This window comes from Dreissena polymorpha, chromosome 11 (assembly GCF_020536995.1).
Source record: "Dreissena polymorpha isolate Duluth1 chromosome 11, UMN_Dpol_1.0, whole genome shotgun sequence".
NCBI classification, from domain to species: domain Eukaryota; kingdom Metazoa; phylum Mollusca; class Bivalvia; order Myida; family Dreissenidae; genus Dreissena; species Dreissena polymorpha.
This window is the reverse complement of record NC_068365.1, coordinates 74,296,143-74,368,231: the sequence shown is the minus strand read 5'-3', so window position 1 is coordinate 74,368,231 and position 72,089 is coordinate 74,296,143. Positions and strand designations below refer to the sequence as shown.

Here is a 72,089-nt window from a genome sequence, read left to right as displayed (position 1 = left end):
CAGCACCAGCAGAATCTGCAGCAGCTCATCCACACCCAGCTGACCTTACAACAGAACAAGCTGAGGATCAACCCACATATGCTACGTCAGCAGCTAGAGGAGATCATTAACAAGGTGCATATTATTAAACAGCAGATCCTCATGCTAACAAAGAACATCTCTGCAGCACAGAAGAGCCTACTTGACAAGCCAGATAGCTGTCCCTACCTGTCCCTCCAGCCAACCTCCCAACCACAGTCCCGCCTTAATCAGTGGAAGAAACCCACCCCGGACAAGGAATCTCCAGATGGCGCTTCAAACAGCATTAGCAACACCGCATCCACCGTTACCTCACCCACCAGCCAGCAAGACAACGCTGGCGATACGTCAGATTTGAACAAGACTGTAGGCTCTAAACCAATTCAGCAGGCAAACCCTACTCCAAATCTCCGCCGTTATGACGAACTTGGCCTGCCTGCCCTTGGTGGCGATTCCCCTTGGTCTTCAGGGGGAAATTTGCAAAACTGGCCCAACTCGACGTCATCTACAGACAATGAATCGTCAGACAATTCTGAATCTCTCTTGACCACAGCAGCTTCCACTGTCTCCAGAACCAGCAGCTCTTTTCTGGACCCGATTCCCACTATTCACGAATTTGTGCCAGGCAAACCATGGCAAGGCATATCGGCAAAGAATGTGGAGGACGACCCGCACATCAAGCCGGGCAGTTTCTCCAGATCCCTCAGCGTCAACACGGTCAAAGACGACTATCTGCTAACACTGACTAAATCCAGCCCAAACAGTGACAACAACTCTTCCTGGCCGTCAAAGTCCTCTGATGGCGACCACAAGCCGTGGAGCGCAGGTGGTGACAACAGTCTCACCCCCACCAGCTTCTCCTCTGAGGTGTGGGGCATGCATGGCAAGAATTCCACCTCCAGACCCCCTCCGGGCCTTCCACAGCAGCATCTGCAGCAGCAGCAGAAATGGGCGGGTATAAACAGGCCGCATTCATGGGCAGGCAGTGCAACCAGACATGACGGTATGTCTGCAAACAACCGTCTGGTGGTCCATCCACTGTTTCCTCTGTTCACATTGTTCACATAGCTCTCTGGTTGCACGCTAACCTCTTACTTTGCTGCTTTTTATATTATTTCATGCTTTTAACTCGTTATTCGCCTTAAATGCTGAACACTGTATATAGTATTGTTTCGTAAACTCTCACATTGTAGAAGTATGTACTGTTATATTTAAATAATTGTTAAAAAAACACCTTGGCCCAAATTATACAGCCTTCTGTTTCAGTTCTATCTAAATAACACAGACTATTTACAGTATGACTATATCCTTCTATTTGCTTTCATGACTAAAATAATTATGCTTTGATTAGATTTAAAAAAACAGTGTATTGCTTTTAAGCTGGCATGTTCTGAGGTTGTTTTTGTTGCATTTGCAATTGAAATAATAATTATGGCAGTTCTAGTTTAATTAACTGATCTTATGGCTGCTTTGATAACCTCCTAACCACCTTTTGCAGGTCGAGGCAACTGGGGTGAACCACAAGTTTCAACTGTCCTGTGTCTGCAGAATATTTTGCCCTCAGTAAGTTTTGTTTAGCAACTTTAATGTTTGATCGTTAAAATTTTGGGTCTTCTCAACTTTTTTTTGTTGACTAACTTGGCATGAAGGAGTTTTAATTTCATGTTTCTACATTGTCTGGATTTACCTTAATAGGTTGCTTCATTTTAAGTAAAAAAAAAAAGATTACTGTGCATGCATTTAATTTATCCCAATTATATATACTCATATATGTCTTGGATATGTCCCATTTCCAGACTGATGGTGCAACCCTGCGTACGCTGTGTATGCAACATGGGCCACTGCAGCATTTCTACCTGAATCTCTCGCGTGGAGAAGCAATCGTGAAATACCGCTCGATGGAAGAGGCGAGCAAGGCCCAGAAGGCCCTGAACAACTGCCTGCTGGGCAACACCACCATCCTGGCTAACTTCCTGTCTGACACGGAGGCTCAGCAGTACATAGAGATGCAGCAGAGTGGCCTGTCCGGGGGTCCTGGGGCCTCTCAGTGGTCCCAGGGTGGGGGGCAACAACATCCCCGCTCAAATCTGGGCTCCATTGGTGGCGGGCGTGGGGGAAACATGGGCATGGGTGGCTGGGGTGGCTCAATGAACCCAGCGTTCTCAATGTCTGGCGGCAGTGGCATGTGGGGAAACAGCGTTCCTCGCTCCATGAATTCTGGCGGTGGTTTGTGGGGAGCCATGGATGACAATGGCCCGCACAATCTGCTTGGCAATATGCAAGGGTGAATGTAAAGGAATATGAACATGTTTTCTTTGAACGAAATAATTGCAAAACTAGTATGAGTGATTATTGAACCTATTTCTGTTTTTGCTATGTTACGGATAATACCTTGGTGATTAATGTGTATATTTTAATTATAATATATGAATGTGTTGTAATTGTTTTCCTATTGCATATTATTGATCTCTTGTATGCGGGTTAGTTATAACTGAAGATTGTTGTGGGATCATATCTATTTAAACGTTTGTGTTCTATTTACGGCTGATACCAGGCCATGGCAGAAGGGCACATGTCAATAGATGCAAATACTTTGGTGTTACTTCATGGAAGTAGAGAACGCCAGTTTTTATTTTGATACTTCAAAGGAAGTATAAATGTGTCTTTCAGATTTTTCCATTGGTCTTGTCAGATATGGAGTAAAAACTTTTCAGATGTTTTGTCTCAAATGTTCAATCTTATATATATATCTGTGTTATCTTTTATTACAATGTCTTTTTTTCCAAAGTCCAAGTCATGAAAGGATTTTATTATTATGATAATTAATATCATGTTGTCAATTGACACTTTAAGATGCTACTTTCATGTTAATTGTGTATTGTTTAAATATCAAATGCTATTCGTCCATTCACTTTAATGTATGTTTTACGTTTGATAGATTGAACATGTGTTATATATCTATAATGCTGATGTATGTTTGGAGGCATGAGTGGTCTCTTTGATAACTATGTACCAAATTTGACTGTATTTTAATGGCAGATACCTGCATGAGACTAGTGGACAAAATGTCAAACTAATTGCATATATCAAAAGACTGTAGTTGACATTTGTTAACTGTGTTCATTATACCAGTGGTGATGGGAACCCCATAGTGTATATACTTAACTCATTATTTGCCTTTCCTTACCAGGTGAAACCTGTTGGACATGTGTATGGTTTTGAGATCAGGTATTTTATATGCCTCTTGACTGTTTTAACAAGGTTCTTGCATTTTACTGTACTGAATAGTATAACATTCGGAAAGTTATGTAATCATGGCAGAAGTATTAATTTATTATCAATAACTAATCAATATTGTTCTTTTTTATCAATAAAGAATCAATATTGTTCTTTTCTTTTGCTCTACTGGATTCTGTTTTCCCATGCTGATTGAAATAGAGATCTTTAAAGCTTCACAAAGTTAGGTGCTTTCAGGTTAAGTCAGTTGTTCCCTTTAAAATAATTTAGGAGAGGCACAAGCATTTGTTGGATTTGTTTTGATATGTTGAACAAATAATTGATAATGACATTTTTTGCATTGAATACTCTATTTAAGTAAATGCCAAGTTCTCTACAAAACTTAGTACCCAATCCACCATGTTGCCGCCATGATATTTTCTTTTATGTAGTAATAAAGTGTTGTAGAGCTTTCAATTTTTGCATTTTACTCGAAACATTCGTGTTAAGATATGATTTCAAGACTTTCATAATCTTGTATGCATCTACCAGTGACGTTGTTAGGGCATCAAATGACAAAAGTATTCCAAATTGAACTGTTGTTCTACCTGATGTAAACTCACCTATTGTATTTGTGTTCCACATTTGTGGACACAACTCGGCAAACCAATACTTAAATTGCAGGTTTGTGTTATGAAATTGATATAATTTATTTAAAAAAACTACAAACTCATTCTTACCTGTCAGTCAAATCAAAATTGTAGATTTGTATTTGCTCTGTTTGACAGCAGTCTCAATAATTTGCATGATTATTGAAGTATGCACATTTGGTTTTTGACGCAATTTTTAAAATCCTGTTGTGACAAGATGGAACTTTTGGTATGTTTGTAATTTGTTTGTGCTTATGAAACTGCAGTTCTTTATAACCAAAACTCATTGTTGTTGAAAGGGGGTAAAACAATGAGTTTTTAACTTGTTAATGTACACCATCCCCAAAATGCTGAAATGTGTATCTAGCTCAATACATAGAGAATACTAGGTTAGCGTTGAATACAGAGAAGTTTATGTTGCGAGGCTTATAACGCCGGAAGCGCGAGCCTTGGCGAGCGCTTTCGGTGTTCGAGCCGAGCAACATAAACTTCTCTGTATTCAACGCAAATCCTAGTATTCTATGTATCCCATTTGATTTTTTCAACGCGACATTTAACATAAATAGATCTAATAACCTTAACAATAATTTTAATTCAGTCATAAAAGCTCTTAAAATCTAACAAATGTAACCATGCGTAGTGATATACATGTATTTGTTCTGGTACGCAAAATAGTCTTTAAAAAATTCACACACAAACTGTAAAACATGTAAAAATATCACCATATGCCTACATTTAATTTTACGCAGTATGCGAATTTTAACACATAACGACCGCGAAAAGAAAATTTTACTTTACTATAATTTATTTTATTTTTTAAAGAAAATGATCAAAATCCAATATGGCGGCCATTACTCCTGAAAAAATGCTGTCGATGTCAACATACATGTACACCATCGACGACCTAGTTCTGGCTACCATAACTTTAAATGTCGCTTTTTATGATTATTGACTGGCGCGACTTTGTACAGGTCTGTCAATACTAAATAAACTGTACGCTGAAGTTTCTTTAGCTATCGAAGACCTTGACAATTTTGACGAGTAAACAGACAATTGCAGCGACTGACACTTTATTTGACAAAATATACAGGGCAATACGTTTTCCGACTTCGGACGACGAATTTAAGGACGCGCAGCGCATAACGTGTTTTTTATATAATGTTATGGGTAGGCCGTGTGTGATCCGATGCATCAATGGCGCCCATGTTAAAATCATTTCCCCGAGAACAGGGAACGACAAAAGTACAAACAAAAATAAAAACATGTAGGCCTAAGAACTAGTATCTTACCTTTAATTATCCTTTAAAATCCATCTAATAATCCATTTAACTCAATAATTGACGATTTTGCATCTAGGGTCTTTAATAATTATTTAAGCATAGTTAAATAAAGACCCTTATGCCATTCTATCACTCTATTCAAATGAGTTTATGAACGCGATAAACTTTCTTCTTCGTCACACGCTACGTCATGTACTCTACATTACTGCTGTTCAAATGAACCGGAGCAGTTTATCTAATAATAGCCGTTGGTAAACTCGGTTGCATTTGCAGATTTCTGCATACAAACATAATTATGTTTAAACTTGCACAATGTTTTATTTATCTATGGTTAATGCCCTTATTGTACGAGAAAATAATCTAATATATAAATACACAAAGAATGGAAAACATTCCAGTACACAACAGATAAATGAGTAGAAAATACCCGTGTACAAAATGGGACGTTTCCCAATTCCAGTGTGGTGCTATTTTTACCATCTTATACTTTACACAGCTTTATGCCTAACGTGAATTAAATAGGAAAGCAAACATAGCAGATTATTCGTGAACTGTGCGATATGTGTATGGCTTGTTGTACATTCTTTATATTTAAGTTAAATGTCAAAAGTATATGCTTTGGTTATAAACAATGCACATTACACGAAATAAGGAAAATGTGATCAATTGACAATTCAGATATGTCGACATACAGTACATGTAGAAAACATGTGAAATATGTCGCGTTTATAATAAATCGTCAAAAAAATGGGAAAATGACGCAATAAGTATGTCATTTTATGACGCCATCAATCAGCTGATTCATCATACGGATGGCGAAAAATTATGTCATATGACTAGATTTAAAGGTTGAAGGTCGTATACTTTTGAAGCTTAAGTTTTGTCGACTTTGTTTCTTATGAAAAATCATTCCGTGGCAAAGTAAATATAAATAAAAAAATAACAAAACAAAAAAAATCGTGTAATTTTATGTTTTATTTCAACATTTCTTTGGTGAATATGTCATATATATATTTTTTTGCAAAATATGCACATTTTCTTCTAATGGGTGACCTTAAAATTCGATCATTGAACCAAACAATATCGACCTAATTTCAGTGTTGAATACAAGCAAGTATATTCCACAACGTGTTATACCGTCAATGTCGCGGTGAAAATGGGATAAAGTTAATTCCTCTGTATAGTTTATTCTTTATAGTGCAAAGTTGTATTTTGAAATTTAAAGAGTATTATCAAACCACTTGTATCTCAGTTAGTGTTGTATTCAAATGATAGTTATATGTTGCTATCAATATGTTAAGTGCTAATACAAGACTTGTATTCAAACAGTTTTAAGAGATTTAAGTGACAGATAATAATGTGCTCAATTATTTTTTTCACTTTGTTCAGTTTATATTTTTTGTATGTAAAATGAAATGGACATTAAACTCTCTAACCACAGTGAGACCATACTTAAAGATCATCAAGCGTGAAATTTTGAATGTGCTATTGGAAGAAAATTATAGAACACTCCATAAAAAGATCCCTTAAAATGTAAGGCAGTTAGTGTATTTACTAGTCTTTCATGTTCTGCAATATTTCTGGTCACAAACTTGATCTTCAATGCAGCTTTGCTTATATCCTGGATAGTACGGTGGTAAAAAGCATGAACGTTTCAAGAGTGCATTTGACAAGCTGTTTGAAGTATTTCTGAATAAAAAAGCCTACCTGACTTTGGTTTATTAATATGGCTGCGTTACATCAGATCTGACCACAATACTTAAATTTACCTTTTATATTGTTGCATTTTACGAAATTTCCGTAAATGTTTAAATGTTACAGCACAGCTGTGAATAGTAAACCAAATTACTGTACAGTGTTAAAATCCTAGCAGATATTTTGCCATAAGATTCTATCAACCATTAACATGAGCCAAAGTGTCATGTCATCCTGTCTGTATTTATTATTCTTTGTAGATTTTAAATATTATGTATAAGAGTATTACAAATTGTGATATTTATTGTTGAATTATCGAATTTGTCGGTGCTCGTTAAAGACCTCGATGGTTTTTGGCTTAATAAAATGTTTAATGAGAAAAATTAATAAAAATACCCTATCCTGTTTTGTGATATTGGAGCCATTTGTTAATTTTGTAATATTAGAATCTCTTCGAGAGGTAAAATTGTTCCTATCAAAACTGGGAACAAGACAAATAATGGCATTTTTCCTGGTGGAGGCGTATACAACTGCAGCAGTATTGCCTGTGATCACGTATCAGTAAAGAATTGTATATCAAATCCAAGTTTATTTTATGTACACTCATTGTTTATGTCAACTGAGCAAAACAATCGTGTTGCAGGTAAATTATTTACACATTCATCGATATTGTTTTATTATTTTCTGTTCTGTGAAACTTGTGATGCCTAATAAGATTTCCATGTGTTCATATTTATATTTGTGCTCCTGGTGTTTAGATACTTAGTGAGATTTGGATGATTTTAATTCTCTGTACGTACTTTGTTAATATATAATCACCATGCTTACTGTGTTTGTCATGTTGAATACAGCATTTTGGTGTGAGATTCTCTCCCAGTTACTTGCCATAACACACGGGAATCACACCTTGTGATACTTATATATAGTATGACTTGTAATCCTCTTGCTTGAATAAGTCAAATCTGATCACATAAAAAAAAACATGGCAGAAGCCAAATGAAGATTTTGTGTTCATAGTCGGTTGATAAAGTGCCAATATTGTTGAGGAGACATGATGGGGGAGTCTGTGAGTTAAGGGCCAAGATCCACAAAGATGAGCAGTGAAAAACTTAACTACATGGCCAGTTTCGTTGAAATTGTGTATAAAATAATTATCAGAAAAGTTTTAGTTTATCATAGTTTTAATGGAAATGTTATTTTGTTCCAAACATATTTGTTAAAAAAAATCAACTGAACAATATCAGTTTATCATATTGTAATTTTTTTGTTTAATTTTTTTTAGATATTTTTCTACAAGCTTTTTGAATGTTGGCCCCTGGTGCACTTATCATAGTCAAATGATCTTGTCATGTTATAACGAGGAATGCATATGTGCCTGTGCCTTCCTTTACATTTGTATAGTTTTGTAAGATCGAAATGTACCCTCACAAAGTTCCCAGAAAATTAAGTGCAAGACGATAATTGATTCGTTTCGTCAGGTTTTTGAATCCAGTTTGTTTCATAACTGCTGTAGTTAGAAGGAATCTGTCTTTGAAGTTCACTAATGGTTTCTTTAAGTGTTCAAATTTTATTGTTTTTTAAAAACCATGTGTCAGATTTTGCTTATTTTGGAGCGGAAGGATTATGTTTGATTATTAACTATGTTTTATGTCTATTCTTGTCATAATGTATGTAGAATGAAGTTAGTTTATTGTCTTTATGAGGTAAATATAAGCTTTTGAGATTTTGTATGTTGAGGAGGTAAATAGCACCGTACAAGCGTGTTACTTGACTTAGTATCCTTTATTTCTTGATAAAATATTTATATATATCTTATTTGTGGTAAAAATGGGTAAAACTGAGGTGATGTAATGAATTCTTAGACACTCTTAATAATGCAATTTGTAATTCTTTGTGATCATTGATGTAAATTAAACCTAGCAGTTTTAAATTGTCTCACAGGGGTAAATCAGGGGAATGTAAATGTAGCTGGACAACACATGCTATCCAGTGTATTTTAGGTTGATTTTCTGACTAAAAATGTACCACACTTGTCGGGATGAAGACCAGTGTGTGCATGTAGCATTTCACATTTGATTGCCCTGAGTCCTTGTAATAATGGCATTTGGGGATATAATCCCATTAAATCTTTGTATTTATTTGTAGTTGTTGTGTGTAGCAGTTTAGGTTCTCTCTCTTTTTCATTTTAAACAGATATATTTTGACCCATGTGTTTGGTGTTTTCATGTTGATTTTTTATTTGTGTTTTGTCACTGTTTTAAATCCTTGCGTATTTTTTTTCGGTCTGATCTGCCTTATTTTGCATAATGCTGGACAAGCATGTGTTGCTCTTGACAAAAGCCTGCTGACACACCCATGCCTTCAAGGGTTTCTAACCTGTGATGACATCATTTTGCATACAAAATGACCCTGGGATGAAACAGGTGTAATATGTAAATAGGGCAGTTAATAGTAATAATGTCAATAAGTCTAAGACAGGTGTGGACAAATCATTGTTTACCAAAACAATTAGATTTCTTTTTTACCACTTTTGTAGGTTGTGAGAATACCATCTAAAGGACTGTTGGGAATTGAGAAAGTTTTGAACATGAAGGACTTTGCTCACTTCAAATGCCACCTTGACACGTTTTGCCAAAGTGTTTATTGTCATACATTCCTTCAATATATCTGCATTGAATAATCTAGTATGTAAGTGTTGTATTTGTTATGTAATATGAACCTGTGCAGCACATGCACGCAATGTGGTTTGCACTGTTTTTGTATTTATTTCTCATTGCATATCAATATAGGTCCGTTGTAACTTGCCTAACTAGCGGCATGTTGTTATTTTGATGCTGTTCTGTACTTGAGAGTAGTGGAATTTGACATGTATTTCCGTTTGGAAAATTGCAATCATTTTAGATGTATTGAAGTTATGATGCAATGTAGGTAACTGTTTCATAAAACATTGCATTACCCTAGCTGTTATGATTGTGTGCAACATTCTTTGTCTAGTCACTGTGCAAACAACAGTTATCTATGTTCAATCATGATCTGAAATATAACCTTATTTATTCGACGAGATGAATTCATGTAATTTCATTTGGTATTAGTCCCAGCCAACGATGTTTTATGTTTCTGTTTGCAATGAGAACACCCAATATTTATATTAACAACACCATTGTGATAAGATTTCTTCATGATGTTTTAAATGCTAATTGCAATATTGATATTTATTATGCACCCCTTCGAAGAAGAGGGGGTATATTGCTTTGCTCATGTCGGTCGGTCTGTCGGTCCGTCCACCAGGTGGTTGTCAGACGATAACTCAAGAACGCTTGGGCCTAGGATCATGAAACTTCATAGGTACATTGATTATGACTCGCAGATGACCCCTATTGATTTTTAGGTCAAAGGTCAAGGTCACGGTGACCAGAAATAGTAAAATGGTTTTTGAATGATAACTCAAGAACGCATACGCCTAGGATCATGAAACTTCATGGGTAGATTGATCATAACTTGCAGATAACCCCTATTGATTTTGAGGTCACTAGGTCAAAGGTCAAGGTCACGGTGATCCGAAATAGTAAAATGGTTTCAGGATGATAACTCAAGAACGCATACGCCTAGGATCATGAAACTTCATGGGTAGATTGATCTTGACTTGCAGATGACCCCTATTGATTTTGAGGTCATTAGGTCAAAGGTCAAGGTCACGGTGACCCGAAATAGTAAAATGGTTTTCGGATGATAACTCAAGAACGCATACGCCTAGGACCATCATTACTTGCAGATGACCCCTATTGATTTTGAGGTCACAAGGTCAAAGGTCAAGTCAAGGTGACTCGAAAAAGAAAAATGATTTTCGGATGATAGCTCAAGAACGCTTTTGCATAGGATCATGACACTTCATAGGTACATTGATAATGACCTGTAGATGACCCCTATTGATTTTCAGGTCACTAGGTCAAAGGTCAAGGTCCCAGTGACAAAAATCGTATTCACACAATGGCTGCCACTACAACGTACAGCCCATATGGGGGGCATGCATGTTTTACAAACAGCCCTTGTTTTTCAAGCATTTATCTCATAGACATCTTACTGGTACAAATGAACAAAACTACTTTTTTTATAAATGTCCAATTAAAGACTCAAGTTATATATTTGAAATTAAAGGGGCCTTTTCACAGATTTTGGCATGTATTGAAGTTTTTCATTAAATGCTTTATATTGATAAATTTAAACATTTGCCCAAAAAATCTTCAGTAAAAAAAAACAAGAACACAATAAACAAGGAAAAAGAGTAACCCTCAAAAGGGCTCGAACCACTGACCCCAAGGGGCCTGGAGTAAAAAGCCTCCCGCTTAGACCACTCGACCATCCGTGCTCATGCTATGTGCGGATGTATTTTTATGCCCCCCTTTGCTTTGCTCATGTCGGTCGGTCGGTCGGTCGGTCCACCAGGTGGTTGTCAGACGAAAACTCAAGAACGCTTGGGCCTAGGGTCATGAAACTTCATAGGTACATTGATTATGACTTGCAGATGATCCCTACTGATTTTGAGGTCACAAGGTGAAAGGCCAAGGTCACGGTGACCCGAAATAGTAAAATGGTTTCCGAAAGATAACTCAAGAACGCATACGCCTAGGATCATGAAACTTCATGGGTAGATTGATCATGACTCGCAGATGACCTCTATTGAATTTGAGGTCACTTGGTCAAAGGTCAAGGTCACGGTGACCCGTAATAGTAAAATGGTTTCCGGATGATTACTCAAGAACGCATACGCCTAGGATCATGAAACTTCATGGATGGATTGATCTTGACTCGCAGATGACCCCTATTGATTTTGAGGTCACTAGGTCAAAGGTCAAGGTCACGGTGACCCGAAATAATAAAATGATTTTCGGATGATAATTCAAGAACGCATATGCCTAGGATCATGAAACTTTATAGGTAGATTGATCATGACTCGCAGATGATCCCTATTGATGTTCAGGCCACTAGGTCAAAGGTCAAGGTCACAGTGACCCGAAATAGTAAAATGATTTTCGGATGATAACTCAAAAACGCATATGCCTAGGATCATGAATCTTCATAGGTAGATTGATCATGACTCGCAGATGACCCCTATTGATTTTGAGGTCACAAGGTCAAACGTCAAGGTCACGGTGATCCGAAATAGTAAAATGATTTTCGGATGATAACTCAAGATCACTTTTGCCTTGGATCATGACACTTCATAGGCACATTGATCGTGACTTGCAGATGACCCCTATTGATTTTCAGGTCACTAGGTCAAAGGTCAAGGTCACAGTGACAAAAGTCGTATTCACACAATGGCTGCCAGTACAACGGACAGCCCATATGGGGGGCATACATGTTTTACAAACAGCCCTTGTTTGTTGTTGTTGTCCTCCAGATAGACATTCACAGCTGCCAAGATGATATTCACCAAAAGTCTTAAAAAAAAAATAAAAACAACAACAAAGTATTCAATAAAGAAAAATTCTTAACTTTATCATTACCCTTAAAAAATCAAGTGTTAAAACACCAAAAAAAATATTTAAATAATTATGATATTAGTACTGTGTATTAAAGACTGTGAACATATGCAGATGTTTTGGTATTTAGGTAATAATATATTATTTTTAATAATCAGTTGAACATTTATTTGGAATTACTTGAGATACCTTTTGAATTCTATCCCATAGCTGTATTTGTGTATCATTGTCAACCATATAAGAACCTTTATGACATGACCTGGCACTCATGTGTTGTTTATATGGCAGCTCTTAAGTTAACGGCATATTTCGAGAGTTTAGTGCGAACTTTTTTGATCTTTTGTAGTAATATCAAACAGATTTGACAGTTTCACACTTAATAGTAAAATTTGTGTCCAATTGCATAACTTGAGCAACATGGATTGAACAATATAAGAACAAATATGTCAGTTGCTAAGTCTGCAAATTAGTCAGTGATCTAATTTTAATAATATCGGATGAATACAGACCACTGTGGTTCCACAACCTGTTACTCAGGCCTAATTAATAATGTTTGTCTAATTCACAGATAATCATATGCTTATGAAACTCTTTTTTGGAGCTAAATGCAATGGTTTTGTTTGCAAGTATATTGTAAAAAAGAAGAAGTTGTGATGTAAAACAGAATCAATTTGTGAGAGATACAAAAAAGTAACTTAATAGATTTAGTGCATGGAAACTAAAAAGGTGAACACAATTTTAGAGGCAAACAACTTTGACAATTAATTGACATATTCATTTAAAATTGATTAGAGGACATATTACATGACTTTGACCATTGGTGAATGAATGGTGTGATACATGCATTCCAATCTTCTCACTTCAATATCACAACCAGCTGCTCTGTCTTGCACTGCACATTGTCTTCTTAAGAACTAATGGCTAGTTTAGTTCCTAACCTTTACAAAAGCAAGTTATTGGGGGATAAGTCAGTCTTCTGATGTCATCAGCCTTGTGTACCATGTATATGGTCCGTGCTCTGTGAAAAAGGTGTTTAATGCATGTGCATTAGGTGTCGTTCCACTATAGTAGTGGGGGACATATTGTTTTTGCCCTATCTGTTGGTCTGTTGGTCTGTCTGTTGGTCTGTCTGTTGGTCTGTCTGTTGGTCTGTTTGCGCCAACTTTAACATTTTGCAATAACTTTTGCTATATTGAAGATAGCAACTTCATATTTGGCATGCATGTGTATCTCATGAAGCTGCACATTTTGAGTGGTGAAAGGTCAAGGTCAAGGTCATCCTTCAAGGTCAGAGGTCAAATATATGTGGCCAGAATCGCTCATTTTATGAATACTTTTGCAATATTGAAGATAGCAACTTGATATTTGGCATGTATGTGTATCTCATGGAGCTGCACAGTTTGAGTGGTGAAAGGTCAAGGTCAATGTCATCCTTCAAGGTCAGAGGTCAAATATATGTGGCCCATATCGCTTATTTTGTAAATACTTTTGCAATATTGAAGATAGCAACATGATTTTTGGCATGCATGTGCATCTCATGGAGTTGCACATTTGGAGTGGTGAAAGGTCGAGGTCAAGGTCATCCTTCAAGGTCAGAGGTCAAATATATGTGGCCCAAATAGCTTATTTTATGAATACTTTTGCAATATTGAAGATAGCAACTTGATATTTGGCATGCATGTGTATCTCATGGAGCTGCACATTTTGAGTGGTGAAAGGTCAAGGTCATCCTTCACAAGGTCAAGATCATCCTTCAAGGTCAAACATCATATAGGGGGACATTGTGTTTCACAAACACATCTTGTTATAAAATGATTTTCGGATATTTTTTCTCTAAAAGTGTCGGGAAGGAGGACGGAAAAAATAACAAAAAGATGGGTGACCAAATATGCACTCATTTTAAAAATGTTATGGTATGAAGTTCTTTTTACTAAGCAATCACAGTGATTTTTTTTAAACATGTTGATGTGCAAAATGATCATAATCATAAAGTTTTTTAATTAGTTTGAATTTTAAAAATATCTTAACTTGTTCAAAAGTTTGCAATTTTTTCACTCTGTAATAAACTTTTTGGTGATTTTTTGCTGAGCATTTTATTATGCTCCCCCCAAAAAAAATTTGGGGGGAGCATATAGTCGCCGCTTTGTCTGTTCGTCCGTGCGTCCGTGTGTCCCTCCGTGCACAATTTTTGTCTAGGCTATTTCTCAGCAACTAATGATCGGAATTCAATGAAACTTTATGGGAAGCTTCACTACCAAGAGGATGTGCATATTATCAGCGGGTTCTGGTCGGATGATTTTTGACAGAGTTATGGCCCTTTGAAATTTTCCATTAACTGTACATAAAGTGCAATTCTTGTCCGGGCTATTTCTCAGCAACTGATGACCGGAATTCAATGAAACTTTATGGGAAGCTTTACTACCAAGAGGAGATGTGCATATTATCAGCAGGTTTTGGTTGGATGATTTTTCACAGAGTTATGGCCCTTTGAAATTTTCCATTAACAGTACATAAAGTGCAATTCTTGTCCGGGCTATTTCTCAGCAACTAATGACCGGAATTCAATGAAACTTTATGGGAAGCTTCACTACCAAGAGGAGATGTGCATATTATCAGCGGGTTCTGGTCGGATGATTTTTTACAGAGTTATGGCCCTTTGAAATTTTCCATTAACTGTACATATAGTGCAATTCTTGTCCAGGCTATTTCTCAGCAACTAATGACCGGAATTCAATGAAACTTTATGGGAAGCTTCACTACCAAGAGAAGATGTTCATATTATCAGCCGGTTCTTGTCGGATGATTTTTCACAGAGTTATGGCCCTTTGAAATTTTCCATTGTACGTGTTGTGCAATTCTTGTCCGAGCTATTTCTCATCAACTTATTACGGGAATTCAATAAAACTTTATGGGAAGCTTCACTACCAAGAGGAGATGTGCATATTATCAGCCGGTTCTGGTCGGATGATTTTTCACAGGGAAATGGCCCTTTGAAATGTTCTATAAACTGTAAATATAGTGTAATTCTTGTCCGGGCTATTTCTCCCCAACTACTGACTGGAATACAATGAAGCTTTATGGGAAGCTTTACTACCTTGAGGAGATGCGCATGTTATTTGTGGGTTCTGGTTAGATGATTTATTTAGAGAGTAATGGCCGTTTGAAATTTTTAAGTTGCTAAACCATCCATCGTATTATTTTGTCCAAAGTTATGCCCCTCAAGACATTTCCTTTTATCTGAATATATAGTGCAATATTGTGACCAAAAAAAACTTTGGGGAGCATCACACGTCCCCGATGGTTTCTTTTTGTTTTTTGTTTTAATTGTCTCATTTGGTTGAAACTTGCCATCTGTATGGAGTTTTTTCACAAGGAATCCATATTTTGCATTAAAAATACTTTATCTCAACAAACAACAAATAAGCTATTGATGTTTAAAAGAAACATTTAATAGTTTATTTTCCAGTTAAAATCAATACCCAGACAAATACAAATAGCATAATTAAACGCTTTTCAGGGGTTTCACTGGCCAAAAAAATGTTGTTGACACTAAATCTGAGAACTGAAAACCGCCGTGTTTCAGAATTATTTATTAAAACATAGAATCACACAAATATACATCATCTGAAAGGAAAAATAAATCAAACATAAGAAAATAAAGCATCTCAATTCAAATTGTTAAACAGTTACATTTGGTCATTTGGATATGATATATCAACTTCTGTTTATTATCAAATTTCACAGATTTTAAAACAACACATACATGTATTGTTAAAAGGTTTTCTGTTAGCTGTGGTGGTTGATTTCCAGGTTCAATTAAATAAATATTCTTCACAAATATTTCTTGACAGAAAGGCCCAGGATAATTGCCACCATCCATTCTGGGTTGCAGAATAATGGAACTGTTAAACATAAATTCTCACAAATTGCCTTTTGAAACAAGTTAACATGTGTTTTTGTCATGGTATTGATTAAAGAAATAGCGTCCCTAATGATTGTTATAATTATTGATCTTCGTGACGGTTTATCCCAGAATAACATAATTGATAGTTCAATGTCGTACAGGAGCCGTTAATCCGATAATAACCCCCATAAACTTGACTATTTTATTTGGACATTCATGGTTGAAATCGTTTTAAAAACTGTTGATTTTGCGATTTTTGAACTTTTGGTACGAACCAGTTCGGAACCAAACTGAAGTTTCGAACCCATTTCGTACCCATTAAATAACGAAAAAACACATATTATATGCACAAATTTTTCACTACAACTGCATTAAACAACACATAAAATTTTATTCGTTAAAATATGACAGTATTTGTGCCTAAAATATGAAAGGTTTAAAGTTGATAGGCGTAAATGGGTTTCGCATTTCGAGCACCTGTTAAATTAAAATCGTTCTTTTCTTATTGCTTTCATAATAATATTTAGTCATTCTAATACTATCAATTTTACAAAATTTTAAAGAAATAATAAAATATTTACTTACAAATCGATTCCATTCAGAATTTCATTTGACTGTTGCATAATTATTGGGAAATTAGCAGACTTTGCTGTTGAAAGCCTTATAGCGTTCTTGAACAAACAATGATGGCGTAGCGTTTGGTAAATTCCAGCACATGTACATGATGAAGGATGTTCACGTATTCATGTGGGTAATTAACACTGGGTTTATTATGATGATTTATAACTCATTTTAACTTTTTGTAAAACCCGGCAAGCGTTTCGTGTTCAAAAGCCACCTTTTGGCATCCGAAAAAAATCGAGTTTTACAAAAAAATTTGGTTTCGTCAAAAATTGGAGTCGGCGGGTCCGAAAATCATTTTATTAAAAAATTCTGGCCTTAAAGAAAGTCTCTTCAAAGCGAAAATCTAGTTAAGGCTGAAAGTGTCGTCCCCGATAATTCTGTGGTAACTGCACAGGCTAATCTGGAACAACACTTTATGCACATGCATTAAACCCCTTTTTCACAGAGAATGGCCCTTATAAAGATATGAGCCACGATCTGTGAACGCATGCCGTCTAGGGACTTTACTGGCTAATCTGCTACTGAATACTTAATACACATGCATTAAGCCAAATTTTCACAGAGGGCCACGTACATGTATGTGTTGATTGTGGGTGCAGCTCACACATATGGTTTAATTTCATGGATATTGTATGTAAAAGTGGAAAAGGACACACAATAATCTACAAGTATTATTGTTCATCTGTTAAAATGTTTTGACAACTGTCTTAATTTAATGTTAAAGATTAATTATGCTGTGAAATTTGTAAAAGCTGAATATTTTGAAAAAATGGCCCATAACATTTAGCTTTTATGGTACTCTTTATAATAGACAATGCAAACTGCTTCAAAGCTGTTTTGTACTTCATTTAATACACAATCTGTGCCCATAACACCAGCACTACAACCTATTGACCATTCTGATGACATCATCAGTGTGTGTGTGGGTGGGGATTCATGCATATGTGTGGCTGCTGTGTATTTCTAGTTGCCCGCTCGCCCACCCGGGATAGCAGAGCCTGTCCCACGTCTCCTCACATCGACTAAAGATAAGCCTCTAGGGCACCCACACCCCTCCCTTAGCTCCGCGGTAAGTTCCCTCCAGGATTACAGCCGTAGATGACACTGAGAGTCGTCCTCACCCAGGTTGTGTACATGGCCTACATGGGCAGCTATTCACCAATCATACCTCATGACTATTGATTTCGTTGAAGTCTTAAACTAGAGCATTCAACCCATGGAAGTAAAATCAGAAATATTGCGGGCATTCTCGTTGGTAAATGCTTGAAGATGAAGCTTAATTTTCGGTGGAGAAATTGCAAAGTCATTAAGACCATTTATATCTCTTAGACTGAAGACAACCCCCTTGACCAAAGAGGTTTTCATGTCTTTAGTTAACTCCTTTGGTCATTGGGGTACCGCTTGTACAAGTGTTGTTTTTGGCATTAATTGTTCATTCTAATTCAGTGACAGATACTTGTGGAAAATAATGCTTTTTGTTATTATCTTAAGAATGGTTTGGTAAATACAAGTCCATGCAGCTATTCATAATTGTTTTCAGTAGAGCTGTTGTTAGCAATTTCTTGAACTTCTCAGTTGTGCAGTATCAAATATTAAAATATTTGTATCATTGTTTGGTGTTTGTATTTTAATGCTTTTTTTTGTTCTACATATTTGCAGTTTTTGCCTTGCAAACTGCGTGATACGGCACAAACTGAAAGGTGTTGGTTCCCCTAAATTATCACATTTGAGTGCATTCATACCTTACTCATTATCACCTACCTACTTCCTGACACTCTGATTTTGTATATATGTCTCCTGCTTCATTGCGACGGCAGTCATTTCTGAATAAAATTGTGTTTGATTATTTGGATTTAAATAAAAGAAAACACAATAATTATCCTGACATCTTTACCTCAAGAAAATTTGTCTGGCAGCAACTGTGTAATATATTTGTCTGGCAGCAACTGTGTAATATATTTGTCTTGCAGCAACTGTGTAATATATTTGTCTGGCAGCAACTGTGTAATATATTTGAGCTGTGCTCTGTGACAAGTGGGTTTAATGCATGTGCATAAAGTGTCGTCCTAGATTAGCCTGTGCAGTGTACACAGACAAATCAGGGACCACACTTTCCGCCTAAACTGGATGTTTTACTTTCTTTAAGCAAAAAATATCATAAAAGCTGAAAGTGTCGTCCCGGTTAAGCTTGTGCGGACAGAACATGCATTAAACCCCCTGTTCAGTGAGAACGGCCCAAATGTTTTTATTTCCTAAAAAAGATATTTGTCAATTAATAATTATACATAATTAAAGATATTTTCAGATACACAGGAATCATATCTCAAGAATAATTGTATTTATTTAAACAAACAGTTGTTTGCCTAGCAAAGGTAATACACAATAGTTGAATAGTGTTGGATAAACAGGAATTTTACAGTGGTTTTAGTATGATCAGCTAATGTTGTGGGATACATTATAGTGCTCATAATTGATTAACGGACCTAAGACACTGTCTGGACATAGAGTCACGGTGGGGACTGCTGTATTTTCAGATGGCAAGCCTGCCTGGCTACCCTCCACCCATGACTGACGCCCTCCAGTCAGGTATACCAGGGGCATTCCAGCCTAAGGTAATGTATGTTTTGCATCTTTTATTAATTTGCAGTTTCAGTTTTTAAGTTAATATTACGGTTTTTGTTTTATCTTTGCTATTACTACATAACAAATCCTAAAAGTTGACTTAAAATAATAAAAAGCGGTAAACAGTTGTAAACCATTGTTATTTTGAATAAAGTATTCATTCTCCAGTATTTCTTACTGACAAGAGATGTAAGCAGGATTGTGACATTGGCTGCATGGTTTCCAGGGTCTAGCTGGTGTCCACCCTGGTCTAGGCCCACTGTTCATACCCGGGCGTGAACTGGAGAAGGCAGGGGGCTCCCACATTCCAGCAGCCATTCCTACCCTGCCCACCACTGCCAAGGTAACCTTTCTACACCATACACACACTCATTGTGAGCTTTGGGAAAGTGTTGTCCCTGATTGTTAAAAACATTTTTGTCCCACATTGTTAGCTCACCTGAGCACAACGTGCTCATGGTGAGCTTTTGTGGTCACCTTTTGTCCGTCGTGCGTAGTGCGTCGTGCATGCGTCATCAACATTTGCCTTGTGAACACTGTAGAGGCCACATTTATTGTCCAATCTTCATGAAACTTGGTCAGAACATTTGTCCCGATGATACCTCGACCAGAGCTCCAGATAATTTTTTTCAGCCGAGGGGTATTTCGCTCATGAATTTTTTAACTGATGCGTAAAAATAAAAATCCGATAATTTTAAGGAGATTTTTTATGTTCAAAGGATCAGAATGTGTAATAAATTGTACATGTAGTGTTAACTCGCTATAATAAGCAGTATTTTACACAATAAAGCAATCACTTATTATTTAACATTTTTTCTGTATTTTTTGCCGTTGGCTTATAAACAGCCATTAATCTCTTTTCCGTCTTTAATGGCCAGCCACTGTTTAACACACACTGTACAGCCACGATTAAAATCTTCTAAGCTTGGCCCAAAAAACTAGTTTATTATATGTGTATTTCGGCTGCCATTTAAAAAGTGCTTGAAGATAAAAAGGTTTTTCCATAGTGCTACACAAGAGATGAACTGATAGCAAAAATTATATTTTTTAAGTTGGGCGATTCGGGTTTTATCGAATGTGATGTCAAATGTTTTCATCATAAGCGTATATCGATTCTCAACAATGCAGCGGGAAGCCCGTCGTGTCATCATCGGCGTTTATCGTGGGTCAAATAAAATGATACCGTTCTGACTGAAGAGTAAATAAGGTCGGAAACACATTCTATACATAGATGGTGATATCCCTAAGTTTTTACCGGTGCGGACACAATGACCGAAACCAGTCATGTTTACATGAATTTATAAGCATGCATAAACAGCGTATACGCATTGAAATTGCACACGATGCGTAATCCGAATTTTGCCAGGATTTTTTTTACTCAACAAAATTTTAGGTCATGCGTATTTTCTTTTTTTTCATGCGTATTATACGCAAATACGCATCTTATCTGGCCCTCTGACCTCGAAACTGGGTCATGCTAGGTCAAAAACTAGGTCACAAGGTTAAAAAAATAGAAAAACCTTGTGAACACTGTAGAAGTCACATTTGATGCCCAATCTTCATGTAAATTTTGCCAAAATGTTTGTCTTAATGATATGTTGGTTGAGTTCAAAAATTGTTCCGGTCCGTTGAAAAACATTGCAACCACGAGGCGGTTGAGTTTTCCTTAAATGGCTATATAGAAACCTTGTGAACACTCTAGAAGTCACAATTTTTGCCCAATCATCATGAAAGTTGGTCAAAACGTTGGTTTTATTGATATTTCCGATGAGTTTGAAAATGGTCCAGATGGGTGAAAAAACATGGCCGCCAGGTGACAGTTTTCTCTATATGTATATAGTGAAAACATTTGAACACTCTAGAAGTCACATTTTTGGTTCAATCTTCATGAAATTTGATCAGAACATTTGTTTCCTGGATACAACGGTTGAGTTTGAAAATGGTTCAGATCGGTAAAAAAACATGGCTGCCAGCGGGGGGGGGGGTCTCTTTCCTTATATTTATATAGTAAAAAAGCTTGTGAACACTCTAGAAGTCACATTTTTTGCCTAATCATCATGAAATTTGTCAAAACATTGGTTATGTAGATACCTCGGACGAGTTTGAAAATAGTCATGAACATTTGAAAAACATGGCCATAATAACAGAGGATTATTATGTTGATGATTGGTTGGGGATGAAGTGCAGCAAAAGTATTTTTGCCATCTGAAAACCCTTTATTAAATAATCTCAAAATTTTAATTAGTAATATTGATTTCACAGAAAATTACTTAGGGGAGAAACAACTGTATATAACAGTTTAGAGTCAGGCCCCAAATTCCTGTGCTGGCCACTTTTCACACATTTTGTTGCATGTAATTTAATGGCCACAGACCAATAAAATAACCATTAGGCACAGCAGGTACCTCATTATCTCTGACAGTTGCTTTATGCTTTACCCCTTGTTTACAGCCCTTTGCAGTGAACAGCATGGAACAGCAATTGTTATACAGTGGTATCAATATAGAGATAAACACATAAATACATCTGTCTGGCATTTATTTTCGTATAAAAATCAGCATGCTGACTGCATAAAAAGAACAGATTACAAACATTGAAGCAAGCTCTTGAAATTGCAAAATGATGTACTTGTATATTTCCAAGAAAGGTTTATACAATATATATAAATTTAATGGGCGTGATATTTCATATTTATTAGCTTTAAGTACAGTGATGCCTGATTGAACTTACTCAATATGGCTATTATTTAATTTATAACTATCACAAAGTCCCAGTGTATATTATGAATATCAAGAAAAAAAGTAAAGATATGTACGTAAAAATATCATTTACAGCTTAGGGAACAACTGTTGTCAAAATTCAATTATATTGATCAATAAAAAATAGATTGAAATATTCTCCAACTTTACTGTTGAACATTTATGGACAAAAAACTATCTTGTCTACATGTACACATATCATATCACAGATATACTTTGTTCAAGAATTAAAGAGATAGAGAACATGTACTTAAAACCAACTATTTGCGATACTTATGATATTAAATGCAGCTTGTATTTGAGAATAAATTTCACAATTAAAATGCATGAATAAATTTCACAATTAAAATGCATTTTAGTTTTGCATTGGTTGTAAATAAAGAGTAGAAGCGTAGAGGAATTGTTTACAAACAACACTTACACGTACAAATGTGAATAATTAACAAAAATTAACTCTTAAATGAAATATGAAATTTGATTTTAAATCATAAAAACAGATTGATATACACAAGTTATGTAGGCCTACATGAATGATACTAGTATGTGAAATACAGTATTATGTGAAAGTCAGAAATACCATTATTCTAATTAATTTTATATACAGAAGTCATGTATGATATGTGAAATGCAGTATAAATTGAAAATCAGAGTATCATTGTTTTAAATAACTTTGAATGGAAAAACAGTGAAAACGTATTTTAATAATAGAGTACACTAAGTCTGTACTACCGCCTGTCTGCTCAGCACTCGTCCTCTTTTGAAGATTTTACACTAAATAATTGAACCATAAAGCGCAAGTTAAGTATGTACGCCCGTCTGTATGAAGTACTTTTATTATTTTGAACTCCACTTTCCCAGAATAGTTTAATTCCTTTGGATCTCAGGTGAGCGCCTTATCGCCCATGGCGCTCTTGTTGAAAAATAAGCTTACTGATGTGTTCAAAATATTTTGTGCAGATTGGTTCAAAAATTTTTTTTCTTAAAAAGAAAAAACACACTCACCAAAAGAGCATCATCACGGAGTAAGAATTAATGGTATATCAAATTTCAACAGCCTTGTGAATAAAATCCTGATCAATTTCATATGTTTAATATAGCATTTTACATATTTAAATTAAAAACTAAACTGTTTTAAATTTATGTTCAGTTCTAAAGTAGGAGGAACCACAATTAAGAATTAACTGAGTATTTGAACTTGATACATTCAGAAGTCAGGCAAGTGGTGTGCAGTACACGTGCCAATAGAGAAGGAGATCTACTGGAACCAACAAAAGTCCTCTGACAAGCCCAACCTAGACTCCAAGGCACTGTTGCGTCCTCCTAGTCACCTCCATCCGGTCTCCACCCTGTCAAGGGCCCCTGACCTCCAGGGCGGGGCTGCCTCCTCCCTTCTGGGGGGCCCTCCTGGTAGACCCCTACTGGAGTCCAGTCCCAACAGCCATCTGTGTGATTACTCAAACATTTTGTAATTACTTTAATCCTGATTGTGCATTATCCTGTATTGATGATTGTCAAAATAAACAGAAATTGATGTGAAATGCCTTACAGGCAATTAGGAAACTAAAAGAAAGCACTTTCTTTGTGTTTCCATAATGTGCAGACAAATACAAATGGGATATTAAAAACTAGCTGATTGTGCATTTAAGAACTTATGTTATGTTGTAAAAAGTTGTAGTGTTAAATTTATTTTATAATGTCAGTGTGTTTTTGTATGCCCTCTTCGAAGAAGATGTGGTATTTTGTTTTGCACATGTCGGTCTGTCCGTCCGTCCGTCCACCAGATAGTTTTTGGAGAATAACTCATGAACGCTTAGGCCTAGGATCATGAAACTTAATAGGTACATTGCTCATGACTTGTAGATGACCCCTATTGATTTTGAGGTCACTAGGTCAAAGGTCAAGGTCACAGTGACTTCAAGTAGTAAAATGGTTTTCAGATGATAACTCAAGAACGCTTACGCCTAGGATTATGAAACTTCATAGGTACATTAATCATGACTTGCAGATGCCCCCTATTGATTTTCAGGCCACTAGGTCAAAGGTCAAGGTCACAGTGACTTGAAATAGAAAAATGGTTTCTGGATGATAACTCAAGAACGCTTACGCTTAGGATCATGAAACTTCATAGGTACATTGATCATGACTGGCAAATAACCCCTATTTATTTTCAGGTCACTAGGTCAAAGGTCTAGGTCACAGTGACCCGAAATAGTAAAATGGTTTCCGGATGATAACTCAAGACTTGTTACGCCTAGGATCATGAAACTTTATAGGTACATTGATCATGACTTGCAGATGACCCCTATTAATTTTCAGGTCACTAGGTCAAAGGTCAAGGTCACAGTGGTTCGAAACAGTAAAATGGTTTCCTGATGATCACTCAAGAATAATTAGGCCTAGGATCATAAAACTTAATAGGTACATTGATCATTACTGGCAGATGACCCCTATTAACTTTCAGGTCACTAGGTCAAAGGTCAAGGTCACAGTGACAAAAAACGTATTCACACAATGGCTGCCACTACAACTGACAGCCCATATGGGGGGTCATGCATGTTTTACAAACAGCCCTTGTTTCATTCAAAATCGGGTCGGTAACCGGATCCATTCCCAATGGAAAAAAGTATATATTTTTCCCAAATGGGAGCTAAAAATTCCCAATGGAAGGTGTTTTTTTTTAGATCTCAATATTTTGCTCATCTCCCATCCATATAAGATCAACCATAGCAAATTTATTACTGGATACAATTGTATCCTCAATTTTGAAGCATTTGTTAGCAAAACAACAACAACACTAATTCCAATTTTCGTATAAATGCTGCGAATTTTCCCAATCAAAAGGGAACCCGCCCCATTCCCAAAATGGTGAAAAAAACACTGAATTTGTATATATGCAGCAATATCTGATTTAAGATCAAACATGCACTCCTTCAAATCAGTCATATATTCAACAACACTAATTCCAATTTTCGTATAAATGCCGCGAATTATCCCAATCCAAAGGGAACCGGCCCCAACCCAAAATGGTGGAAAAACACTGAATTTGCATATATGCAGCAATATCTGTTTTAAGATTGACATGCACTCCTTTAAATCATTCATATTTTAAAAGAAAACTAGAAATGGCGCGGCAGAGGCCGACGCGTATCCCCACGCCACATGTTTGACCCAGTTGAGATTGACCGTATTGTCATAAGAATAGTTCAGTATCAATTAGAAGGGAATCGGTGTAGAAATGAAGAAATTATAGTAAAAGGCAATTTTGTGTGGGTGTGGCCTATTTGGGCGGGGCTCCCAAGGGTTGGTAATTGGGCCATGCATAGTTAAGATTGACCGTATTGTCATAAGAGAAGTTCAGTATCAATTAGAAGTGAATCGGTGTATAAATGAAGAAGTTATAGTAAAAGGCAATTTTGGGTGGGTGTGGCCTATGTGGGTGGGGCGCCTAAGGGTTGGTAATGGGGCCATGCATAGTTGAGATTGACCGTATTGTCATGCATAGTTGAGGTTGACCGTATTGTCTTAAGAGATTTTCAGTATCAATTTGAAGTGAATCGGTGTATATATGAAGAAATTATAGTAAAAGGCAATTTTGGGTGGGTGTGGTCTATGGCGGCAGGGTACCCCAGGGTTGGTAATGGGGCCAAGCATAGTTGAGATTGACCGTATTGTCATAAGAGAGGTTCAGTATCAATTTGAATTTAATCGGTGCAGAAAGGAAGAAGTTAATGTAAAATAAAATAAAAAATGAGTGAAAATCTATGACCCGGCCCCGCCACAACCCCCATAACTTTTGACCCAGGGGTCAGATCAAAATTCCAAATAGTGCAGGGTCGCACATATGCTCATAGCTACCATGTGTGTAAGTTTCAAGGTTCTAGTGCTTATAGTGTAGGAGGAGATAGTGGCCAGGACGGACAGACAGACGGACAGACAGACGGAAAGACAGACGGACGGACGGCGGAGATAACCACAATATCCCCACGCTTTTTGAAAAGTGTGGGGATAATTATTTGTATTGTTTCAATACTTACTTTTAGGATATTTTAACTAGGGAGTTTTAAGACAATTATTTAAATTTTAGTGCAGCAATCTTTTTCAATGGATTGATTCTCACTGGGTACAGGGAAACTACATTTTAACTCTCATTTCAACAATTTTTAGTTTTCACAGGCTTTTTCTTGGCATATCTACAGGTCCATTAAACGAACTCATTCCCAAACTGGAATTGTAAAAAAATCACAATTGAAAATATAATAATCCCAATTTCCACACATTTGTTTCTTTTTTTTTAAGAACAGAGTGTCTTATGATTATTGTATCTCAATTTTAATATCCCCGCCATAGGCGGAGGGATATTGTTTTGCGTTGTCCGTCTGTCTTTCCGTACGACACTTTTATGTCCGGAGCCTTATCTTGGAAGTGCTATGTCAGATTTCATCGAAACTTGGTATGAATGTATGGTTAAGAGGATGCAGGCCAAATGGCATTGTACACTATCTGTTAATAACGGAGTTATGGCTCTTTGTATGTTGAAAAAATGCTCACGTTTGTGTCCCTAGCCATATCTTGGAAGTGCTTTGGCGGATTTCATTGACACTTGGTATGAGTATATATATGGATAAGAGGATGATGCATGCCAAATGGCATTGTACACCATATGTTCATAACAGAGTTTTACCCTTTGTATCTTGAAAAAACGTTTTTTTGTGTGTCCCGAGCCATATCTTGGAAGTGCTTTGGCGGATTTCATTGAAACTTGGTATGAGTGTCCAGAAGCATATTGGCGGGGGATATCAATTCAACGAATTTGCTTGTTGCAATAACATTTAACAAAGCATATGGCTATACTAAATATTGTTTACTTCTTGTTACATGTATTTGAAATGTTGTAGAAATGATTTTTAATTAGTTTTTCCCTAATCAGTGGGCTTTTCGCACGAAAAAATTCCCAATTCCAAAATTGATTTTTATGTCCCCACCACTATAGTGGGGGACATATTGTTTTTGACCTGTCTGTTGGTTTGTTTGTTGGTTTGTTTGTTTGCCCCAACTTAAACATTTGCCATAACTTTTGCAATATTGAAGCAACTTATTATTTGGCATGCATGTTTATCTCATGGAGCTGCACATTTTGAGTGGTGAAAGGTCAAGGTCATCCTTCAAGGTCAAAGGTATATATGGGGACATAGTGTTTCACAAACACATTGCTTGTTTTTTTCTCAAAATAGCCTGGAAAAAGCATGTTCCAACAACAACTCAATATGAACTATAAACAACACTATTTGCTGTCTGTACTGGGATATATAAGAGTTTATTTGGTATACATGCAGGCAGCATTTAGTATTTTTCAACATATCACAGTCATGCAACCTTGAAAGTTAGTAAAAAGCTTGCACTGTTCAGTCTGTTGTGAAATATTTATGAGCATTTGTTTTTTTGCTGTCTTTGCAACAGCTGCTGTAGCCTTTAGTTGGCCTCTGAAGAATTCTGGTTTTCTGTTGTCCATGCATTTTTTATATAATGCAATTTCGAACTTCATTATATATACTTGCAGTACTTGCCAGGTGTTCTTTTTGTCATCTGTTCAGCTGATGTTCTTCATTTCAATACAAAGGTTATGATACATGATAGCTTAACTTTAATAGATCTGCAAGGAAGTGATAGGGTTTGGTTAGAGTTATCAAAAGAGTATTGTTACTGGGAAGTATTTAAAACCTTAACCAAGTTGTTATGGGCTAATATAAACAAATTCCTTAGTAATATTTTTGAACAGCATTAAAACTGCATCCTTTAGAGGCTATTCTTCTTTTTCCGAGAATGTTATTGGAAATCTCTTTATTCATAAAGTGACAGTTATAGCTATTTGTTAATTTTGGGAAACAGAAGAGACCTGAGCCTGGCTAATAAAAGTATTATGATTGTTACATTCAACCTTCATTGTACATTATCAACATAAGCTCAATAATACAAACTCTGGTTATTTTTTATCTGGACTTCCTCATAGTGTTGGTTCATATACTAGTAGGGTGGGTAACATTTCTTGGTGTTAAGTAGTGGATACAAATTGAGGCTGGTTTTTGAACTGCTTATTTCAATAACTTACATTCTCATTATTGTCTTCTGACTCCAGCGTCATCATTCCCTCGTCCATCCCCATACGCTATCAGCAGTAGTAGCAGCAGCCTCAGTAGTAACCTGGGTCTGGGAACTGTAGGCCTGCCATCATCAAGCCGGGGACTGGGAGCAGGTTTGGGCAACCCAGACTTGCCCCGGATTCACCGTACAACTCCCATTTACCCGCGGGGCATGTGGGGTTGCCCGGATGAGCGGGAGAAGGAGCTGGAGCCGGAACGAGAGGTTGCCCTGAAGCGGAGAAGGGAAGAGGAAAATAGGTCAGTGAGGAAAATAGAGGCACTGTGAAATAACTGGGTCCTCATTTTAACCCTTTCCCCTATAAGAAGCCAAGTGAAAATGGCTTTTGCAACCAGCATAAACCAGAACAGCCTGCGAGTAACTCACAGTCTGTTCAGGTTTTATGCTGTTTGCTGCTCATCAGTAACTAAGGGTTGGAAATTATGCCTTTAAACCTTGAATATAACCGGTAATATAACTTTCTAAGGGGCTTAAATGGGTGAAAATCTAAGTGGGAAAGGGTTAAACTGATAGCTATTCAAAGTTATAGTTTGAACTTGTGGTAAAATTTAGTGCCATTTGTTTTCTTGGAGAAACTTTTATGTTGTTTATGTTAATATCTCTGAGTGGCCACTATGGCTCAATGGTTTGATAAGGACAAAAATGGCTCGTTCTCTCTGAAAATTTCAAGCATATAGTAATGAACCAGTAATTGCCCATAAATTATCCTTTAATGGCAAATGAATCTTAACAGCATGTTAGATGTAAATCAGTAAAACAAAACAAGCAACATGCTCATAAAATATTTCAAGTTTTTTTAGCATGTGAATTTATGAAGAATCAACATGCTGTTTGAAGTGAAATTTATTTACATAAATATTATAACTTCATCCAAAAATTAATGTGTGCTAGGTTGATTGGCCATACAAGATGTGAGCACTTCACCCTTTGTAAATTAACATTTGCATGATTATGTTAATTGCATGTAATGTTGGTTTAATTGCATAAAATTTAGTTTTGCTTATTCAGACAATATCTTATTTGGTTTATTGAATAACTTGGTATGAATTATTTTTTAACACACAATTTTGTAGAAAAAGACATAAATATGCAGATAATGTTTACATTTAATAATAAATATATGTTTAATCATTTCTTTGATATATTCATAGTGTTCTTATGTAACAGATTTCTATTGATTTATGTAACATATTCCTATTGTGCATTTCTTAAGTAATGTTTTTTTTTTCAGAGAAAGAAGGATGTTCGACAATGATCGCCATGGATACGTTTTGACGATCGAAGTTGAGAGAGGGACAGACGGGAAAGTGAGTTGCTGGGCAAGTCTAGGTCTCGATCACGGTCTCCAATGAGGAATGGAAGGGACTCTGTGAAATCAGACAGGAGTTATGACAGGAAACAGGAGGAAAATAGTGTGCTAAAAGTGAAGGAAGAACGCAGGGAAAGCTTGACTAGAGAGGAAGAGCATAATAGTATTCTTGGTGAACGTGAACGTATGAGAAAAAATGAACTTCCAGGGCAGACCAGTTAACGGGTGCCGGACATTTTTATGCAGGCTAGCCTGATAGACCGGGCCCGCATGATGACGCCGTCTATGCTTCGCATGGATCGTCTTCCCCCAGAATGGAGTAACCTATTTGATAAGGGGTCCATGGATTTCCGGAACCATCGCCTAAGTTTTCAGCGGGAAATGGAGCAGGCGCGAGACCACCTGTTTGGACGCTACCCAGGGCCCACTGGGATTCCGCTGGGCTTTCCCCCAGGATTGTCTCACTTTGAACAGGAACGCTTCAAGGACGAAATGTACTTCCGTGAGAAAAAGGAGTACATGGATAGATTGCCTGTTTATGAAAGGGAAAGACTATTTTATGAGAATAAACTGCCCCCAGATTTGAGACCTCAAGATCATTTACACCCTCCATTCACAGTTATGCCCACACAATGAACACAGCCTTGCATACTCATGTCAAGCGCAGCTCCCCGGCGGTGGTTCCTGGTGCACCGCCACCTTTAATACACAACCATGTCCCCCACCCCAGGGGGCATAGCTCTCCGGCAGTGAACAAAACAAAAGGGTTCAGCCCCATAGACTCTGTGGGGGAGAGCAAAAGGGACTCAAACTCAAACTCTACTGACCCTGAAGCCCATTCCAAGTAGTGATACCACAAAGGGTCAAGGTCAAAAGGTCGAGGACTTTTAGTGTCAGGTTGAACTACTGACACGAACAAAGCATTGATCTTTCTTTTGTGATACAATTTCTTGCAATACAGATTTGTTAGTTATTAAAATGATTTTAAAGAACAATATTTAGAAATGTGTTGCATATCAGGGTAATGAAATAATTGAAGATTTTTTTTTTCTGTGTACCACATAATGTTTGCTATTCTGCAAGTATAAATATACACTGTTTGTGTATTATTATGTCTTATTGCAATGCTTACAAAGCTTGAGTGCATATTGTGTTTTCGTTAGTATTAATGCAACACAAATGTTCAAATAGTGAGCTGTTTTTATGGCTAGTGTTCATTGATTTGGTGATCTCAGGCAGTGTTTCATTGTCTTTCAAAGTTCGCCCCCTTCATTGTCAGGATTAATTAGACATTTATCACACTTGTATAATGCTATTATATGACTCTTTTCAATATGATGTCATGTTACATGTGTAATTTTTTTAATTAACAGGAACAAATACTTACTAAAACAGACAGTAATTTATCAAATATTGTAAATTTAAAAGAGGTGTCTGGTTATTTTGTATTTGTGAATGCAAATGCAGACTTACATTTCATCAGCCTGTTAGTTAGATTCTCTTAATTATATGTCAACAGACACACATATCCCAATACTGTAATTTAAAATAACAGAATAGGGCGTTACATTTTGATTTTCTTATTTGATTTTCTCTGGCATCAGTTAATGTAGACTGTTTTTTTAGGATGTTCATTCTTTTTCTACAAATGCATTGAATGGTATAAATTAGTATCGATAAATTATGATTGTTTTATGCATATTTATTAATTTAGTACTTTACATTTATGTTTGCCAATTCTGTTTTTCAAACTGCAAAGTGCTGTTACCAGTAACTTTGCTTTCGAACTTTGTTCTCTCTTACACTGCTCGACATGCTTATTAGTTCAAGAGAACAAGCCTTGAAACATTGGAATCCGAGTTGCATCATGAGAAATGGCCTTATGCCATGTACGGCCAGTCCAGATCCAGCCAAGCCTGCTCAATCGCGCAGTCTGGTCAGGAGCTAGGCTGTATCCTACTAGGTCACTCAAGGTTTCATGGTCTCATTAGTGGACATAGTAGTTCCTGACCGGACATTGTGGATGCGCAGGCTGGTGTTTAGCTACGTTGGCTGTTAATAGGATGACACCCACTTTCCATAGCGCTGGTCATATTATATGTTTTATTCCTGGTCTTGAATAACTAGTGCTAAAGATACTTTTGTTTAACATAAAAAAATTCAATCAATAGTAAAGAATATAATTATACTGGATTCCATTCACTCTGCATTCTGAAATGTTGGTCCTTGTTTTGCAAGTTTTAGTAGTATGCAATTTTAATGCTTTTGCATAATTGTTGTTACAGATTGCAATGTGTAATATTGTGCTTAGCAGTATGTTAAAATTAAAAATAAAGAACTAAGAACATAAATTTATCTTTTTTTCAATTACTTTGATTTAGCGCTCAATAAAACTGTTTAACATCATGATAAGGATAGAAACTATAATTAATACAAATTTACATGCAAATATTCGCAGCAATTCTTGCTGTGCACTGAATTTTATGTTACATTTTCATATAAAAACCTTTCTTATATAGTTTACTGTTTGAAATTTTTATTATATCCCCCTTCGAAGAAGAGGGGGTATATTGCTTTGCTTATGTCGGGTTGGTCGGTCAAGTTCACGGTGACCCGACATAGTAAAATGGTTTCCGGATGATCACTCAAGAACGCATACGCCTAGGATCATGAAACTTCATTGGTAGATTGATCATGACTTGCAGATGACCCCTATTGATTTTGAGGTCACAAGGTCAAAGGTCAAAGGTCAAGGTCACGGTGATCCAAAATAGTAAAATGATTTTCAAATGATAACTCAAGAACGCTTTTGCCTAGGATCATGACACTTCATAGGTACATTGATCGTGACCGCAGATGACCCCTATTGATTTTCAGGTCACTAGGTCAAAGGTCAAGGTCACAGTGACAAAAATCGTATTCACACAACGGCTGCCACTACAACGGACAGCCCTTATGGTGGTCATGCATGTTTTACAAACAGCCCGTGTTTACCTATATAAGCAATCCTTGTAGTTTCCCAAAATATAACGACAACATCAGAAATGTCCAAATTATTCAATCGTTTCGTGTTACAACGCTTTACAATTTTTCAGTTTTCAACTCGTCAAAAGATGCATATAATAGATAGAGCATGGTAAAAAAGATCATAGCTAAAACGAATATTTGAGAATCTGAAACAACTTATTTTAATTGTGTCAATATACCAAAACGTGAAAAGGCCCCTTTAATGTGTTGGTATCATTTATTATGCCCCCCTTCGAAGAAGAGGGGGTATATTGCTTTGCTCATGTCGGTCGGTCGGTCGGTCTGTCGGTCCGTCCACCAGGTGGTTGTCAGACGATAACTCAAGAACGCTTGGGTCTAGGATCATGAAACTTCATAGGAACATTGATCATGACTTGCAGATGACCCCTTTTGATTTTGAGGTCACTAGGTCAAAGGTCAAGTTCACGGTGACCAGAAATATTAAAATGGTTTTTTAATGATAACTCAAGAATGCATACGCCTAGGATCATGAAACTTCAAGGGTAAATTGATCATGACTTGCAAATGACCCCTATTGATTTTGAGGTCACTAGGTCAAAGGTCAAGGTCACGGTGACCCGAAATAGTAAAATGGTATCCGGATAATAACTCAAGAACGCATACGCCTAGGATCATGAAACTTCATTGGTAGATTGATCATGACTCGCAGATGACCCCTATTGATTTTGAGGTCACTAGGTCAAAGGTCAAGGTCACGGTGGCCCGAAATAGTAAAATGGTTTTCGGATGATAACTCAAAAACGCATACGCCTAGGATCATGAAACTTCATAGGTAGATTGATCATGACTTGCAGATGACCCCTATTGATTTTGAGGTCACAAGGTCAAAGGTCACGGTAACCCGAAATAGTAAAATGATTTTCGGATGATAACTCAAGAACGCTTTTGCCTAGGATCATGACACTTCATAGGTACATTGATCGTGACTCGCAGATGACCCCTATTGATTTTCAGGTCACTAAATCAAAGGTCAAGGTCACAGTGACAAAAATCGTATTCACACAATGGCTGCCACTATAACGGACAGCCCATATGGGGGGGGCATGCATGTTTTACAAACATCCCTTGTCATCAACAATTCCATGTTTTGAAATAAAACTTAACATGTGTGTTTAGGGTCTAATTATAATCTCTCTCTGACCAAGACCTCTAACTTTGACCAACCTCCATTTGTACTAACAAAAGTCTATAGATTGTATAAATAGACTACTATATAACTACTCCAAATATTCAACTCTAGACATGTTTTTGTGGTCAGTATATCAGGTGACTGAAAAAAATCCATTTCACAATCAACCTAGTCGAAAAGTCAGGTGTGCAGCGCTGCCTTTGGACAGCTCTTATTCAGTGTTGGTATGTTTGTATTGTATAGAAAATTGGTCCAATTTATCTTAAATAAGACTAGCCAATTTTAATAATTTTGCCTCATTTTGTTCCTGCAGTTGTATTATTTCATGATTTCTCTATTGTATAGTAATCTTAGGTACAACAGGTTAACAGTTAACCCTTGGTTATAAGTCACATGACATTTTCCATCAGGCCCCATTTCTTCCTATCACACTGAAAACAACTACAACAAACCCACATGTATTCTATTATGTTATGCTGCAGGGTATTTTTAACTTTAGGCATGAAACTATAATTTATATGTTTTAGAAACAGTAAGCATAGATACTTCTGTTTGTTGTTTAGCCGTTTATTAAAATGATGAGACCATCACCTCAGAAAGCAACTAATGAATAATTCTATTTAATTATTTCAAATGTATGCTACGCTACAGGGTGGAGACCTGTATAACGCCATCACTCGGAGTGTGAAGTTTGGGGAGGTGGACTTTGCACACATGGTAAAAGACCTCTGTAGCGCCCTCTTCAACCTGCATTCCCGCATCATCGTACACAGGGACTTGAAGCTGGAAAACTTACTGGTATGTAGCCTAGAGGAGGCATCATTAGTGGTGTGTAGCCTCAAATAATATGGTTGTAAGGGGGCAGGGGATATATTTTTGACCAAATTTCGAGGTCCGAAAGGCCGCAAACAGTCAAATCCATTTCATCAAAACAAAAAGTGACACAAGAAAGTCTTTTAATGTCAGTGTCATAACATAGGCAACATACATTGAAAATACAGTCAAACACAAGGCTGGCTTCTTCACTTGTGAAACTATGGCCCTTGATCTTTCCCCCCACCCACCTCATTATTAATGAAAACTTAAGAAATTTGACCCATTTCATGGCATGCACAGTACATTCAAACAGAATGCAATCCTAGTTTTGGCTACATTACTCATTAATTTCATTGCTGTGTTTATTCACATAGAAAAGTGTCTCCCATACGTTTAGATTTTTCACAATTTACCTTCAAACTTCTGTTCTGTTTCTGCAGCGTGAAATATTGACTTCCGCCAAAAGTGAAAACCTCCTTTTTGAAGATTCAAAATTTACTTGCTAGGGAGCTGTCACGAGTTTCAATGTTTTTTCCAAAATTTTAGGACATTCTTTCTCAAACCTAACACAAGAAATACATCTTATAAATATCTAATTGATTTTTAAAGACCATAGGTTACCCCTACCCTAAATATATGTAATTTTCATGGACCCCCCTTTCACTGATATATCCCCTGCCACCTTAAGTTTTTTAATATATGCATGATAACACATAAAGCTTTTGTTATATTGAAATATATTGTTCAATGAATTCAATGCAACATTTCTTAACTGTATACTGTGTTTTGTTTGTATTTTACAGTAATTCCAAAATTTCACACAATTCAAGGGAAACAACCAGAACAGAAATAATCCAACAAATAGTGTTCCTATTCACAACATTTGACTCTATTTATTAGAGAAGCACAAGTTATTGGTCAAATGTTTAAAATGATAATTGACAATATCAATCAGTCTAACAGAGGTATATTCCCCTATGAATACATAGTACATGCACCAAATATTGACATTCATGGTCAATGCCGAGAGCAAGTACAGTCTCACAAGTTATTTGAACCTATAATTGTGCACAGATTACAAAAAGACACTGGATAAAATACCCATACTCCATCTGGAGTAGCACATACTTAGATTCATAGATCATGACCAAACATAGTCCCAAAGCTACTGGCCCTTTAGTGTTTAAAGCCAAAATGCAGCTTTATTGAATTCTGTTTTCACTGTACACAAGGGAGCTAAATCCTATGTCCATATACAAGTTTGACTCCTCTGTATTTGCATGTGTACTAATTGGTACAATAAAACAAACACTATCTGGACACCATACTCTGCTGCACTCATTATGTAGATAAAAGAGACCAGAATTTGCTAAAACAATGAAGTGGCCTTATTGTTTACAAGTCAATAGTGTTGAGCAGATGTATCTTTTAAAACACCTTGGATAAAATACCATTCAAAATGAGATCACTTCATAAGAAATCACAGCACAGTTATAAAAACAATCGCGCTAGGAAAAACAAAGGTGCACTTTTCAAAAAAGGAGTATTTCCAAACTATAACTGCAGTCATGTGCGCTGTGTAGAGAAACAAGATCAAGATTTCATTCCGTTGAAATTAGACCCTGAACTGGAAAGTGTCGTGCGATTGGGTGATTCTGTGGCTAACGATGCCTTTAATGCGTGTAACCGTTCTCGAGATCCACTTGTTCTCCCTTTTAAACTGCGACCACGTAAAACAGTACCACAGCCTGAGAAACAAAGTGCAAATATATCTGACAATGAGAACATCATTGTAAACATAAGTCAGTTCGGAAACATTTTCAAGTGCATAGGGAATCACAGCTGTGATCAACCTAGCCTGGATTACAATATCACAGATAGAAAAGGACTATGTGTGGATATTAAGGTGTTATGCCACAACTGTGACTTTTGCTCAGATGAAATTCCATTATACACCAGCATCCCACAGAAGCATGGCAAGCCACTAGGAGTCCTGAATGTCAGCTTGCTTCTTCCAGTGCTGTGCTCAAAATTGGGCATATCAGACATACAGTTACTGCTGGCCTGCCTCAATATACAGGCTCCAGACAAGAGGGGCATGCAGAGGAAGCTGAACACTGTTGCTGACCAAGTGGAAGACATGGGACGTCAGCAACTAGTGAAAAATCAGGAATATGTGAGGCGTATTTCAAACCTTGCTGGGTGTTCCGGTGAAACAGATGTGGAGTTTGATGTCGCGTATACAAGCAGACCACAAGCTGCTTGTGACACCGCAACTCAAGTTTTCGCACCTGTAATTGAGAAAACAACATCTAAACACCTGCCTGTAAATCTTCACATTGGAAATAAACTTTGCAGCAAACCCAACTGTAATCATTTAGACAGATCTTGCAAAAAGAATTATTGTGACGAAACATCAATTAATCAGGCAGAGGCAATATTTCTTAAAAAATCATTGGAAAATATCAAAAATCAAAATATTCTAAAAGTTAAGTCTGTGACCACTGATGGTAGTGCTTCACTTGCCAAAGCTATGAGGGAGCACAATGCCAAGGTACAGGAGAAAGTCCAACATTTCAAGTGCTTTATTCATAATATGCGAAATCTACACAAGCACTTGCGTTCCGCATGCATAAAGCAGCCAAAGGGAATGGATAGGCTCCTGTACTGCAAGAAATTAGCTACAGCTATCCGTACCAGAGTACGGCTCGAACTTACCAGACTGAGGAAGCTTCTGCGTGGGGACGAGTTGTACCTTGCCCGGGCTCGAGAAGCAGTCACTAATGTTCTAGATTGTTTCTCGGGGTCACACAATAGCTGCAAGCACAAACCTGTTGTCTGCACTGCACATCTGAAAGGACACAGTACAAGGTATTTGCCATATGGCAAGAATGTTGTGTTGTCAGCAGCAGACAAACAAAAATTGCAGAAGGTCTTAGACAAGTACTGTGGAGTACAACAGCTAAGGGACACTGTGCAACTACACAATACTAACAGATGTGAAAACATGCACAGTAGGCTGTTTTCATATGCTCCCAAGAGCATGGTCTGGAAAAGATCATTTACAGCTCTATGCTACTCCGCAACACTCGGTGCAAGCGTGGGCCGTGGCTTATCCTTACTTCAACTTGCTGGGCGCTGTGGCATTAATATCAAGGCAAGCGATCCGATGTACAGATATGCTATGTTCACACAGAACATAGCACGGTACCACAGTGATCGCAAACAAAAACATGAATACAAGACATCTCAATATTTAAGCCACAGAAAAAGGGCGAATAGGGCTGTACTTTCCCAGTCATTGTACAAGGCTCCAAGTTAGTTTAAATACAGTCTTAAGACTGCTCCTCAACCAACATCATCAGCATGGATTCCGCCGTCTTAGAATGTTTCGGCCCTTTACTTCCATGAACCTTCTGATAGCGGTGGGCCCACAGTGGTGATCAGTCACTGTGTGTTGGTTGATTGCCTCCAGCTCTTCTCCTCTCGCCTCAGCCACAGCCAGCTTGATGCCCGTTCGGCTGCTTGGCTCGTCTCTCCCTGCCAGTTGTTCCTAATGCTGTCATCAGTATGTGCACGGACCGGGAACAGAATCCTCTAACGCCAACTTCCACGGGAAATAGCCAAGTTCGCCAGCCTTGTTGCTTGCACAGATCCATCAGTTCTGTGTACTTGGCCTTCTTCCGCTCGTAGGCCTCTTCACATCTTGCCTCCCATGGTACTGTCAGCTCTATGGTTACGAGCTTCTTTCCTGTCTCTGACCACAGTACAATATCTGGTCGTAGGGTCGTCTGAACCACGTTTGGGAAAACAAGCCTTCTATCAAGGTCAACTTCCATCTTCCAGTCTCTAGAGCCATCAAGAATTGATGCTTTTGTTGGTTTCTGTGTCTTCACGGTCTCACCCGATTTGACAAAAGCGATGTGCCCATGGCGGGGGTGATTACCATGTTCCTTCTTCCTTTCCTTCTCTAGCCAGTCAGCCAACTCTCTGAGGACCAAGTCGTGCCTCCATCTATATCTTCCCTGTGTCAGTGCTGTACTTCAAGATGACAGAACATGCTCTAGGGTGCCTGCTCTGTCACACAGGCTGCATTTTGGCTCTGCTGTGAGTCCCCATCGGCACAAGTTCGCTGGGGATGTTAGTAGGTCATAGACAGACCTGAGGAGAAAGGAAAACCGAAAAGGCTCATACTTCCAGATGTCTCCCCAGGTCAACTTCCTGTCTGCGGTATTCCACGTGGTCCATGCTCCCTGCGCTCCCATCCCCACAGCCCTTGCTTGTCTGGCATTTTCTTCCGCCCTCCTGACCTCAGACTGAATCATCGCTCGCATCTCTTTCTGGTCTGATCGGCTCCACAGTACCACCTTTCTCGCACCAATTCCTTCACGTCCAACTGCAGTCACTCCGATAATGTCTTTGTGCTTGAGCGTGTTCTCTGCCTTGCTCACAGACTCTGTCGCTGACCATTTCCTGCTCGTTCGGGTTTGGATCCCTGCCTCACGGATGAACTCGTCCGGAGAGTCCCTTAAGGTCAACACAAGTCTTGCTTTTGCTGTCTTGAACTCTTCTACCAGTGAAGATAGCGGGAGCTGTAACTTGTTGCTCTTCCCATAGAGTCCAATACTGGTAAAGCTGGGTGGAACTCCTAGCCACTTCCTGAGGTGTCGACTAGTGATTCTCTCCAGGGCTTCCACTGTTGTGCTGGGTACCTCGTAAAGCATCAACGGCCAGATTAGTCTTGGGAGCAGTGCATGCTGGTAAAGCCAGGCTTTGAACTTGCCGGGTAGTCCGCAGCGGTCTATCTTCTTGAGACCCTCCTCTACCTGTTGCTTTAAGTTCTTGACATTGTCGCGATCTTGTAGGCTTGCATCAAACCACTTGCCCAGGCATTTTATTGGACTCGTAACTATGGAAGGAATCTCTTCGTTCTGTACGTAGAGTTTGAACCTCTCTGTTGTCTGTCCTTTCTTTATGACAAGAGATCTGGATTTTGCTGCTTTGAACTTCATTCTTCCCCATGAAGCGACATCCGTCAGGGCTGTCACCATCCATCTAGCTTGGACGTGTGTTGTTGTCGTCAATGTGAGGTCATCCATGAAGCCTCTGCTAGATGGGAGATAGATTCCTGACTCTGTCTTTGGTCCACGTGTCTCACGTTGGGCAGCATTTATCAGCAGGTTTATCCCCATGATGAAGAGCACCACGGAAACTGTGCAGCCGGTAACGATTCCCTTCTCCAACTTCTGCCATCTGGTTAGCTGGTCACCAACAGTAAACCGGAGCTTGATTCCATCCAGGTAACTGGTGATGATTTTCTGAATGTGGCCGTCCACATGGTAGTGTCGGAGGGCTGTATAGATGGGCTGGTGTGGAATTGACCCGTATGCGTTGGCCAAGTCGAGCCAAACTACAGTGAGATCCTTCCTCCCTTTCTTCGCCTCACTTATTAGCTGTGTGATAGCACTGGTGTGCTCTATGCAGCCGGAGAAACCGGGAACTCCTCCCTTCTGGACCGAGGTGTTGATGTATGCGTTGCCTGTCAGGAAAGATGTGAGTCTTCTTGCAAGGATGGCAAAGAATATTTTTCCCTCGACGTTGAGCAGCGAGATCGTTCGGAACTGGTTGACCGTCTTGGAATTGCGTTCCTTCGGTGTGAATATCCCCTCGGCCTCCTTCCAAGCCTCTGGTACATCCCCCTTCCTCCAGACTACTTTGAGGAGCCTCCATAAACGCTTGAGAAGTAGTGGGCACATCTTGTACACTTTATACGGGATGGCATTGGGTCCTGGCGCCGAAGCAGCTCTGGCCTTTTTTACAGCTTCTTTCACCTCGCCAAGCGTAGGTTCCGTCGCATTCAGCTGTTTTTCGGGTTCCTCCGCTGGATCTATTCTGTCACAGTCCCCTAGCACGTCCTCTCGATTGGGGTCAGAATGGGTAACATGAAGGAAGTTCTCTATTTCCTCTAGTGGAGTTTCCAACTTTCCTGACCTTTCTTTGTCGAGGAGGGATCTTGCGAACTTGTATGGGTTGGCTGTGAAAGCTGCCCTATTCTTTGCCCGTTCCCGTGTCTTTCTTCTGCTGTTTTCTGCTTTCCGTACTGATGTCAGCTGTGTCCGAACTGTATCTCTAAGCTGTGCAAGTCCAATCCTCTCTGTTGGTGAACTAGCACAGTACCTTCGTCTCAGCTGCTTGAGTTCACGTCTCAAGTTCTGGATACGAACTTGCCGCCTGTTTGGTCTTGGAGGTTCCTTCCGCACTCTCTCCTCTTCTAGTCCAAACCTCTCCTTTCCTACAGAATATATCAAGGTTGTGAGGGTGGTCAGCTTCCGGTCTACTGGTCCTTGCATGGATGCTTCGAGGATTTTCTCTAGGTCCTCGTCCAGTTGGGTCCATGATGTCTTGTCTGAAGCCTTGGGCCACTTAATCCTTGGTTTCCTGGTTCTAGTGGCAGTGTCTTGCTGTGGTCTATCCGGATCAGTCGCCTCGCTTGCTTCAAGGCTGTTTTGAGTCTGTAAGAGCTCTAAAAGGGGGTCATCATCCTCCTCAGAATTTCGAAAGACATCCTGTGAGGTCTCCTGAACATAGAGTTCTTCAGTACTGTGGGATGAATCCAGACTGGAGTACTCCTGCGTCTCACTAGCCAAACTGGCTATGCGCTGTCCTTGTGATCTCACACGTTGACAATCAGACTTCCCTTGGTGAATGCGTAGACCGCGTTGGTTCTTGCACACCTTTCCGCAATTACAAGTGACCGATCCATCTCTATTCGTAGTCGGTTGGGCAGGCCGTGTCGATTCCATAAAATCCGTCCATGTGAGTCTTTCATCCTCCCCCCCTCTCGGTAGACTCTGAGGGTGTCTTTCATTTGTGGAGTCTGTAGCTGTTCGTTGGGTGTCCCCTCACGAGGACTGCAGTTCGGGATGCTACCCCTAGTGCCCCTGTTCCAGTCTGTTCCTGGCGCCATCTGTCTCTCCAGCGTCACCATTCTGTTCTTGGTTGTCATCCAGTCTTTCCTGGAAGTCACTGGTGCCTCCAGATATCGAATTAGTTTAAATACAGTCTTAAGACTGCTCCTCAACCAACATCATCAGCATGGATTCCGCCGTCTTAGAATGTTTCGGCCCTTTACTTCCATGAACATTCTGATAGCGGTGGGCCCACAGTGGTGATCAGTCACTGTGTGTTGGTTGATTGCCTCCAGCTCTTCTCCTCGCGCCTCAGCCACAGCCAGCTTGATGCCCGTTCGGCTGCTTGGCTCAGTCTCTGGATAGCCACTCATCTCTCCCTGCCAGTTGTTCCTAATGCTGTCATCAGTCTGTGCACGGACTGGGAACAGAATTCTCTAACGCCAACTTCCACGGGAAATAGCCAAGTTCGCCAGCCTTGTTGCTTGCACAGATCCATCAGTTCTGTGTACTTGGCCTTCTTCCGCTCGTAGGCCTCTTCACATCTTGCCTCCCATGGTACTGTCAGCTCTATGGTGACGAGCTTCTTTCCTGTCTCTGACCACAGTACAATATCTGGTCGTAGGGTCGTCTGAACCACGTTTGGGAAAACAAGCCTTCTATCAAGGTTAACTTCCATCTTCCAGTCTCTAGAGCCATCAAGAATTGATGCTTTTGTTGGTTTCTGTGTCTTCACGGTCTCACCCGATTTGACAAAAGCGATGTGCCCATGGCGGGGGTGATTACCATGTTCCTTCTTCCTTTCCTTCTCTAGCCAGTCAGCCAACTCTCTGAGGACCAAGTCGTGCCTCCATCTATATCTTCCCTGTGTCAGTGCTGTACTACAAGATGACAGAACATGCTCTAGGGTGCCTACTCTGTCACACAGGCTGCATTTTGGCTCTGCTGTGAGTCCCCATCGGCACAAGTTCGCTGGGGATGGTAGTAGGATGGTAAAGTTACAAAAGAACATGACTATGGAATCAATCTTGGAAATTAAAATGTGTAAATAGAACCAAAACTATATAACAATTTAACTGTGTAGTAGCAATATGTGTAACATTAATTTTACAACAGTGACAGGTGTCCAAACTATTTATATTACCTCAACTCTTGCAACCTGAATAGCCATCAAAATCATGACATAAACCTTCATGAGCACATATTTGTCTGTTGTTATTAATGTTTTGAGGCTCATAACTTAAGTGCTTGATGTTACACAAAGTTTATAATGGCATAAATGCGACACATGCATTTTTGATGACATGGCATGTTTAGTTTCAAGAAAATATAGTGCGCGGTGAGCTTTAAGCCTTAGCCTTTTGCCGCAGAAACTACACCGCAGAACACCATAGCCGTTCGGAGTGCATGCCCCCTTCCAGATGTGGCATTCATTTATTATTTGGTATTTATTATCAAATAAATGCTTCAATCTTAGTCTTTCTTCATCGGTTAGGTGTGCCATGAAGAAATATGTTGCCATGATGACTTTAAATAAGAAGAAAAAATAATTTATGTTTGCGGCATGTTACAAACCACTATTTTGCATGGTTTTCCTATCTTAACAACTTTTTCTACAAAACTGCATACTTATCTTGCTTATTTTAGTATTCATGCTCAGAAAATGTGCAAATGTAGATGCTAGTATTAAAATATGAGTTTAAACATTGTTTTCAAGTGCAAAACCAGCACACGTGAAATTTTCTTAAAATTAGCAATGTTTTTTAACATTATTACCTCCCTTTGTTTTCCATAATCTAAACCATAGCGGTTAAAAGATATATGCTAAATTATGTTCGATTTGTTACCGCAACACATTTGTGGAATATTTGTATCAATTTTTGTATGATAAACAGAATTTTAAAATTATGCATTTTGCTATTAAGTTTTTTAATATATGCATGATAACACAAAAAGCTTTCGTTATATTGAAATATAATGTTTAATGAATTAAATGCATCATTTCTTAACTGTATACTGTGTTTTGTTTGTATTTTACAGTAATTCCAAAATTTCACACAATTCAAGGGAAACAACCAGAACAGAAATAATCCAACAAATAGTGTTCCTATTCACAACATTTGACTCTATTTATTAGAGAAGCACAAGTTATTGGTCAAATGTTTAAAATGATAATTGACAATATCAATCAGTCTTACAGAGGTATATTCCCCTATGAATACATAGTACATGCACCAAATATTGACATTCATGGTCAATGCCGAGAGCAAGTACAGTCTCAAAAGTTATTTGAACCTATAATTGTGCACAGATTACAAAAAGACACTGGATAAAATACCCATACTCCATCTGGAGTAGCACATACTTAGATTCATAGAGCATGACCAAACATAGGCCCAAAGCTACTGGCCCTTTAGTGTTTAAAGCCAAAATGCAGCTTTATTGAATTCTGTTTTCACTGTACACAAGGGAGCTAAATCCTATGCCCATATACAAGTTTGACTCCTATGTATTTGCATGTGTACTAATTGGTACAATAAAACAAACACTATCTGGACACCTGACTCTGCTGCACTCATTATGTAGATAAAAGAGACCAGAATTTGCTAAAACAATGAAGTGGCCTTATTGTTTACAAGTCTATAGTGTTGAGCAGATGTATCTTTTAAAACACCTTGGATAAAATACCATTCAAAATGAGATCACTTCATAAGAAATCACAGCACAGTTATAAAAACAATCGCGCTAGGAAAAACAAAGGTGCACTTTTCAAAAAAGGAGTATTTCCAAACTATAACTGCAGTCATGTGCGCTGTGTAGAGAAACAAGATCAAGATTCCATTCCGTTGAATTTAGACCCTGACCTGGAAAGTGTCGTGCGATTGGGTGATTCTGTGGCTAACGATGTCTTGAATGCGTGTAACCGTTCTCGAGATCCACTTGTTCTCCCTTTTAAACTGCGACCACGTCAAACAGTACCACAGCCTGAGAAACAAAGTGCAAATATATCTGACAATGAGAACATCATTGTAAACATAAGTCAGTTTGGAAACATTTTCAAGTGCATAGGGAATCACAGCTGTGATCAACCTAGCCTGGATTACAATATCACAGACAGAAAAGGACTATGTGTGGATATTAAGGTGTTATGCCACAACTGTGACTTTTGCTCAGATGAAATTCCATTATACACCAGCATCCCACAGAAGCATGGCAAGCCAGTAGGAGTCCTGAATGTCAGCTTGCTTCTTCCAGTGCTGTGCTCAAAATTGGGAAAACAGACATACAGTTACTGCTGGCCTGCCTCAATATACAGGCTCCAGACAAGAGGGGCATGCAGAGGAAGCTGAACACTGTTGCTGACCAAGTGGAAGACATGGGACGTCAGCAACTAGTGAAATATGTGAGGCGTATTTCAAACCTTGCTGGGTGTTCCGGTGAAACAGATGTGGAGTTTGATGTCGCGTATACAAGCAGACCACAAGCTGGATGTGACACCGCAACTCAAGTTTTCGCACCTGTAATTGAGAAAACAACATCTAAACACCTGCCTGTAGATCTTCACATTGAAAATAAACTTTGCAGCAAACCCAACTGTAATCATTTAGACAGATCTTGCAAAAAGAATTATTGTGACGAAACATCAATTAATCAGGCAGAGGCAATATTTCTTTAAAAATCTTTGGAAAATATCAAAAATCAAAATATTCTAAAAGTTAAGTCTGTGACCACTGATGGTAGTGCTTCACTTGCCAAAGCTATGAGGGAGCACAATGCCAAGGTACAGGAGAAAGTCCAACATTTCAAGTGCTTTATTCATAATATGCGAAATCTACACAAGCACTTGCGTTCCGCATGCATAAAGCAGCCAAAGAGAATGGATAGGCTCCTGTACTGCAAGAAATTAGCTACAGCTATCCGTACCAGAGTATGGCTCGAACTTACCAGACTGAGGAAGCTTCTGCGTGGGGACGAGTTGTACCTTGCCCGGGCTCGAGAAGCAGTCACTAATGTTCTAGATTGTTTCTCGGGGTCACACGATAGCTGCAAGCACAAATCTGTTGTCTGCACTGCACATCTGAAAGGACACAGTACAAGGTATTTTCCATATGGCAAGAATTTTGTGTTGTCAGCAGCATTGGGTGATTCTGTGGCTAACGATGTCTTGAATGCGTGTAACCGTTCTCGAGATCCACTTGTTCTCCCTTTTAAACTGCGACCACGTCAAACAGTACCACAGCCTGAGAAACAAAGTGCAAATATATCTGACAATGAGAACATCATTGTAAACATAAGTCAGTTTGGAAACATTTTCAAGTGCATAGGGAATCACAGCTGTGATCAACCTAGCCTGTATTACAATATCACAGACAGAAAAGGACTATGTGTGGATATTAAGGTGTTATGCCACAACTGTGACTTTTGCTCAGATGAAATTCCATTATACACCAGCATCCCACAGAAGCATGGCAAGCCACTAGGAGTCCTGAATGTCAGCTTGCTTCTTCCAGTGCTGTGCTCAAAATTGGGCATATCAGACATACAGTTACTGCTGGCCTGCCTCAATATACAGGCTCCAGACAAGAGGGGCATGCAGAGGAAGCTGAACACTGTTGCTGACCAAGTGGAAGACATGGGACGTCAGCAACTAGTGAAAAATCAGGAATATGTGAGGCGTATTTCAAACCTTGCTGGGTGTTCCGGTGAAACAGATGTGGAGTTTGATGTCGCGTATACAAGCAGACCACAAGCTGGATGTGACACCGCAACTCAAGTTTTCGCACCTGTAATTGAGAAAACAACATCTAAACACCTGCCTGTAGATCTTCACATTGGAAATAAACTTTGCAGCAAACCCAACTGTAATCATTTAGACAGATCTTGCAAAAAGAATTATTGTGACGAAACATCAATTAATCAGACAGAGGCAATATTTCTTAAAAAATCTTTGGAAAATATCAAAAATCAAAATATTCTAAAAGTTAAGTCTGTGACCACTGATGGTAGTGCTTCACTTGCCAAAGCTATGAGGGAGCACAATGCCAAGGTACAGGAGAAAGTCCAACATTTCAAGTGCTTTATTCATAATATGCGAAATCTACACAAGCACTTGCGTTCCGCATGCATAAAGCAGCCAAAGGGAATGGATAGGCTCCTGTACTGCAAGAAATTAGCTACAGCTATCCGTACCAGAGTACGGCTCGAACTTACCAGACTGAGGAAGCTTCTGCGTGGGGACGAGTTGTACCTTGCCCGGGCTCGAGAAGCAGTCACTAATGTTCTAGATTGTTTCTCGGGGTCACACGATAGCTGCAAGCACAAATCTGTTGTCTGCACTGCACATCTGAAAGCACACAGTACAAGGTATTTGCCATATGGCAAGAATGTTGTGTTGTCAGCAGCAGACAAACATACATTGCAGAAGGTCTTGGACAAGTACTGTGGAGTACAACAGCTAAGGGACACTGTGCAACTACACAATACTAACAGATGTGAAAACATGCACAGTAGGCTGTTTTCATATGCTCCCAAGAGCATGGTCTGGAAAACATCATTTACAGCTCTATGCTACTCCGCAAGTCTCGGTGCAAGCGTGGGCCGTGGCTTATCCTTACTTCAACTTGCTGGGCGCTGTGGCATTAATATCAAGGCAAGCGATCCGATGTACAGATATGCTATGTTCACACAGAACATAGCACGGTACCACAGTAATCGCAAACAAAAACATGAATACAAGACATCTCGATATTTAAGCCACAGAAAAAGGGCGAATAGGGCTGTACTTTCCCAGTCATTGTACAAGGCTCCAAGTAAAGTTACAAAAGAACATGACTATGGAATCAATCTTGGAAATTAAAATGTGTAAATAGAACCAAAACAATATAACAATTTAACTGTGTAGCAGCAATATTTGTAACATTAATTTTACAACAGTGACAGGTGTCCAAACTATTTATATTACCTCAAATCTTGCAACCTGAATAGCTATAATGACCATGACATAAACCTTCATGAGCACATATTTGTCTGTTGTTATTCATGTTTTGAGGCTCATAACTTAAGTGCTTGATGTTGACACAAAGTTTATTATGGCATAAATGCGACACATGCATTTTTGATGACATGGCATGTTTAGTTTCAAGAAAATATAGTGCGCTGTGAGCTTTAAGCCTTAGCCTTTTGCCGCGGAAACTACACCGCAGAACACCATAGCCGTTCGGATTGCATGCCCCCTTCCAGATGTGGCATTCATTTATTATTTGGTATTTATTATCAAATAAATGCTTCAATCTTAGTCTTTCTTCATCGGTTAGGTGTGCCATGAAGAAATATGTTGCCATGATGACTTTAAAAAAGAAGAAAACATAATTTATGTTTGCGGCATGTTACAAACCACTATTTTGCATGGTTGTCCTATCTTAACAACTTTTTCTACAAAACTGCATACTTATCTTGCTTATTTTAGTATTCAAGCTCAGAAAATGTGCAAATGTAGATGCTAGTATTAAAATATGAGTTTAAACATTGTTTTCCAGTGCAAAACCAGCACACGTGAAATTTTCCTAAAATTAGCAATGTTTTTTAACATTATTACCTCCCTTTGTTTTCCATAATCTAAACCATAGCGGTTAAAAGATATATGCTAAATTATGTTCGATTTGTTACCGCAACACATTTGTGGAATACTTGTATCAATTTTTGTATGCTAAACAGAATTTTAAAATTTTGCATTTTGCTATTAAGGGGGCAGGGGATATATTTTTGACCAAATTTCGAGGTCCGAAAGGCCGCAAACAGTCAAATCCATTTCATCAAAACAAAAAGTGACACAAGAAAGTCTTTTCATGTCAGTGTCATAACATAGGCAACATACATTGAAAATACAGTCAAACACAAGGCTGGCTTCTTCACTTGTGAAACTATGGCCCTTGATCTTTCCCCCCACCCACCTCATTTTTAATGAAAACTTAAGAAATTTGACCCATTTCATGGCATGCACAGTACATTAAAACAGAATGCAATCCTAGTTTTGGCTACATTACTCGTTAATTTCATCCCTGTGCTGTGTTTATTCACATAGAAAAGTGTCTCCCATACGTTTAGATTTTTCACAATTTACCTTCAAACTTTTGTTCTGTTTCTGCAGCGTGAAATATTGACTTCCGCCAAAAGTGAAAACCTCCTTTTTGAAGATTCAAAATTTACTTGCTAGGGAGCTGTCACGAGTTTCAATGTTTTTTTCCAAAATTTTGAGACATTCTTTCTCAAACCTAACACAAGAAATTCATCTTATAAATACCTAATTGATTTTTAAAGACCATAGGTTACCCCTACCCTAAAGATATGTAATGTTCGTGGACCCCCCTTTCACTGATATATCCCCTGCCACCTTAAGTAATGTGTAGCCTCCCAGCATTGGACAGTAAGTGATGTTTAGCCCTGACTGAGTCCTGATCAGTGGCTTTTAGTTTTAGAGGTTGAACAAAGCGGATTGTGTTGCTGATTTGCTGTTGGTATTAACAGGATCAATTAAACACATCCGAGTCAAAAATATGCAAAGCTATTGAAATTATAGTGGTATTTATTATTTTGTTAACTCCATGTGTTCTTAATGCAAGAGTGGTTATACAATGAGCCGTAAAACCAGTGGCGATATTTCTGTTTATGTATCATTGTGGAGTGGTATGTACTTGAGTGTTTTAGCACACCAGGATGACTTACATGTAACCCGTCTTTTGCACTTGCTGGAAATTCTACATGTACAGAGTAAGTGAGAGCAGACTGTGCCTGTATAAAAGCTATATAAATTTTTAAAGCGGGTACATAAGATTTTGTCAAATATTTATGAATTTATATAAACTGTGTAAAAAACTTATTATATATATATTTCAATATAAATTAAAATAAAAGTTAAGAAGAACATGTGTCAAAAAATGCTAAATAAGCCAGATATTTAATTCTGAAAATGAAAATGGCTGTATAGCTGAATTCGCCAGCATGTATACCATACATGTACGATGTGCATCTAAACTTAGTTTAACGGTTTATTTGAATTCCTGCAACGATATCTATTCATACGACACACGAACACTATCTTCGATCCTAATACAAAGACGAATGCTTCGGTTATTGTAGGAAAATATGTACGTCACTATCGGCTCGGGGCGCTAATTTGTCTTTGCTGCATTTTATGAAATTCGGCTTTAATGTATAATTTTTCTTGCCTATTTTGTGTTATTGTAACATATTTTATCAATATATTACAATTAAACACATATAAAAAATCATATATACCCGCTTTAAGTTACTATTGTGAAACAAATCTGTGTAAGGCTATGCTTTATCTTCAATGGTAAAGAACGTAACAAATCAAAATTAAATATTGGAAAAAAATGTAAACAAACAATCATTGTCTTTTTTATTTTTCTCATCTTTATGGAATGTGACATATATTTAATATTTTATTGACTTCCGTGATCTTATCAGAATTTGGTATGTTGAACAAAAGATTTATTGCTAAATTATTCTTGACATTAATTCCTGGATAAGATGTATCCAATTTACAATGTAATTTTCTTAAGACGTTTTATTTATTTATGCATGAATATATTTGTAAACCAATTCTACAGAAAGAATTTCAAATGTATTATTGAAAGAAAAAACACGCATATTACAATCATACATCATTGATTTCTAGGATCAGATATTGTAGAACTTAACTCTCTTGACTAGTAGTACATATGAGGCGTGTTCTGTGTAAAGGGGATTTAATGCATGTGTGTTAAGTCTCGTCCCTGAATTGCCTTAGCAGTTAGCTCAGGCTAATCTGCGATTAAACTTTACACTTTTATGGACTTTTAAATGGAGTCTCTTGGTAACAAAATCCAATCTCCACGGACAGCATCATCTCTGATTAGCCTGTATGGAATGCACAAGCTAATCTGGGATGACACTTTTACGCAAATGCATGAGGCCCCATTTTCTCACAGCAAGACTCATTTCCATACTATTTCTGCCAGGTTCACCGCAACAAGGACATGACGATATCTCTGAAGCTTGCTGAACCTGGCCTGGCTATGGATATGAAGGTGGCCATATACACGGTGTGCGGCACTCCTACCTATATGGCCCCAGAAATCCTCTCAGAGATTGGTAGGTTCATAAGAGGCGGCACCAAGATGGTTTTTTGTGTAGGGCTATGATTTAACATTGAATAATATAGCTATCTGAAAATAATAATAGAGTCAATATGTACTGTCATACGATCATACTATCTTAACATAAAATAAATAAGTTTAACTTTTCGTATACTATCTCACAGTCTCGTAAGTGCCTTTTTTAATTTGGAACTTTCACAGGTGACATTGTGATAGCATTGCATCATGCATTCAGTATAGAGAAATAAAGAAACTTATGTATCAAAACTGAACAAACCATACTTATCTTACATTTTTTGTACAATCTTTATACATGTAAATCATTTTAGTGACTATTTATTTTCAGACATTCGGGGTTTCATCCATAATTAATGGCTCTTAACTTTGATACAGTTTATTTTGCAATACAATTTTACCAGAAATTCTGCCATGTTTTGCTATAAACTGACACTTCGATCATGCTTTTTTAAAACCGTATTTAGGCCATAAAACCTGGCAGTCCAATGGCACATTACACTTGCGTTATTGGGTGATTAACTATGTATACTGGTAATAGACAATGGTTTTACCCATCAGCTTAAAGTGAAACATTTATACAAGTAATTCATACCATATAGCCAGGGATCATATTTTCCAGCAACATCAATCGGTCTGGATTTAAATGGGGAAAAAAGTGTCCGAAATTTTTTATCCGAAATTATGACATATTACGTTAAAATATATACCATTGATTTTGCCATTCATGAAGAGGGTGTAATACTGTACAAGTTAAATTGCCTTAAGCATTTTTTTAAACGGAACAAACGAGTTTTCTCAATTTGTTTTATCATTAGCTATTTCATTGTTGTTTCAGTAACTGTTTTATCTGACTTTTCATCGTTATTATATTATTATTATGATTAATCTGTGTAAGTCTATACCGATGTTTTAAATCGTTGTCGACTCGATACTAGCTTACAAACATGCACTGAACCAAACAAATGTCTGTGCGTAGGTTGGCTACTGGCAACAATAAAACCAAATATTGAAAAACAATTCGTGTACGTTATAGTTTGTCGAATAAACCACGGCCGATAGTTAAGATGCGTAGGGATTAAAGCACGAGTGCGAAGCACGAGTGATTAAAAACCACGCATCTTAACTTTCGGTCGTGGGTTATTCAACAACAAACACTAAAGTACACGAATGATTTCGATTCTAACACGATTTTTACTAAAGATTTATACAATGTATATTATTTTTCTTGTGTACTATTTTATGTGAAGTTCCGCTCATAAAAATAACTTTCAGCTGTTCTGTCAATCAAAACCGCAACTTTCATTCATTTATTTCCGGATTATTACGCTGGTGAAAAATGTATCGGCATGTTTTGTTTAGTTGCAGCGAGTGCTTTCAGTGTATAAGGTACGCCCACAATTATTGCAGAATATCCGATTTTTATCTTTGTTTATATGAAAGTTTACTGACTGTATCATGCATGAAATGCACAATTTCCAGAAGGATGACATCGAGGTTTTAATCTCCGAAGTAATTGTCAATGATTTTATCGTTTGGACGAGCAGACATTACGACCGATTAGTGTGCTAGGTATAAGCCAGTGAAATTATCTATTGATATTGACACTGGGTTATTCACGCTTGACTAATACACAACCGCGCGAATCTTCGTTGTTTGGGGTCATACGCTGATATTAGTCGGCTGACGAGCAATAGACTGGTCCTGACCGGTTTAGAGACTGCAGTGAATGGTTTATCACACCTTCGAGATAAGAATGTAATTAGGGTATGCTAGCATGTGCTCTGCGTAATCGATTTCATGACATGGGAATTTTAGCAAACAGAATCGGACCGACTCTTTGGGATTTTCAATCGATCTTTCATGATCCCAATCGGTCTAGGACCGACAAAACCGAAAGAAATATGATCCCTGCATATAGCAAAGTATTTTACAAGCACGTTATTCATTTTAACATTGAGGCTATACACATGGCATTTCTGTAGCCTATTGCCTGTGTAATATTTTAGAGTGTCTCTAAATATGCACACTCTTGTATTAAGTTTGTCTCTAAATTTTCGGACTCCTGTATTTTGTAAAAAAAAATTGAATCTACATTTTTTGACACAAACTATATTTATTTGTGTTTTCAAGTGTTTAAAACTAGAAAGAGTAATCATCATGTAAGTAATATTTTTTGTTGCCCAGGTTACGGTCTGGAGGTGGACATGTGGGCGGTGGGCGTGATAACGTACATCCTGCTGTGTGGGTTCCCACCTTTCCGAAGCCCCGACCGCAACCAGACAGAGCTGTTTGAGTTCATCAAGGCGGGAGAATACGAGTTCCTCAGTCCCTACTGGGACAACATCTCTAGTAAGAGGGCCCTTTATTTAGGCCTTTCTCCTGGCCATTTTGGCAAAAGAACTCCATTTGCAAACTTTAAGACACAAGTGACGTGAAACCTCAAAAGTTCACATTACAAGAATGCATGTTGGTCAGATTTACCAAATGTCTGACAAGATTCCAACCTATTCAGAAAATATGTCTGACTTTTCCTTCTTATGTTTTGCATTATCAAGGGCAGTCATGGCAAAATTAATTTTTTCCCACTTTTACAGCGAAATCGGTTGATTAAAGCCCCGTTTATTAAATTTCATCTATAATCAACGGCAAGGCTATAATCAATGGCACGAAATGACGTCATCAACTGCCGAACCGGGACTACTTTTTCCCACGCAACTCGTCACCTGTATTTGCCAAGTGCATCAATAAGAAAAACAATCTCAAAAGATTGTCAATCTTAATGACCTTAAAACAAAGAAAAGTAGCAAAAAAACGTGTTTTTTGTCTTTTTTTATTTTATTAAAACCTATCGTATTAGGTAAATTTAACACTATGCAAATAGGTTCTGTTGTTGTTGCTCCCCTTTGAAGAAGTCAGTTCGAGTTGCTCCCCTTTGACCGTAGAAAACAATCGTCTGGACCAAGAAATCCTGTGTTAATTTACAAGCTGTACTCGGATATGCGTCCATCTGATTTTTCTTCAAAGCATCTTTTAAACCTGGCAATACGCACAAATGACACTGCATCCCAGTGGTTCTTGCGTCAACAATTGGGTGTCAACAAGCTAGGTCAGATGCTGAAGGCCATGGCAAAAGACGCCGGCTTTCTCAAGCACAAGAGAATAACGAACCACTCAGTTCGCAAATTCCTGGTCCAAAAACTTCGAAATGCAAACATTCCACCCACTGAAACCATGGCCATAATAGGGCACAAAAATGTCCAGTCCATATCCAATTATTCCAACATATCTGTTAAACAGCAGCAAAAGTGTTCATTCTTGCTCAGTCCAGGAAATGTAACAATCCAACAGATTCCTCTTGTTCACTTTCATGCACCGAAACTATGGCCGAAATGCAGCCTAGACAACCAGTGTCTACCGTCGAACAAGTTGATCTTGATGTTCGCCCCACCCAGTCACTTCACCAGCAAATGTCTTTCTCTAGTTCGAACAACTTTGCCTCACACTTTTTGGTGCCACTTTCCACATTCGTTAATGTATATAATGAGCTTAACTCCAAGTAATCTTATGTTATTTCGTCACGATATAACCACATATTATAACAAAGAAGCAAATATTGTGCACCTCGTGATCGACTTGATAGTTTGATATCGAAAGTGAATTGTGTGTGGTGTTAGGCTACGTTGTAAACAAATGTAGTTCCGTGTATATAACAACTTAATGTCATATTGATATTATAAAACTTTAAGATTTGCAATTCAATATGATTAAATTTGTAATTAATAACGCTCGACTCTTTGTTACAGAACGATATTCTGATTTTTAATAAAAATGATTATTTGATAAGCGGTTATATTTGGAACGCGGAGTAAAACACTGACCTTGGTTACATTACAGCCATTATCAAAGTACGACAAACACTCATGAAAACTTATTTTGTTTAAATAAAAAAAGTTTACTGAATAAAAAGTGGGATAAATAGAATGATAGGTTAGTGTTGATTATAGATCAGGTTTATCATGCTCGGCACGAAAACGAAAAAGCACTCGCCAAGGCTCGTGCTTTTTGTTTTCTAAGCCTCGCATGATAAACCTGATCTATAATCAACACTAACCTATTATTCTCTATTTATCCCACTTTTACAGCGAATTCGGTTGATTAAAGCCCCGTTGATTGAATATGATCTATAATCAACGGCAGGAAATGACGTCAATATTTCGACGAAATGACGTCATAAATCCAGCGAAATTATCCAGTCAAACTAATTTTGTTTAAACAGAAAGGTTTACAAAATAAAGTGTGGTAAATAGAATAATAGATTAGTGTTGATTATAGATCAGGTTTATCATGCTCGGCACGAAAAGGAAAAGCACTCGCCAAGGCTCGTACTTTTTGTTTTCTAAGCCATGCATGATAAACCTGATCTATAATCAACACTAACCTATTATTCTCTATGTTCTGTATAACCCTTTCCCGCTCAGAAGCAAAGTGGAAATGGCTACATGCAACCAGCATTAAGCCTGAACAGCCGTCAAGTGACTTGCAGTCTTTTCAGGTTTAATGCTTTTTGTTGCTCAGCAGTATCTTACAGTTGAAAATAGAGGCTTTAAATCTTGAATTGATTAAGATAGGTATCAACTTTAATTTGATATGCCTAGGAACTATAAACATGTCAAAGTGATACTTCATATGGAAATGGTTGATTTTCAAGATTTTTTGGACATTTGTTTGGAGTTTTTCTGGCCAAATACTGGAAAAAGGCTATTTTGTTTATAATGATGGAGGAGTGTAAAATTTCTTTGTCATCTATATACTCATGATGTTTAAAGTGGACAGACCATTTATATGCTTAATCCTCTAGTGTTTCATGACAGTTTTCATCTTTGCCTGAAGTTTTTTTCAGCCTTTATGTATTGAAACTATCTCATTTTAATTTATTTCCTTGTTTTGAAGATAAGCATACATTTCTTAGACGATTTGTTCATATAAGACGCAAATATGTATTATTTTAAGTGAAGCAATAAACCATTTGATTTTATGAAGAATTTCCATATTAATCCTGTTGTGTTTGTATTTTTATGAGAAATACTGTACCAATCTTTCATGTGCTAAGGATCTGATAGAGCATCTCCTGGTTGTGAACAAGAAGCGACGTTACACTGCTATCGACGTTCTGTGCCATCCCTGGATCTTGTGTGGGGGCGACGTATCGGGTATGGATGGGGCGCGCATTGAGGAGCTAAAAAAGACGTCCCGGAAAGAGCTCGAGACTCAGGCCGCTCTCAATCTCGAGTCTTATCAGAAAATAAAGGAGAAGCTTTAACAGGATGAGTGGTGACAAACAATATCGAGTATAAGAGGTTGTGTCTCTAGGGACTAAGTGTTAGGTTTAACACAAATGTTATAGATTTTGTTACTTTGATTTAAAAAAATAATATTTTTAAACCGTGATCTTTGTTACTTATAAGAATTAAAGTATTTTTCGGCAACTGTTGTACGTTGAAGATAGTCAGTATTTAAATATGAGAATACATGATTGTACTTGTAGATAAATGTTTATATGTTGTTGATAATGATGTTTTGTTTTTGTATCACTTTTGTTTTGTAGAGTAATAGTAAAGAAACAATGCTTTTTTGCGGGCAACATATCAAACATGTATTTTTATATACAGAAATGATTTATCATGTATAAGAAGGTATCTTTCATTACCTGCAGTTTATGCAAATCATTCTTATGATAAATTGCTTTGAGGTCTCACTGTATCCCGACCTTTTACAAAAAATGAGCTGCATCTTAAAGTTGCACCTGCAATGTGAGTGATTTTGTTGTTGTTAAGTATACAGTTACAACTGGTTAACTCCTTTGTTAATCAGGAATGACAGATCATATGTTATTAACTGGGATTTTTTTTTGAAACACAAAACCAAAGGTAATATTTGTTGTGGCTGGTACATAGTATAAATTTGCGTCCATGTATTTTAACCTCCGTCCACATTAAATTGTTGCAAATTATATATATATATATATATATATATATATATATATATATATATATATATATATATATATATATATATATATATATATATATATATATATATATATATATATATATATATATGGCTTTAGTCAAACCTTGTTAATACTCTAGAGGCCACATTTATCGTCCAATTTTCATGAAATTTAGTCAGAAGATTGGCCTCAATGATATCTTAGAGGTGTTGGAAAATGGTTATGATTGCTTGAAAAACATGGCTGCCAAGGGGCGGGGCATTTTTCCTTATATGGCTTTAGTAAAATCTTGTTAACACTCTAGAGGCCACATTTATTGTCCGATCTTCATGAAACTTGGTCAGAAGATTTATCCCAATAATATCTTGGATAAGTTTTAAAATGATGCCGGTTGGTTGAAAAACATGGCCGCAAAGGGGCGTGGCATTTTTCCTTTTATAGCTATTGTTAAACCTTGTTAACACTCACTCTAGAAGCCACATTTATTGTCAGATCATCATGAAACTTGGTCATAAGATTTGCCCCAATGATATCTTGGACAAGTTGGAAAATGATTCCAGTTGCTTGAAAATCATGGCCTACAGGGGGGACGGAAATTTTTCCTTATACGGTTTCATGAATCTTCGTGAAACTTTGTCAGAATATTTGTTTAAATGATATCTTGGATGTTTATAAAAATGGCTCTGGTCTGTTGAAAAATGTGGCTGCCAGGGTGTTCACTAGTCATGAAGGTTGGTTAAAACATTTGTTCTAATGACATCTATCTGACAGGCCCTCTTGTTTACACCAATTGGCAATACACTTCAGGGCTATAAACACAACATGATGAATTACGAATTGAATCTAAAACTGGCCACAGAAAGTAAATAAAAACCGCAGCAAAAATGCCGATTTTTTTAAACAAATGTATGTTATGTTGAGACGAAATTAAATTGCATAAAGGATTTTACTTGAGCACATTTACATTAATATATATATATATATATATATATATATATATATATATATATATATATATATATATATATATATATATATACTTTGGTTGCAACAGCTTCTGAAACCTGTGTCCACATATTTTACTGACAATGTACTTTTTTGACCGTCGTTTTCTAAATTATGAACATGTAAAGAAATACAAAATGATCCATTCACTTTTCAAAACGAAAAAAATGTTATTGTTTAGAAGAAAAATTAAGAATTACATTATATAGGATACATTTGTATTATTAAGTATCGACACGAACGTTGTCGTTTAAACAACACAGTTGTTTATGTCCCTATCCAATTCAATCCTAAATGTTACATGTTGTATTATCAATTTGTATAGAGAGCGGCCGCACGGCTGTATCAAAAGTTGGGTATTGTCAGTGTTAAGTTATCGAGATGTCCAATGCGACTTAAACAACAATAATTGGTAAAATATATCTCATAGTCATTGTATTGCTCTTGAAATATGTGTTTACTTTCAAGCTACCGAAATAATGTTTTTTTGATCGTATTACTACTTTTAGAACTGAACAAAGTTGGACCTGAGTGGCATTGACATTCTAATGAACACATCAGAAGACGCTCTATCGTTAGGGAGCGCACAGGACCGTCTGCAATATTTATTAGTAACCCATGGAAGAAAATCCAACGAACTTAAGTCTGAATGTGAAAAAATTAGTAAGAAAATACGGGATGTCCATGGCGTTGTAGATGTGTATTCTACAGTTCATAGAGAAAAAAGCGAGGCACGTGTTGTATTTGTCGTGAGTCACACTGGTGAAAATTTAAAACAATATATGGATGAAGCATTTAAGGGTCGGGACACAATTGATTACGTTACAAAGGCTGTTGATTGCTTCCAAACTTGTAATGTAGCTGAATCAGAGGATATACAAGAACAAGATGAGGAAATGTTACGTCTGTGCATTTGCAAGATCTCTAAGGGCTTATACGTCAAACATAGTCGTCAGTCTTTTATTCAAGGATGCATAATCAACCTGGCCGGTGCATATGAACTTAGGTTGGTATTTTATGTTCATGCGAAGGGTTATATACCTATTGACGAAGATCCATTTGAAAAGTCATATGAAGGCATCCCTGTATCTGTTCGAGAAGGGTCATTCGTACCATTTGGGAAACATGCCACTGATTTTCATGACCATATTCGCATGGGCTGTCAAATTGAAGGTAAATCTACTGGAACACTTGGTGTTTTTTTGGAACACAGTTAGTACGGAAAATGTGGCATCACATGTGCCCACGTATTAATGGACGAACGCCAAATGCGTTCGTGTATAAATAGAAATGGAAATATTCGATTCTTAAACAATGCCACTGATAATAAAGTATGGCAGCCGAATCAACCACATGATATAGGCAAAGTGAAGGAGATATTTGTCAAAGAAAATCTCGCTAAAAAGCCCGGTGTTGACATCGCAATTGTTCAATTACAGGAAAGACTTCCCCGTTGTGGACGATTTCCAGTTCCGAAACAAACTTCTGATGTTGGTAAATGTTACATGTTTATTAACATGCATGTACTGTCATCACTTTAAGTTGTCAGACCATAAAAATTATAATGTTATTTTTACATAATAAGATCCAAACTAATATTTCTTGAACAGTGTTGTAATTTTTTGTTAAAATTTGGGTCCGGTATGGGGACCCATCTTCGATTCCCAATTGAAGGTTTCCAAAACATGAATATTTTTTTTAAAGTCTTTATATGTCGATTATCTCCAAATCCAGCTCTAAAAGTTGAACATTAGAAAATAAATTATTGAAATAATTTTTATTATAAAATTTAAAGTATTTGTTATATAGAATAAACAACATTAATTTCCCAATTTTAGTCAAAAGTACATGATATTTACCAATCCAAATGGACTGGGCCCCATTCCAAAAATTGTGAAAAAAACACTGCTTGAAGACACATTGCCAAAAATTTAGAAATAAAAAACATCATACATATTGCATAGCTGTTCAGATATTTTCTTTTTGTAATATTTGTCGAATGATATTGATCAATGACAGTGTTAGTGTGCTTGGAAATGCCACGCTGTAAATCATTTATAACTTAAAGATATCTTTTTAATGAATTTAAATTATTTCAAATAGTGATTGTGCTACAGATGACTGCCCCTATGTTGAACTTATATCACTGAGTATACATATTAGCATTTGATATGCTGTAGTATGAACATAAAATTATTTAAACTTGAAATTTAATAACATGTTCAAAATATGATATTTGTGATATTATCATTGTATTTAACACCTTTCTGTATGGAATCATTTCAAGATGTCTGAACGCTCATTGCACATATTAATTAAAACAGTGATTTTCAAAAGCAACCAGATTATCATAATTGGCACAAATTTATCTAATGCAGTAGGTAATGACATGTTACAAAAACAAAAATACATTTTTTGGGGTCAGAAAGACGATTATATCAACTGCATTAGGCTATGAGTAAAGCCATTGTTCATAAAAGGTACACATTATTTACACACATGATACAAATGCAATCGTCCTGTCTACTGACTTCTGCATTTTAATGCCTCCGTTATGGTAGCATATAGCAGGCGCACTGTCTGTCCATCGGTCCGTTCGGCATTATCAGGAGGTTTTTAATGCCCACGGATCGAAATATATATAGGGGGTATATTGTTTTTGGTCTGTCTGTCATTGTATGTGTGTGTCTGTCCCAAAACTTTAAACTTGCTAATAAAATGAAAACTCTTGGGTCTATGTTCTTTAAACTTCACATGTGCGTGCATCTCATTGAGATCTACTATCAAACATGGTTTGAGTTCACTATTTTAAAGGTCAAGGTCACTGTGGCCTTTACATTCAAAATATAACATTGTTTCTAAGGGTGCTGGAAGTTTCGGTAAATGACAGGTTCGGTAAATTGATTTATATAGTAAATACCGTGGAGGGTTCGGTAAATTGATTTTTATAAAATCTAAAATAGCTGCCATGTGGCTTCAATGCACAGTAGGGGGCATAGTGTTTCACAAACACAGCTCTTGTTTATGCAAAGCTTTTAGATATTGAGCTGATTGTTTATATGTGGATCCACCTACATGGCCTACAGATGAAGTGTCAATATGGTCCGGTCCGTTGATTTTTAACGAAGATACAGGCCCTTGACTGATATAAATTTCTGCCAAGGGAAGTATTAAGCTTTAAAGGGAGATAAATTGTATTTATCATTCGGCGGTTTCAATGTAATTTTGGCAAGGGATGAAATATTTGTTTAAAGGGATAAAATCCAAGGTAGGAACGTCTATGAATAAAAAGTAAAAGGCATGGAGAATTGAGACAACAGTGGTCATAGAAATTTTCTCTATAATAACCGTATTCTGGTTTTTGTATGCAACGCTTTTAAATATTGAGCTAATTGTTGGTATGCGAGTCCACAAACATGCCCTATGGATGAATTGTGAAATTCGTTCCGGTTCATTTATTTGTGATGAAGTTATGGGCATTGGACTTAAACAAATTATGTTTAATAACCGTTTTCTGGAGGGTTTTTGTCGAAACGCTTTCAGATATTGAGCTGATTTTTTAAGTGAGTCTTCCTACATGGACTACTGATGAAATATGAAATTCGTCCCAGTCCAGTGATTTTTGGCGAAGTAATGTCCTTGGACATTGATTTTTTTCTATGATAAATATGGATGTTTTTAACTTATTTTTAATTAACTGCATTTTAACCTTTTTCCGGCGTTTTTTTTTACGCAAAGCTTTCAGATATTGAGCTGATTTTTTGGTATTTGAGTTTACCTACATGATTTAAGATGATGTGTGAGCGTTTGGGTCTATTGTTTTTTCGGCTTTCTTCTGGGCTTTGTTTTCTCTAAAATAGCTGTTGTTTGACTTCAAAGCGCAGTAGGGGGCAATGTGTTTCACAAACGCAGATTTTGTTCTTTCTGGTTTTATGACTTTCATCCAGTTGTTAAATCACGTTTGTGTACATACGAGTTACAACTTATTGGTAGAATTCTCTAAGTGCAAGTGTCAGAAAAAATTAAGTGAATTATTTTAAGAAATGATTTAGTGTTGGATAAAATTAGTTTCCTGAAAAAAGTCAATTCTTAAACAGGTAATATACTGAAAGACAGAGTCGAGCCAGGACAATTTGTCGCTTCTCGTTAAGTATGTATATCCATCATGTAACAGATTAATATCATTGTTGCAGTATACACAGTCAGCAGATACAAAGTTATCCAGTTCATAATAAGTAACAAATATTTTTTTACTTTATTGGTCTATTATTATTTATCTTGGACATGTATATTTTTTTCTTATTCATGATAGCTGATAAACATATTATTGTAACCGTATATGTTTTGTTGTGTCCATATCAAATGTGCATCAACTTAGAAAGCATCTGTATATAAATTCAATTTTTACTTTTTTATTAACTTAATATAATAATGTCGCATGACATGTTTTACATGGTTATTCAAATTAATTACAATTTACGAACATTTTCATTTTCTTCTTTTCAGATTATCAATTTACATCCGGAAGGGTGTTTGACAAAGGAAAACCTGAGGGTGTGTGTTGGAAATTCGGAAGTGTAACAGACTATACCAGAGGCAAAATTCTGAAAGCACCAATATCTTCATTTCCAATAAAAATTGAGGGGGAGGAACCACTGAAATATGAATTATACGACCAAATTATGGTGCGTTCCATTGAAAATAAGCCGTTCGCTCAGAAAGGAGATTCCGGTGGCCCAGTTTTTGTTAACGACAGCAATGATGAAGTTGTTTGTATCGGAATTGTTCTAGGTGGTGTAATTTTCTCTGACATAGCTCTGGTAACACCAATAAGTAGCATAATGCAGGTATTAGGTTCATCCCAACTCCTATCATTTAGTCCACCAAAAATACCAAAGGTTATAGATGTATCACATCATGATGCAAAATTGAACGGTTGCAAACAAAATGCCGTTGTTCGTAAACGAGCTCATGTAAACAAAGGCGCAGAAGAGGATAAAAAGGAAATATTGAAAAAATCTAGACAAAACGATCATACTTGATATGTTATCAAAGCAACGAAGGTTAATATTCCGCACAAAATATAAAAACATTTTGATGAAATTCTCTATTATGTAGCGATGTTATACATAACGACATCAAAGTTAGTGGTGCGTGCAGAAAAATCACATTGTAAAAGATTAGAACGCCAGTGTCAAGCAATGTTGATTAACCTAATATTGCTATGAAAGAAATGCTTATGAATCCCACAGATATATTGTAAATTGGTGAGTTGCGTAAATAGTGGTGATGCTTAATGGTGAAAAAGCACCTTGTAAAATAAAACCCAATATGTTTCGTAATACTAATTAGTATCCATGTATTTTGAAACAACTTATATCCGACATGTATTGTAAATATGGAGAGAATATGCGTTTTGGGCAGAGTTGTAATAAGTTAATCCAGTTAGGCCAAGAAAATGGTAATATGGCAAGCTTTAACGATTCCTATTGTTGATTGTGTGCTGAAGCTTATAAACTGCCTCATTCCCGGAACATACAGTGCATTCTATTTATCCAGTTCGTACAAAATTCCATTTTAAAGCATTCACTTTTTTAAAGCGCAAGTTTCTAACATACTTCCGATTGCGTGCATACTACCTGAAAACATAGTCTTCTTATTCGCTTTATTTCTAGTCAATGATTTTTTAAACGATGCAGTAACGCTGAACATATGCTACTTGTAAATTTATGTTATCCGTCTTGATTTAAATTCAGATACGGCTGAATCGACTTTTACAAAATGAAATTTGTTCAAGCTTACTTCATTCGGTTAAGCTGTTTAAAAACTAGAGTGGGTATGTGTTGGTTTTAAATTCGTATGAATATGTGGACACTGCAGTCTACAGTTTTTCTACGTTTTGAGATTATTCACAAATTGAATTAATACAATTGTGTGGTTATAATCTTAACATAGTTGTTTGATGTTGATAAATAAACTAATATGAAGGCATACAGATTTATTAATTTATTTTTAAATATTATCTCTGATAAAATAGTTATTTGCTCAGAGAATAGGCCGCTAATCACCAAGTGTTATTAAATGGAAACAAAAAGTTTGTCTCTTTTTTAAATATATCACACAATTTACAATACCAAGGTTGTATAAACATTGTATACGTTGTTATAACTTTCAAGACACTAAGATTGTATACGTTTATTTAACTTTAAAATGATACGTACTATTTGTATATATTTATGTCGATGGGGACTATGTAACTCGGACAATCGATATCCTGAAAGATTAGTTGGTGACATTTAATTTATATCATTTCCAAAGCCGAAAAGAGATCTTGAGAAGTGTAAGAGATGTATAAATAAATGCGGTCGTCACCACGAACAACTGAACGTCAACACTGTCAAAGAAAATTATAATATATTTTTATCGGATATACTAGCAGATTTAAATAGTTTATGTTATCGATCTGATTATCACATAATATTTCACGTTTTTAAAAATAGTTTTATCAGTTACAAGGTCATTAATATACAGAAGCGAGGTTCATCTGCAACGGCCACCGGAAAAACTTTGCGAAACCGAAATTTCGCAAACTTAAGTAACCTTTTTCTTGAAGATTTGCTTATTTGTGATAAAGTATAAGATAACAGTCTTACTTGTGATTAATAATTGGTTATTTTTGCTTAAATCACGCGTTTTTTTCACTATGAACTTTATATGCAAAGTTGGGAATCCTATGGGATTTTTGAATTTCCCATGGGATTTTTCTTTAACCCATGGGAATTTCGGTTTTTCCCATGGGATTTTTCTCCAGCTTTTTTTATGGGACAAAAAATCCCATGGGATTTTCAAAAAAATAAAACACGTTCGTTTAGGCTAAGTTATCGATTTTAAGATTTGTTAAAGCATTTGTGCTTATTTTGGTTCAATTTTCGTTGATATAAAAAAAATCCCATTTTTTTATGGGAAAAAAAATCCCATGGAATTTTATCTGATTTTTAGAGATTTATTCATGTGACGTTCAAAAACACTACATTTCAACAAATGATGAACCATTCTCGCGATTTTAACGCGTTAAATCGTGTTTTAAAAAATTAAAAAATCCCATGGGTTTTTTCACCCGTGGGATTTTTCTTCCATGGGATTTTTTTTCCAATGGGATTTTTTTAGATATAAGTTTCTGAAAGCTATATAATAATAATAAAAACAAAAATAATAATAATAATAATAATAACAATAATAATAATAATAATAACAATAATAATCGTGCTCAATATGAGTAATTTGTACTTTTAAGCGACTAACATTTTTATGCGAGCCGATCGTCGAGTCCGAATGGTGAGAATGACATCAATTTACCAGTACAAATAAATCTCACTTGTGTAGAGAACGCTACCGTACTATACAAATAATCTTGATAACAATTAATATCATTTCTCGACTGAAAATGAAAACAGTATGGGTATTGATGTCAGCAATATGATAAATATTGACAAAATGAAAAACCTTGACAATAATTCCGTGTCGAATACGCATTGGATTATAGCAATCAAATTCATATAAGCATTGATAAGATACTATGCGAAAATGGGTCTTATGTCATATACGACCAGCGTAGCTCCATTCCGTATTGTTCGGTATTAAGTCACGTCAAGTTTCGTGGTCGAATTATAGCATGATAATTATTTTCACATTACGCGAATCATATGAGTTTCCCTATATATATTGTATTTGTGTTACACTATTGTGCGATGATGAAAATTGTTTGGATTTTTCGAAACACGCTTTCCTGATTGTGTTAATATAAGCTATGCATTACCGAATGCGGTTGACGGTTAACACAGATAAAATAGAATGAGATAACCGTTATATAATGATGGAACACACAAAATGCAAGAGCGCCCAATATTTATTATTCTATTTGATATACATGTATACACACATCGGCCATCTTCATATAGTTTCACAGACTTTTAAAAGACGTCATCATATTCAATGTTGCGTCAACTTCACGAACTAAGAGAATGTTTAGGTGTTTTTTAGTTTTTTATTCCATGTTATACACAGTTGCAGTATTTCATTGTCTGGTGAATACAATTGTTCCTCTCAATATTTATATCACATATGCTGTCGATTTGATTTCATCAGAATAAGTCAGCGAACACTCAGAAAAAACCCTGAAAACAGTGAAAATTATCCACTATACTATTCATTTTTCGATCATAGACGTTTTTGTTTTAATATTGGGATAAAAAGAAAAAACAATCAGTGATTTGATTCTGATTATTGTGAAATGAGAAATAATTATTATTCCAGCCCAAAAAGTACACACCATATACATAACATAATTGATTTGGTAAACAATAATTCGAGAACATAATAAATATCATGCGAAAAATATAAAATAATGGAACATTTTACATTTTATATCGTTAATATATGTGTATATCTAATTAGTGTGAATAGTGAATGTTTTAAGATTTTTGGTACAAAAAAGGTGTATTATTTTAAAGATTTGCACTAATCTTAATAGATTAAATTCAAATCAATTCAATAAACGATGACAAATTCAATAGTGATACTTCTGTATACTTCTGGATAACACTTTAATCGGCTTAGCAAATCGACTAGGTTAAAATATGTTTCTTTTCTGCAAATACACGTTAATATTTAACCCAACAATACAGTCACTTATAACCTTTTCCAGACGCGGCACGTCTACGGTACATAGTTTACGGTGACACTGTGCATATGATGAAAATGCACTAATTTAACGAAGTACCTGCGCAGGCGTGAAAATAATTACACCCAACATATATCCACGATGGAGACACTCTATTATATTATATTATATTATATTATATTATATATATTATAGTATATTATAGTATAGTATAGTATGGTAGGGTAGGGTAGGGTAGGGTAGGGTAGGGCAGGGCAGGGCAGGGCAGGGCAGGGCAGGGCAGAGCAGAGCATATATAAAAATGTGCGTACAAATTATTTTGGTTTTTCGTTTTTGATGGCCTATCTGACGGCATATTCACAGAAAAAAAGACGATAAAACCTACGTGATATGAAATCATACTCATTGTTTACTTTGCGAAAATTATAATATAATAGATATACAATGTACCACAATTGTATCGTATCGTAACGAAGAGCTTTGATCTTGGTGATCGTGTTGATCGTTGAATTTCATTGACCGCATTGACATGTGTTCGTGTGCGGTTGCAAAACAGCGAGGACATAGAAAAAGCATATTTAAAAACCCATTTTTCTCAATTGGAACGCTCTTAACGGACCTATGTAATCGTAAACGGGTGACGCATGGACTTTTGTATCGGGAATAGATCACAAACGGGCGCAAAGCAATTTATCTTCACGGATGGACTGACATCGCATCGTACCAAAGTCTAAACAATCAAATAAAGTCCACGATCAGTAATGAGTTGTTCGTAAAAGAAATTACGACAGTAGAAACAGCACTTTAGAGAGACCACAATCTGGTTCATTTTATCAATCGTTGCGTCCTTGGCGGACAAAATATTTTGAAAAACAACAAAGCATAAAACAAGAAAACACAAAGTTCTTCAAAGGCGTGTTTCAATCTCAAATACACATTATCGACAGTAGTTCCAGTCAAGGACAATACTTCAGTCAGCACACTAGAGATCAAAATTGAGGATATTAATTTTTATTCAGGGATGTCAATTGTTTACAATCTGGAAAATAAAACCGTGAGTCTGAGAAAGTAGGTTCCTTACAGTGATGAAAGGGAGATCAGCCGCCCGGGCCGTGGCTAATTGTTTTATTGTCGTCTTCTAGTTGCTATTCCTGGTGAGTACATGCGGAATTTTATGCATGTGCATATGTCATTCTATAAAAAAATTGACAATGTAATTAACAACGTCAAAAATAAATTAAATCGTCGAACCATATCGTATCGGACAATGAATGTCCGAAAACATATTGAGATACGTCTTTTGCACATAAAATGAAATATGCATGTCGTTTGACTTAAGAAAATTAAAACCAGTCACCAGTAATCTAGCAAATGAGCAATATATGTATATATATATATATATATAATTTTGACTATTGACACCCCTTAATTATAAAAATGATCTTTCGAATAAAAAAGACACGCTATATTGTAACAAAATACTAACAGTTTAAAATAGTTAAACGTTGTCATTTTATAAAATAATTAAGTCTTATTCGTGATTTCAGCGACTGACATCGGGAGCGGCCGGTCGTAGACAAATACACTTTACCGCTACCGTGTACATGTACATGTATATTGAATATCTTGAAAAATAGTAATTTCAAAGCGTGAAATAATATTTAATTTTGAGTATGTTTATTTTTTCATGTTTTTTTGTATTGCTCAGATGTTAAGTGTTTCTTTGCAAAATACCAGCATCGGAAAATTGCAGAAGAACTTAGGTTAAGACTATCCCAATGAGCTTTTATGAACTCCGGCCGTGTTAAATAAAAAAGTTCTTTAAAAAAAAATCAGTAAAACTTGACGTTAATGTTTAAGAAATATTTTGTTGTTGTTTCTCATATACATATGGTGCCTGTTGTATGCTATTGGATGTTATGTAGATTGTATATATTGCATAAAGCTTACTTACACAAAAAACTTAAACTAAAAGTGCAGCTAAACTTATAGCGGGGATTTCGGTAATTCTACATTCGCCCGCCTAGTACCGAAATCCCCATATTTACGCCTTAAAGGGTCAATAGGTCATCGGTATGAATGGTTTTTGACTTCACATGAATGTTAAGATGCAAAAAAATGATATTAATGTTAATTATTAAGCACTCTTGACAGCATTAAGTTGCCTCTCAGTGGGAATTTCAGTAATTCTACACAAGAACTTAAACGCGCGCCGGTACCGAAATCCTGCTGTACAAACCTTCAAGTGTCAACAAAATTATTATAGTGTTTTTTATTTCATTAGCAACCAGTGACATGTTTTATCTCCCATTCGGTTACTTCTTTTGGAAAATAATTGGCGGGGATTTCGGTACTGCTACATTCGTACGCCCAGTGCCGAAATCACCCATGTTTACGCCAATCCCCCATATTACGCCTTAAAGGGTCAATATGTCATTATGTTTGGGTTTTGGCTTTGCATTAATGTTTATTTGCACACAATCATATTAGTGTTAATCATTAAAACACTCTTATCAGAATATTTTTTTCCATTATTAAATAGTTTATTAATGTGAAAAATGTGTAAACGAATGTAAAAAAGGTAAAATGTACATTTAAAACATTGGTTACACAAAAGTATATGTAAATATAACATGACATATTAATAATAAGTCTCCAGAAAGTATTTTCCAAACAAATCAGATGAAACAAATGATATCGTACTACCTAATTTACAATATGCTGTACACTTTTGCAATTTAGTTATCAATGTTTAATCAAAGCATAAATCAGCATATGTTGCCTCTTAGCACGGATTTCGGTAATTCTTAACAAGCACATAAACCCGCGCCGGTACCGAAATCCCCAATGTACAAACCTTCAAGTGTAAAAAAATACTGATTTAGGTTTAAATAAAGGGCACAATAGTATTTTTGGCCACCGAAAAGCACTTCCGCGTCAACAAAACGATTGAAATTATGTCAGAAACCCAGCTTTTCATTGTATATATTGCAATACATCATCGGCCGCCGAGAGCGGAATACTGCGCTTGGCCGCTAAACAATGTGGATTGCATCAAATTAAATGTCAATTTTCGATTTTATTACAAAAATAAACACTGCTATTTTATAAATATGTCAAGTACGTACACTTAACAAAAAAATCGATATATCTTTATGTAATGTAGAAAAGTAAAGCGCTTTATATATAACAATGTTTTATAATGTCTCTCTGGTTGAGTAAAAAAACTAAACAAAACCATGTAGAACATATAATATGTTTTCATAATCAAAAAAAAATATTTAATGATGCACGTGATGTTTTATAATTGTTATAAGTTCACGTGTCATTGAACGAGTTAAGGGAGAGATGCGAATTAAATTACACATAATTAAAAACTGATACTATACTGTCAGCTTGATTTATAAATTGTGTTCCATCGCGCCAATATATTCATTGTTCCATGAAATTGTGTATAAAAGCAAAACGATTGAAATTATGTCAGAAATCCTGCTTTTTACATGAAATGATCTTGAACACTTTATTTATTCCAATCAGGTAAATAACAAATACAATAATAGGGGAAGTCTATACTGTGCATTAGCAACCTGTTGTGGTGATCTTTAGCTTATCCGCTCAATACACATCCACCTGGCTACTGTACAGAAAAAATTAGATTTACTTCCAAAATAACTGATTTCATGAATTGCTAACTTGTTGTCTACATTTTAAATTAACAACGATAATGGATCAACATCACCGTTGCACAATTAATAAGTTCACAGTAATCTGTACTTTTAATAGAGATAGCCTAATTAAAGACGGTGCTAATAAAGAACAAAGCGTGAATGTGGATATTAAGAAATAAGATCCTTTTTTGCATGACACTGGCAGTATATCATTTTATCTTATATAAATAAGCCACATGTAAGACATGGATAAAATTAAAATAAGACACATTTGCATCTTTCATTTCTTGAAAAAAAAAATAAGCAAGCAGTCACATATAAATAAGATACATTGAAGACACAGAAAAAAATAAATAAGACACATTTGCATCTTTCACTAAATTTTCTTTAAAAAAACATGTGAAACTGAAGAAAAACATTTATTACTGACACATTATTCTAAAAGTCGACTGACAACTTAAGTTCAAAGAGGGATTTACAATTAAATATGATCCATTTTCGCATGATGCTGGTTGTAGAGCAAGCAATACATTTCTTACTGACACATTATTCTAAAAGTCGACAGGCAACATAAATTCAAAGAGGGAACCACAATTAAATAAGATCAATTTTCGCATGATACTGGTTGTATAGCAAGTAGTCACATATTAATTACAGCTTGCATTAGTTGCAATAATTTTGTTAAGTGCGCGTGCCACTGAACGTTGCTTTAAGCGAGAGTGTTGTCATTTTGTTAGTTTTATATTTTGGTATTATGTATGATTATTGCTTGTTTTGAATTTGAAATAAACGCTTTCTGGCAAATAAGCATCGTCTTAATTTTAATACAAATAATGAACATTTGACATACAAAATGTCCAAAAACATACCGGCAATAACATTATATATATGTTAATTTCTTTGCATGTTTATACCGAAATTAAGGGGCCTTTTCACATATTTTGGCATTTTTTAACTTATTCATTAAATGCTTTATATTGATAAATGTAAACATTGGATCGTAAAAGCTCCAGTAAAAAATCAAGAAAAAAAATTAAAAAAGGAAAAAAACATTGCCCGGAGCAGGTTTCGAAGCAGTGACCCCTGGAGTCCTGCCAGAGTCCTGAAGTAAAAACGCTTTAGCCTACTGAGCTATTCCGCCAAGTACACAGTCTTGACGTATTTTATACCTTATATAAGCAATCTTCGTAGTTTCACAAAATTTAACGACAAAAACAGAACTCTCCAAATTATTCAATCGTTTCGCGTTGCAACGCTTTATAATTTTTAGGTTTTAAAATCGTCAAAAGATGCATATAATGGCTATATTAGAGCATGGTTAATGTTCAGTATTACTGTTTCCTCACAAATATCATAACTAAAACGAAAACTTACGAATCTGAAACAATTTTTTCAATTTTGTCAATTTACCAAAGCGTGAAAAGATCCCTTTATAGCCGACATCGGCAGTTAGGGAAATTTTGTTACACACTTTAACACATCAAACATGCATGATAGTTCTTTTTTCATATGATATCCCTCTGGTGGCTTACCGGTGTATTGATGCAGTTGATAACGAGCACCCCGCCGGGACTACAGTAGGGTGCGAATACACACGTGTATCGTGTTCAATACCCGATCCATGCTACAACGTGTAAGAACGTGAATTTCGGTAATTCTACCTTTTTAAGGCTCGGATATCGAAATCACCGTTACTCCGATAAATGATCATGATTAGGCTTATGTATGAAGTGAAAGGACAGTTGAAAGTTTCCATTTTGCACGTTAATGATTCTGATAATATGGTGACAAAGGCAGCAGTACAATACTATGTAGTATTGTGTTTGACCGGAGAGTAGCGTGATCTGTGTCGGTGTTGGGCGCTCTGAGGGCGCAATGCGGCTACATAGGTACATAGGAACCTCTTGTGGCTATAGTCCATGGATCGGGTTCG

The 72,089-nt window shown here is 36.7% G+C and overlaps 4 protein-coding genes across 5 annotated transcripts in view; 3 read left to right on the top strand and 1 right to left on the bottom strand.

Moving 5' to 3' along the window:
* LOC127849941 (protein Gawky-like) overlaps window positions 1-2,713 on the top strand; it is an 8,728-nt gene extending 6,015 nt beyond the window's left edge. Inside the window, exons 4-6 of the mRNA XM_052382683.1 lie at window positions 1-1,021; window positions 1,517-1,581; window positions 1,815-2,713. The exon at window positions 1-1,021 is cut by the window's left edge and continues 512 nt beyond it. Coding sequence (XP_052238643.1) covers window positions 1-1,021; window positions 1,517-1,581; window positions 1,815-2,306 — 1,578 coding nt within the window. The 3' untranslated portion in view covers window positions 2,307-2,713. The remainder of the gene's footprint in view (window positions 1,022-1,516; window positions 1,582-1,814) is intronic.
* Window positions 2,714-38,200: 35,487 nt separating this feature from the next.
* Window positions 38,201-41,991, bottom strand: LOC127849940 (uncharacterized). The gene is made up of 3 exons (XM_052382682.1): window positions 41,842-41,991; window positions 38,871-41,560; window positions 38,201-38,699 (listed from the first exon to the last, which is right to left on the bottom strand). Exons 1-3 carry the CDS (start codon window positions 41,989-41,991, stop codon window positions 38,201-38,203), a joined length of 3,339 nt encoding a protein of 1,112 aa, XP_052238642.1.
* A 2,137-nt stretch (window positions 41,992-44,128) lies between these two features.
* LOC127849938 (uncharacterized) lies at window positions 44,129-56,113 on the top strand. The gene is made up of 5 exons (XM_052382681.1): window positions 44,129-44,760; window positions 46,017-47,267; window positions 50,638-50,770; window positions 52,978-53,142; window positions 55,914-56,113. The coding sequence occupies exons 1-5, from the start codon at window positions 44,314-44,316 to the stop codon at window positions 56,111-56,113; spliced, it is 2,196 nt and encodes a 731-aa protein (XP_052238641.1). The 5' UTR covers window positions 44,129-44,313.
* Window positions 56,114-58,316: 2,203 nt separating this feature from the next.
* Window positions 58,317-63,009, top strand: LOC127850406 (uncharacterized). 2 transcript variants are annotated; one of them, XM_052383432.1, is made up of 3 exons: window positions 58,317-58,814; window positions 59,248-59,302; window positions 62,315-63,009. In XM_052383432.1, the coding sequence occupies exons 1-3, from the start codon at window positions 58,357-58,359 to the stop codon at window positions 62,387-62,389; spliced, it is 588 nt and encodes a 195-aa protein (XP_052239392.1). In that variant the 5' UTR covers window positions 58,317-58,356; the 3' UTR covers window positions 62,390-63,009. The 2 variants fall into 2 exon arrangements, with proteins under 2 accessions (XP_052239392.1, XP_052239391.1); XM_052383431.1 differs by having other exon boundaries at window positions 58,317-58,981.
* Window positions 63,010-72,089: the final 9,080 nt, after the last annotated feature.

Excerpts from the sequence above, each read along its gene's own strand:
- LOC127849940 (XM_052382682.1), bottom strand. The coding sequence starts at position 41,991 with ATGAGTGGCTATCCAGAGACTGAGCCAAGCAGCCGAACGGGCATCAAG. Across the intron at positions 41,561-41,841 it reads CTATCAGAATGTTCATGGAA|AGTCTACCGAGAGGGGGGGA; the intron begins GTAAAGGGCCGA and ends AGACACCCTCAG. Across the intron at positions 38,700-38,870 it reads CGGTTTTCCTTTCTCCTCAG|AGAGTTGGCTGACTGGCTAG; the intron begins GTCTGTCTATGA and ends CTTGGTCCTCAG.
- LOC127849938 (XM_052382681.1), top strand. The coding sequence starts at position 44,314 with ATGAGATCACTTCATAAGAAATCACAGCACAGTTATAAAAACAATCGC. Across the intron at positions 47,268-50,637 it reads GCTGTGGCATTAATATCAAG|GTTCACCGCAACAAGGACAT; the intron begins GCAAGCGATCCG and ends TATTTCTGCCAG. Across the intron at positions 53,143-55,913 it reads CTACTGGGACAACATCTCTA|AGCATCTCCTGGTTGTGAAC; the intron begins GTAAGAGGGCCC and ends AGGATCTGATAG.
- LOC127850406 (XM_052383431.1), top strand. The coding sequence starts at position 58,805 with ATGAACTTAGGTTGGTATTTTATGTTCATGCGAAGGGTTATATACCTA. Across the intron at positions 58,982-59,247 it reads CATGGGCTGTCAAATTGAAG|GAAAGACTTCCCCGTTGTGG; the intron begins GTAAATCTACTG and ends GTTCAATTACAG. Across the intron at positions 59,303-62,314 it reads GAAACAAACTTCTGATGTTG|ATTATCAATTTACATCCGGA; the intron begins GTAAATGTTACA and ends TCTTCTTTTCAG.